This window comes from Triturus cristatus, chromosome 10 (assembly GCF_964204655.1).
Source record: "Triturus cristatus chromosome 10, aTriCri1.1, whole genome shotgun sequence".
NCBI classification, from domain to species: Eukaryota; Metazoa; Chordata; class Amphibia; order Caudata; family Salamandridae; genus Triturus; species Triturus cristatus.
The window spans coordinates 692,249,819-692,321,907 of NC_140593.1; the positions used below are offsets into that span (position 1 = coordinate 692,249,819).

The 72,089-nt window shown below is 42.6% G+C and overlaps 1 long non-coding RNA gene across 1 annotated transcript; it reads right to left on the reverse strand.

Moving 5' to 3' along the window:
- Positions 1–7,259: 7,259 nt before the first annotated feature.
- Positions 7,260–51,559, reverse strand: LOC146789909 (uncharacterized). The gene is made up of 3 exons (XR_014969875.1): positions 51,322–51,559; positions 24,276–24,363; positions 7,260–7,734 (listed from the first exon to the last, which is right to left on the reverse strand). It is a non-coding gene; the product is annotated as an uncharacterized LOC146789909 (long non-coding RNA).
- Between the last annotated feature and the right edge of the window lie 20,530 nt (positions 51,560–72,089).

Sequence of the window (72,089 nt, forward strand, 5' to 3'; positions counted from 1 at the left end):
TTTCTCTTCATGTCATCCTTTCCTGGGACTTTATCAAGGTTTCAGTGTATTTTATCTTGCTCAACAATTATTCAAATTATTGTTTCTCCATTTGGTTCCTATACCCTATAATCGAACTAAGCCTGCTGCTCAAAAAAGACTAGTATGAATCACAGACAATGGTTATCAGAGCTGATTCCAGGCTAAATTGAAAATACACCTCTCAGCAGAGGTGGCTCAATGCATGCTCTGGGAGGCTCCTGGAGGTCTTGCTTGTGGACAGAGAGCAGAGGACCATCTTAAGCAGGGTGAGTCAATCTAGGCAAATGTGTCTCTGTTCGCTTCCTGGGGAGTTGTAGTTGATCAAGAAGGGTGAGTCAGGCTGACTGCAGGAGGCAGTATGATGCAGCTTGGAGCTCCCTCTCCTATAGTGACTACAGAGGAGTGATCCTTGCGCATTCTTGAGGATGCTCGGAAAGCAAGAGTTGTAAGAGGAGGTAGTGGCATGACAAGGCACAAAAAATATTGCTTAAGGTCTTGGAACCTACTGGTCACTTCTGGAAAGTAAGGTGTTGAGGATGCAAGGAGACTAGGTTTTTTCTGGGAAACTCAGGGTAATTTCTGAGGAAGGAAAAAAAAGTCAAAAACACAATGAACATTCAAAATCCACTTTTAGAGTAACCCACTCCTTAAGGTCCTTTTTCAAAGTAAAGATGGCATCTAAGCTGGTAATGGAGAGTAAAGTGTCGGACTTAGGGGGAGACAGAGGAGTGGATTCCTCAAAGGGGGGAAGTAAATATAAGGCACTGAATGAATACAGGTCTGATTCTCTAGAGCTCATTACGTAACAGGTGCTGTTCCTACGGATTATTACTGTTAATAGGTTTGACCCGCTTTAGAGCTTGATGCCACAGATTACCAGAAAAGAAGTTGGTGATAATGAAAGGAACATGGTTACGGGTAAGGTCGGGGGCGTGGCTTGATGCCGATGTAGAAGGAAGGGGACCTTGGAGCTCCTCCTTGGCCTCCCTCCGTTCACACTGATCCTGATGCACTGGGGAGGCCCTTAACCGCCCATACTTCGTGGGACTGCTTGGTGCCCCGCTGGGAGTCCCCTTGATGCCATAGCGCGACGAGTGAAGATACGGCCGATTTCGCTGCCCGAGAACGGGGCCGGCCGTGGCAATCCAAGATGGCGGCCGTGACTTGTTCGTGACACCGCTGCGAGCTGTGAGGGCCTGTGGTGGCTGAGGCGAGTCTGCGGCGCAGCGGGGTCTGTTTTGTCTCCCCCCGCTGTCGTGGTGGTCGGTGGCGGCCCTGAAGTGGAGCCTGCATTGAGCGGAGCATCGCGACCTGAAGATGAGGCTACACGCTACTCCCAACATGGCGGCCCTGGACTGCAGAGGAGAGCTGTGTTGGCGAAGAGGGTAATGGAGGATGCCGAGTAGCGTCAATCTGGGGATGAGGATGTGGGGGCGTGGGGCTCCAATGCAGAAGCTCCAGGGGGCCCCACCTTGGCCGACATAATGCAAGCCATCACTGCGTTGCGGGAGGCCCTCGAAACTAAAATAGACACCATTGGGGTGGACCTTGCCCTACTCAAGGACGATCACAAAAAACTCAAGGAGAGAGTCAAGGCGACCGAGAAGACATTGAAGGAGGTGCCAGATAAAATGACCAGCCTACAGCACTCCTTGAGGCAGATGGAGGACAGGGTCCAAATTTTGGAACTGAGAGCGGGGGACAGCGAAGGGTGCTCTCGCAGAAATACCCTCCGCATATTGGGGGTTCCAGAACGTATGGAGGTGGACGATGCTGTCCGGTACTTAGAGGGCTGGCTCAGGTCAGAGGTTGCCCCGGAGGGACTGTCTCCATTCTTTGCCCTTGAGAGCCGGGAGCGGCCCCGAGGCCACTGGTGGCACGGCTTCTACATTATCGTGACAGGGACCATCTTCTCCAACAAGCCCGGGAGAAGCAGCACCTGCAAATTGAAAACTCCAGGGTGATGCTCTTTCCAGATTATACTAGGGAAGTTCAAAGGCAGCGCGCCTCCTTCGTAGCTCTCAAGCGGAAGCTGCGTCAACTACATATTCCGTATGTCATGCTCATCCTGGAACGCATGCGGGTGGTGGACAGAGCCGGCACGCTTTTTTTTACCACTCCGCAGGCTGCATGGCAGTGGCTAGAGACATGACAGCCAAGATCGAGGAGGTGCTCGGCAGCGAGCAATACGGAGAGACGGTCCCCTGGAGCTGCGAGCCCAGTGAGGGCCCTCACGTTGCCGGAGAGTCACCTTGAGAGGGACAGAGCAGTACAGGCGGTGGCGGCGATCAGCCAGAGTGGAACTAGCCCGACTTCTGTTTCTCCTGCCCAAGTGTTGCGGGGTCCTGGGTCTTCTTTAGCTGGCAGCACGAATGGCGACTCTTAGACTGAGCTTCCGGAGGTTACTCCGCAGATGGTGGACCTGTTTGGCTGAGCTAGACATTGGTGGAGTGGTGAGATACACTCACAGTGTAGCTCAAGACTGATTTCTGAAGGGTTTTTTCCTAGCGGGGTGCGGAGTGATGGGGTCACTTGCTCACCATAGATGGGGGCCCACATGCAGATGCTATTGTTCATAATGGCGATGAGCAGGGGGTGGTTGGGGGGGCTTTGGGTTCCATAGGGTCGGCGCACGTCTCACTACCCTTGTTTGAGCGAGGTTGCTGTTTTCTTTATCAGTTTGGATGGGGGCTATTTCAAGGGTACCTATCCTGGGGAGTGGGAGTTGGGGGAGTTGGGGTACGGGGGGAGGGAGTGGGTGGGACCAAGCATGCCGAGCGGGGAGAGGAGGTGAACAGTATTTGCCTGACCACACCATGGGTACCACCGTAGGCATTAAGTGCCTGTCAAGGAACATTAGGGGGATTCACACTATCACTCGTCGTCACAAGATCCATGCTTACCTTAGGCGAAGAGGGGTTCAGATAGCACTATTACAGGAAACGCACTTAAATAAGCAGGAGGGTCTGGCCTTACAGCGAAGATGGCGAGGGCAGGTGTACTGTACTACATATTCGGCCTTTGCACGGGGCGCATTAGTCTGGATTAGGGCAGGGGTGCCGTTCCAGTGTACGGGACAGGTGATTGACCCCGACGGTAGATATGTTGTAGTGACGGGGCGCTTGGATGGGAGGAACATCGTCTTGGGCAGTATATATGCTCCTAATATGGATTGGGATTCCTTTTTTGCACATCTTTCAGGGACATTGGCACCCTTATTGACTGGCTCAGTGCTTTTGGGGGGTGACTTCTCCTCCCTACATTACCTGCATGTTTGTTTGGACTCGATCCTCAGTTCCCCGGACGTTCATGAGGGGATGGTGCACAGTGAATACTTGGCCAGGACATCGTCTGATCATAACCCTTTGCTGGCAATACTGCACTGGGTGCGGGACCGCCCTGCCATCCCCACTTGGCGACTTAGGCCTGATACATTGGAGGATCCGGTGTTCCATGCTACTATTGGGTCTGTCATTGAAGAATACTTTAGGGTTAACGCCAATACGGCGTCTTCTCTGATGGTTAAATGGGATGCCTTTAAGTCAGTAGTTAGAGGGCGATGCCTGAGTGAGGTGGTGGGAGTGCGCAAAGTGTTGCTTCAAGATGTCCTTGAGGCAGAGCAGAAGGTGCGCGACTCAGAAGTAGCGTCCAGAGCGCCCGGATCACCAGAAGGGGCTACATGAATCTCGGGAGGAACAGGCGGTCCAGCTCCAGAGGCTGCGTTGCTTTGATTATAAAGCCTACACAGATAAGGTGCACGTGGAGCGCGATAAGGCTGGTGCAATCTTGGCCTGGCTGGCCCATCCGGCGCGTAGAGGCACGGTGATCTTGTAATTGAGAGGTCAGAACGATGAGGTGATTTATACTCAAAAGGGCATTAATGATAATTTCTTATGGTACTACACTGAGCTATATCGGAGCAAACTGGGTCCTGGGCTTCCAGGGTATGTAGAGTTTCTGTCAAGTGTGGGACTATGCCTGGGGATGCTGAAGTTCTTGGGTGGGACATTGAGGCGGGTGAGCTGCGCAGCGCCATAAAACATATGCCCAGAAAAAAAACGCAGGGTACGGATGGGCTTCCAGTGGAGTTTTACGTGGCCTACGCTGATCTACTGGTGCCCTGCTTGGTGGCCCTTTACAACAGAGAGAGGTGTGAAGGCGTCCTCCTTGCCACTATGCGAGAGGCTCTCATAGTTCCCCTCCTTAAGCCGGGTAAACCATCCTGGGATCGATCCTCGTATAGGCCCCTCACGATGCTTTATTTAGATTATAAAATCTTGAGCCGCATACTGGCCGGTTGTTTGCTCCTCCATATGACAACACTGGTCCATAAGGATCAAGCTGGGTTCATACCTTCCCACAACACCGCGATGAATATCCGCAGGCTCATGCATATTTTGGAGTCCGGCACCTATGATAAGGAAGAGGCCTGTATTTTTGCAGTCTATATTGAAAAGGCCTTTGATAGCCTGGAGTGGCCCTACCTTTTTTATGTTTTGCGGGAATTTGGCTTGGGCGAACAATTTGTACGGTGGACGGCGTTGTTGTATATCGCTTCTACTGCCAGGGCGAAGACAGGTGGGCTGGTGTCTGTGGCCTGCACGGTAGCTATGGGGACAAGACTAGGCTGCCCGTTGTCCCCTTTATTGTTTGCTCTGGCGATGGAGCCTTTGGCAGCGCAAGCCCGGACAGGCCAGTATTACTCTGGATTCTTGGTAGGGGGTCAAATGCAACATATAGCATTATATGCGCATGATCTTCTCATGTTTCTGCCGGATGCTGAGGGTGCTCTACGTGGAGCGAGGGGTTTGTTGGAGACCTTGGGGAGGGTGGCAGGTCTCAGGGTAAATTGGGATAAGTCGTGCTTATTTCCCGCTAGACCGGACAGGATAGTCCATCAGAGGGCAGAGGACGTCCCATGGGAATGTAGGTGTCTCCCATATTTGGGCACTAGGATCTACCATGCTCCGGTTGACCTGTTGGTGGGCAATCTGGGGCGAGCGGTGCGCAGGGTGAGGGCCTGTTTTGATTTTTTGGGGACTCTTCCGCTATCAGTTGCAGGTAGGGTTACCTTGGTTAAGATGGTCATACTACCCAGATATCTCTACTATTTTGGGACACTCCCCCTCTGGATCCCGGGTAAGTTCTTTGCCCAGCTTAGTACTTTGATCACAGGTTTTCTGTGGGGGACTGGGAGACGGAGAGTCACCCTGACTACTCTGCAGAGGCCCAGGGCAGAGAGAGGATTTGCGTTGCCGGACCTAGAGGCTTAGTATCATGCCGCACAGTTCCAATGGTTTACGAAATGGGTGGCGGGCCATATTAGAAGATCTGAGGATATGGGGGAGTCGAAGCCGAGCTGGCGCCACTTGTCCGGGGTACTGTTGCGAGTGCCGCTGCGGGATGTCTTGTTGCCGCCGGCCTTACGCGTGATGCGGCGCTGCTGGGCGCGTCTGGCTAGAAGAACACATGTTGAGATACCTTACGTGCCTGAGATCCCACTGAGAGTGTGCGAGGTGTTGCCTCACTGGGGTGATTGGAGCCAATTGTTGGCCTGGGGGGTGGCAGTAACCGCAGTGGGTGATCTATACGAAGATGGTAACCACCTCCCTATTAATGATCTCAGGGAACGGCATGACCTCCCAAGGGGGGACTTTCTCTTACATGCGGCCCTGCCGGCAGCTATTAGAAGGCTTTGGCGACAGGGTTTGGCGGAGCCTGCTACTTCACTTGCCTGTCAGTATATAGTGATGGTGGCGGGAACTTTCAAAGCGGTAACTTGCCTCTATAGGCGGATCACTAGGGATATGTGTCCCCCCTTGACGGCATTGAGGATCAAGTGGGAGGCGGATTTGGGAGAGCCCATTGCGGAAAATCCTGAGAGGCAATTGTTGAAAGAGCATGGAAAAGCTCTCGTAATGCATGCTTTCAGCTCATCCAATTCTATGTCCTACATAGGGCCTACCTTACGCCCCACAAGATTAGTGAATATTTTGAGGTGTCTGCTACTTGTCCTTGTTGCACTCAGGAAGGGGCGAGCTTTTTCCACATGTTTTGGGCGTGTCCACTGTTGGGAAACTGCTGGCGGGAGGTGATGACTGTTTTGACCAATGTGACGGAGAGGGAGGTGGCCATGATGCTTGTTGCACTGATTCCCACACACTTCCAAGACTAAGATTACCAGCAAGTTAATTGATATGGGGCTAGTCCTGGCCAAGAGGGAACTCACTTCTCACTGGAATGCGAGGCAACGTCCAGCTCTAGCGCGCTGGCATAGGGAGCTGCTGAAATGGGCAGAAAGTGAAGGGAATTATAGATTAGGTATGGCCCGTCGTAGCGGGAACAAAAAGTCGTTGGAAATGGCTCGGGCATGGGTGGCTCTTCTGGAATTGGCCAAACATCCGACTGGGGACGACGAAAGTGCACTTGATGAGGTGGAGGGAGTGGGGGCCTCCGGAGCGGTATCCCCTTCTGTGGGAACATAGGGCAAGCTGCAGCTGGCGGGAGCCTGGTGGGGGCTTCCCCCTGGTGTTTCTGATTTGATACAGGTTGGGGCCTGTGACGTAGGAGTTCAGATAGGTGGTACAGGGATTCTGATTACCACTATGACCATATTAGTGACCAGCGGCATGCTTGGATAGGTGATTGGGGTGGTGGAAATTATTGGGATGGTTAGGGAATAGGGGTGGGGGGTGGGGTTGGGGTGTTCTTTATATTGCAGCACAGTGCTGGCCTGGACCATGTGTGGAGAGGGATAGGCCCAGCACTTGGGCTCTACGTGGGAGAATGAAGGAGACTTAGTATTGCACCTTCGTGATATTTGGTAGAGCACTTTTGTGAACAGTCCCACCTGGGAGGTCGCTAGAGCTTTTATTGTGAAAGATTGTTCTACATCTTGACTTTTTTGTCACTTTATCATGGTGCCCACAGGGCTGTATATTTATTTGTTGGAAAACAATACAATTCTGTTGAAAAAAAATGGGTAAGTACAACATATTTAATATGTCACAGAATTTATCAACAGAAGATAAGGTAAGGTTTTGAGGTCTTAAAATCCAATTCAATGTAGATCCGGAGTACTTGTGTGAGTTTTGAGAAGAAATTGGATTTGTTAGCAGCCCACACTGAGGTCCTGGAAATAGCTGTTGAAAAGCTGAGTGCTACAGAAGATTCCAATGCAGTGGAAATTGTGCACCTAAGGCAAAGAAGCACAAAGTCCCTCGACAGAATGGAGAGGTTGGAGTACATGCCAAAAGGTATAACTTGAGCTTCTTAAATGTACCTGAGAAAGCAGAGGGCGCAGACCTTAAACTACTTGTATTAAACTAGGTGAAGAAGGTGGCCTTACCAGGTGCCTCCCAGATAGACCTGCTCCAGGAAATCCAGAGGGTGCATAGAGACACTTTCAGATTGGTATCTGGTCACAAGAAACCCAGGAAGATCCTAGTGAATTTCTTGATGCACATTGTGAAGGAGCAGATTTTAGGGCTGGACTTAAGCCAGGATCTCTTCAGGCTAATGGTGTCACCCTTCAGGCCCGCTCAGATATTTCTAGGGCCAACCGCTGATAGACAGTGGGAGATGGGGAAACGCATCAATGAGTGGAGAGACTTTGGAGTTACAGCCTAGATTAAATTTACTTTGCTGCTTAAAGTCATGTATGAAAATCAGATTCACAGCTTTAGGGAGCCTGAAGAAGTGGATCAATTCATCCTGCAAATCAAGAAGAAAAAACATAAGTGAGCATGGGTCTTGGAGATTTATGGAGACCATTTCTAAATAAAAAGCCTGGAAGGCTCAGTTCTCTATGCATGCTACCTCAAATACGACCAGAGAAAAACGTCATACAAGATGGAGGGGAGGGTTCCCTGTGGGGGTAAGCCCGGGGAGGGGAGCAAAAGAAAAACAAAGGAACAAATAGGTTGTCAATAAATAAAAACACAACACTGGAGGCATTAAGGAGATTCTGTTGGGGGGGGAGTTAGGGATTAGGTTTGGGTGTCTTAGATGAGTAGATTGTATAGGATGGTGGTCAACCACTGTCATTCTTAACTTGCAATGTAAATGGTGTGAAGATGAAAAGAAAGCAAGTCTTATTGACTCAGTATTGAAGGGATCAGAAGATGAAGATAATGATAATTCAGGAATCCCATCTTTAAATATCCTACTATTTGACCCTTTTTGACATAGGAAGGTGGCTGGACCAAGTTATGTGCATTGTGCAAATGAGGTGCATGAGGGGAGTGGCACTACTAGTCAGGACAAACTCTGGAGTGGAAGTCTTGGCATGAAGGGTAGAAGTAGGTGGACGAGGACAATAGTGAAGTGAAGAGTAGGGTCCAAAGACATGCTCTATGTGTTGATTTCTCACCTAAATATCAACATTCCTGGTCCTTTGAGGGAGTTCCTTTCTAACCTTCCTGACTTTAAAGAGACAGTTATAAGTAGGTTGAGATTTCAACATTGCTTTTGATAATACCTTAGATAGATCTACAAAATATAACCATGTGCATCTACCTAATCCCTTTCATACCTATCCTTCTTGAGAGAAGAGCATGGGCTTATTGACATTTGGAGGTTCACGCTGGGAAGGGGAGAGTATATACCTATCACTGTAAAAAAACATGGTCTATTTTCATGTATTGATTAATTTCTAATGGATAAGAAAGAGGATCAAAATGTGACACGTGTATAGTGCCTCCATATTAAGCTTAGGCAGTGAACACCGCTCTGCCAGGGGAGTTTTCCACAGTCCACGTTACGCTGAGCTCACAGAGATTTTTTCCTCACTCACGCTCATCAACGTCAACTTGGCAAGTGAGGAAAATCCACTCCCCGGTGTGATTTCTCTTCATGGGTTTTCAGATTTCTCAATGCAAGTGGCCGCGTATTCTTACAACCACTCGCGTTGGGAAACTATCTGTTCACGTTGGGAAAGCTGCTGCTCGTGTAGAAAATCTAGTCAAGCGGCGGAAAGGAAGCAGCGCCCACTTGCTTGTGCATGGTGCCCTTTGCTATAATTTCACAGCACAGATAAAAACCTGGCGCTGAAAATTACAGGAAAAAGGCTTTTTTCTAACTCACTCTGCCACTTGCGGAGCTCTGCGTAGCGCAGAGGAGTTTGTTTTTCACTCTATGGAGTTCTGCGCCCAGGGTTACTCCATATTCACATATCTGATCGTGCTTCAGTTGTCTTTGGAGATGGATATTGACTAAAGTGGGAAGCTGCGATAGACCCTCATTAGGAGAATACTACTCGAAGAGGGGGCTGTTTTAGGACTGAGGAATAGTACCACTACTTTTTTTTACTTCAATCAGGGTTCAGAAGAATTACATATAATCTTGGATGCCTTCAAAACCATCCTCAGAGGGAAAGTGGCAAATCTGGCATCTTATCTCAATGAAAAGAGGAGGGAGGAACTCCATAAAATGGAAAAGGATATTATGGATATCCAACATGAATTAGCCAGTGTAAATTTAGATGAATCTGCAAGGGTGATGTGCTCACGAGATTTCCAGGATTCTCAAAACAAGCTAAAAGGACATCTAGAAACCATGATGGGAAATAAGTGGGAAGCTAGTAAGCTGTCCCATTATGCATATGGGGAGAAGTGTGAACAGATGTTTGCTTGAAAGCTAGGGCAGATTGAAATAAGAACCATATAAAGAAGATCAAAGATAGCAGAATGTTGGCACCATTGAACTCCAATCAGAGAATGGGGAAAGCCCTTTTTTATTTTTTACAGTAAACTTTACAGAGAGCACAGCAAGCCAAATTTTCCATAGCAGAGGGCATGGCTCGAGCTGAAAAGGCTACCAAAGCTGACTCAAGAACAACAAGAGAAATTGGGAAAAAAATTAGTGAATCTAAGCTATATCACACATAAAAAAAGATAAGAGGGGGGAAACTCCTGGCACAATGGCATCCCGACAGAGGTGTATGTGTAGTTAGCTGAATATTTGGTTTTGGTGTTGAAGATACTATTCAACAGGCTATTAGAGGTATATCCAGAGATGCCGGTCTCTCAGCAGGAGGCAGTTATTTAATTGACCTTGAAACCAGATAAGTCTCCTTGCAGGTGTGTCTCCCTGCAGGTGTGAATCCTACCATCCAATTTCACTGCTAAACTGAGGCTACAAGATATTCACTGCAATTTTAGCAAAGAGGTTAGCTCAGAATATAAAAACAATCATTCTCCATGACCAGAAAGGTTTTATTCATTGCAGGAACCTATACAAACTGAAACTCTCTTTAGTAGGCTCTATTGACTTAGCCTCTACTTATTTTGTCGCCATAGCATTTGTGCTAATAGATGCAGCTAAGGCATTTCATCAGGTTAACTGGGCATATTTGAGATAAGTATTAACCCAATTGGGGCTAGGATAAACTTCCTGCAATATGATCCAGCTAATCTATGGTACACAAGCAGCTAGGAAACTGCTAAATGGCATGGTAACAGATCAAGTTGTTATTTGGAGGGGTACTTACAAAGCTGTACACTCTCCCCTTCCTTTTAACCTATATATTGAGCCTTTCACCCAGAGTAAAAGGTTAAACGAAGGTATAGTTCCTTTCATTATAAAGGTTTTGAGAAAACGTTGAGACTTTACACAGACAAGCTAGTCAATTCAATTCAATTCCACTTTATTCGGTTACTTATTTTAGATAACCATAAAAGCACATAAAACTTTCTGCATGATTAACCCGTTAACCGTGGCGGAAAACCCGCTACGGTGCGGGTGTTTCCGTGCGTGGGTGAGGCCGCGTCAGCCAACAGACGTGCGCAGCACTACAGAGGTAGTGCTCGCGACGGCCGTTGGCCAATGCACGCAGCGAAAGGGTTAATATTGCATAAACAAAAAGGATTAGAGTGCAATCGTAACATAATTACAAAAAGAGATATGACCGAGCACATATTCATACTATTAATGAAATCACATCATTCTAGATTTTCTACATTTAAATAAAAAAAATTAAAAAGCAATCACAGAAGCGTTGACACATTCTTTTTCTAAAAATTGTAGGGCCTGGAGTGCTGGGTGACATTGTCTCAAGCCAAATTACCTTAATACTGGAATGATCCACCTCCTTCTCGGGGCAGAGTAAAATTTACAAAAAAATAATACATGCAGGGTCAACTGTCCAGATACGTCGTCACACGGACATGTGCTTAACACTCTCGTCCAGTTGTTTAATTCGGGGAAACTTATAGATCTATGTAAAATACCCAATCTAAAACGCATTAACAAAAATCTATCATAGTCGCCTGTAATCATCCTTATATATATGGCTGTATTGTTAAAGTCGTCAAGGTGAGATGATGGGTTTGAATCGTTGTTTTTGTCTATTCGGTTGTAGTTCTAGTTTCACCCAATAAATGCAGGCAACTATCTTTAAGATCTTTCCTGGGTACGTTACACATGGTATTGGGGTCATTGTAATATTCTTGATGGCCTAGGTTAGATCAATGCTTAGCCCCATCTAGCCCTAGGCTATCATTCAATATATTGCGATTGTCAGAGGTCCAGATCCTGTGCCTCAACAGGACTGGCTGGATTTTTATCGTGTCCTCTAAATATGGCATGCCCAGTTCTGTGTTGCATATATAAGTAGAGGTGCTGTCTGGAACTGCCAACAGTAACCTAAAAAACATGTTTTCGGCAGTCTGTAGGGAGTTCACGTTGGCATAACCCCAAATACCCGCACCATAGGAGGCAATTGCTACATATTTTGCGTTATATATATGGAGCAATTCAACCGGAGGCTGTCTACCCAATTTTCTGCTAAAATTTGATAAGGCAGTTAATGCGTTGATAAACAACAACCTCCTGGCCTTGACTGCCTGAGTCCAGGTCCCTGTACGATTGAATAAAATCCCTAGATAAGAAAAAGTTTTTGTACATGCAATCCGGTTCGCATCAATAAAAAAAGCTCTAGTCTTATTACAGCCTGCCTCACAGTTCATTACAAACGTCTTAGAAGAATTAATGGTAAGACACAAATTAGACATAAAATTAGGAAAACTGGTGACTACCCTTTGAAGTCCCAGCAGCGTGCGGGCCATAAGAACTGCATCATTCACGTACAGAAGGGTGGAAATAGGACGTTTACCTACTAATGGTAGGTCCTTGCATTCTTGGACCAATGTGTTCCCTAAATTATTTGTGTACAATATAAAAAGAAAAGGTGCAAGGACACAGCCTTGTGTCACTCCCCCCCAACCCCATAACGGACCCTCGCCTTTGCCCCTGAATAGAGCTGCCTCAGGAAGGAAATTAATAAAACATCCACCCCCATCCCCTCTAAAATCTTCCACAGCTTATCATGGATAACGCAATCGAACGCCGCCGTTAAATCAACAAATGCCAGGAATAACCTTCCCCTTTTTGCATTAGTATAGTACTAGCAAGATAGTTAGATAAAGGCCCTGTTCTACTATGCCCAGATCCTTACGAAAGCTATAATGTAAATTGCTTATGATCGACTGATCCTTCGCCTGATCCAGCAGTCTATTTATCAAAACTCGTCTATTTAACAAAACTCGCCCTATGACTTTAACTATGTAATCCAGCAGCCAAATTGGCCTAGAACATGCTGGATTTTCCCTGTCCCCTTTTGTAAAAATGGGAACCAGTATTGATTCGAACCAAGTTGGTAAGAATCCGCTCGAACTGCATGCATTAATTATTTGTGTTAAAAGTGGGCCCCATAGTGCCACATTAGATTTAAAAAGGTCCACGGGGATACCATCTGGCCCTGGAGCCTTACCACCCATACTTGTGATTATGGCCAAACTAACCTCGCTGAGGTCAAAATGTAAATATTTTTGTAGATTTATTAACATTTGATCAGCCTCATTGACTATGAGCGGATCTCCTTGGGCCTCGGGCAGTGGTTTATTATACAACATTGAATAGTGGTCAAACCACTCTGCCACGCTAATAGCAATATCTATTGTTGCCTTATCTCTATGAACCAGAAAGGGCGCATTAACTGCCTTCCAAAAGGCAGAAGAGTCTCTGATTACAGAGGCTTCTTGTAAGGCACACCAAGCTTCTTCTTTTAAAGTGGTTCTCCTTTATTTTAATGGCTGCTTGTACTCCTTTCTTGCCTCTCTAATATCGTCCTGATTTGTCACTGCCTTATGTAAGGTATGTTTAAGGTTAGAATAGGCCTTCGTACATTTGGAATCACACCACCCTTGTTTTTGGGTGGCTTTTTTATTAGTTTTCACGAAAAGTGCTTTCCTGATGTAATCAGATATAACGGAGAAACGTTCAATAATATCCTTATGCGGGGTCATTTCGTCCAAGCAGGATAAAAAAATATTACAGTTTGACATGACATTTCTCGTGAACTCATCAATGTTCAATTTATCCCAGCGAAGCACGTACCCATTTTGCCTAGACAGAGTGATGTTGCCAACAGAGTGGGTAGAGTTGTCTCTTGTAATCACTTCATGATTATGCACCAAAACACCCACACTTAAAGGAAAATGATCACTGAAGGAGATCTCGTGGGTGAAAAAATCCTTAACCCGTGAAGAATGTCTACTCGAAGTAAATATAAAATCTATAGTAGAAAATGTACCACGGCCATTAAAAGTAGTGCAACAGGAAACCGACGAGGGAGCATAAATTGTTAGCAAAACCTAAATCAGAGAGAAACATAATATCGTTTAAAAGATCGCCATGCATTGTATGTGGAAAGTGAGGAATACTAGTATCTTTATCATATGAAATAGCACAGACCCCTTTTTCCGCATGTGGACATAAAGCAGAATTAAAATACCCCCCAAATAATAAGTAAATCTTTGGTTATGGAGGCCCGCAAATTCTGTAAATAACAGCTTATAGACCTCAATATCCCCTCCATCGACTCATGTGGAACGTTATTATAGAGGTTTACTAAAACCACACAAAACGATTTATCAACATGAAGGCTAATAATTTGATAGTACCGATCAGCAGCATCTAGTACCATTTTCCCAGTGTTCAAGAAGTTTGAAATATATGTACAAAGGCCCCCCTTTGCTCTTCCTAGGGACAATGTGACAGCTGGTGTGTGAAAGATTTTATAGCCATTAATGTAAATGGGGTCCTCCACCTAGGTTTCCTGATGACTGACTATATCAAATTTCCTCACAAACTCAGTCCATTCCTGATTGGTCACCTTGGTTTTTAGACCACCTACATTCCAAAACATAAACTGACACTTATCTTTCCTCTTGTTTCCCTCATTTACCTCCATCTTTTCACCATTATTAGATGCAATGAGATCAGATTGTGAGGTGGATGATGGTGTAGGGGCAATAAGAATGTTAGGACATGTAGCGTTAACTTTATCTACATTTAGTTCCATAAAGTCAACATGTTGGGTCGGGGATAATGTGGGGGCGATTTGTGTATTAAGACATATGGGGTTATTATTAACTACTTTAGTCGCTTCTAACGTGGAATAACGATCCTGAGCCCCAAGAGTCTTAGTTGTTGATATTTCTGGGGAAAATGGGTCACTACTTAAAATACATTTTTCTGTTTCACTAGGCTGAGTTTCCAGGCGTCCATCAAATAAGGAAATCCATGGCCTAGAGCTAAACTCAGTCGAGCTAGTATCTGCTGAACATAGTGTGCCAACTTCTTCAGGGTTAGGCAGTATGTCAAAACGGTTATAGGTTGGGACACTGAACCAGGGGCTACAAATCACTGCTTGGGGATCCTTGCTTATATTAGTGTTATTATTGGGGGTAGGTTGATCATTGATCACAAATATACTAAAGGAGCTAAATTAATACTTTGCACTGAGTAAGTGTGATTTCCAGCCCTACTCAAAATCATATGTACGAATTGCGGGGTTTTAAAAGTTAAAACCACACAATCTAAGAACAAGTTCTTACTCCCTCTCCCTATCCAATTCACTCTTCTAGCCATTTTGAACTCTGCGAAATGCCTCTCGGTTAGGCCCATCGTGGCATCCAACCAAAATAGGGACTTGTTTCTTAAAATAGCCCAAGACTCAACCACCCCACAGCGTAATCTTGAAACATTTACTAGTACAACCGTATATGTAGTTACGGCTGGAGGTAAATCCAAATATGTTGTTGAAGGTTCTAACTCATGGTTACTTGGGGGTCTGGATATATTAATACTGTTAGCACCTGAAGTATGCATAGACCCGGCCGGGACTAGAGAAATTGCCGGATAACGAGTCGCTGGCTTAGTAGTAAGGGTTTGTCGATCTTTAAACCCCCATCGATTTCACTTGATTGACAGGAGAGGAGTTTGTAGTTTGAATGTTTAGCTGCGTACTGCCATCTAAATGGTCCGGACCACTGGTATGGTTATTAACCGATTCTGACATGTTTGGCTGGCATTTATCCAAGCATTTGGATATCGTCTCTTCCGTTTACTCCTAATCTGCTAGTTAGGTAGGCCTGGGCGGTAAATTTTGTTCCGCTCCCGGAATTTGCGAAATTTGGGTAATTTCGCGTTCCGCGGAGAACGCGAAATTGCCCAAAAATCTGCTTTCTGCAACTTCGCAACATTTTTTGCTTGTTCGCGTTCTCAAAATGCGTGTTCGTGAGATATTTCTCCCTGAGCACGCACACAGCGATTGTGAACAGGATAAAAGCATCGCGAAGAAGCAACTCCGCGTGTTCGCGGAATTTCTGCGTGTTCGCGGAGATTTTTTACCGTTTCGCGTAGATTTGCGTAACGCGATTACACAAATTCCGCCCACCCCTATAGTTAGGCCATTTAAAGTTTCTCTAAGACAGGTATCCAGTTCATCCATTTTAGTTTTTACGCGAATTAGAGCTGGATATAGATTTTTCCTGTTTCCTAACTTGTGTGTTGACAAGGACTTATTCTTGAGGGGGATCACCCTAGCCTTTAACACAGGTACCCCTACAATACTAGGGGGGGTATCGGGATTTCTTGAGCGATTAGTATGTGGTTGAGTGTCACATTCCTGGTCGCATACTGAAATATGGTCCGATATGTGCAAAATACAACCGTTTGAACTTATCACGCTCCTAGGTGCCTCTGTAAGCAGGGCAGGTGTCCCTTGTTTGGCCTCATCTGATGGGGAACCCCCTCCCAAACATGTTTTTTCTGGGTTCTGGGTTTCTGGCTTCCACTGATATCATTTGCTGTTCGATAGCACCCATAGCTTCCGTTAAATAGTTTAATAAAATCAAACGGAGGCCCTCCCCCTTTTTGTTCTGGGCACTGGGTGATTTTCTCTTGCCCATTTTGTCACAATTTATACTCAAACAGCCAAAACTAATATACCCCTTGGATACTTTGTCTAAAATTCTGGATCCTTAACAATACTTAGCAAAGCAGCAAAAATTCTTATAGGTCATAATGTTCTTTAAAATAGTTGACAAAGATTTAAAGTCATTAACATGGTTCTTTCACTCATATGGCACAGAACATAACACTGGATCACAATACCTCCTGGAGAAAGTCAAAGAGCCGTGGCCCAGCCCAGCCTCTTCCGGTCTATGATGGGGTAAGATGGGCCCGTCTTGGCCTGGTCTTGGCCCGGCCAAGCCTGGGCACACCTCCGCGCACGTCCAGTGCTGCAGGACATGCTTTGTGAATAAATAGCCCACTTCCCGGGGCCGAGGCTAAAATGCGAGAGTGCTAGTCCGGGCTCAGGGTCCGATAAAAACAGGCTGTGGCTTCACGGTGCAGAGCGGTCTCCCGCACTGCGCGCACTGCTCTGTGATAAAATAGCCCACCTCCAGGGGCCGAGGCTAAAGTGCGAGAGTGCAAGTCCGGGCTCAGGGTCCGATAAAATCAGGCTGTGGCTTCACGTTGCAGAGCGGTCTCCCGCGCTGCGGGACCTGCTCTGTGATTAAATAAGCTAGTCATTACACCACTAATTTAAAACAATCTTTGGGTATTTTGAGCTAGAAATAAAAAACTTTTAGTCAATTTTTACCAAGTCAACTCAGACAAGATGGAATCCTGAAATTGCACCTGAAAAGGGGATGGAGAGAAAGATGTCATTAGGTATCTTTGAATATCGGTGGTCAAGGATTTGAGGAAAGTAACAGAAATAAATCTAGGCAAGGCAGTGAAAGGAATTCAGCTAGCAAGTGGAAGAATTTCTTGCTGATGATATGTGGCCAGGTTAATATGGTCAAGATAATGATACTACCAAAGTTGATATTCCTATTTCGCCATTCCCATCTTTTGATAAAAAGAATATCAAGACAATTCAGGATTAAATAAGTAGTTTTATTTTGGTGTCTAGGGGGTAAGCGTATCCTGGTAAAAACTGAGGAGGAAACTAATTAAGGGGTGACTTGGCCTACCGGATAGACAATTTTATTACTGGACTTTCCAACTGAAGAATGGTAGAGGGCTAATCGGGGCAGTAGGCCCCTGTGGGACTGGTGGAATATGTTTGACAAAGAACATCTCAGAGTTTGGATTTATGTATAAATTTGGAGCGCCAACATTTTTAAAAAAAAGTGAAGGTGAAGGTTTTACAGACTGCCACATGGTTGTGGTTTGAAGTTACAAATATTCTTGGCATCCCTTATCTTAGCGCATTAGATCTCACTCAGAATTTCCCTCGGACCCCAGAGTTTTTTAATGTTGGACTATGTTATTGAAATATGAAAGAATGGATGGCAAAATGAGGGGGACTTGTGGCATGAAGGTAAACCACTCTCATGGGAACAATAATCAGAGTGGACAGGGGGCTCAGTTACAGTCTTTAAGTACCTACAAATAACATTCTGGTTAAATACTCAAGAGGCTCCCAAGTTTTGAGTATGTAAGATGTAATTTAACTTCCAAGATACTTTACCGAGAAAAAGGAGAGTTTCAACCTGGTACTGGTATTTAGTCTCTGCTGCTGACAAGTAAGCTCAAGTCCCCTTATTCAACCTGGGCAAGAGACATGCTGGACGTGGAGATATGGGAGCTGTGGTAAGTATCATTAACATTACTATATAGCACAGTGAAATCAGCTGCACTTAGGAGAAATATTTCTTTTACCATCCACAGGTACTACTGAACCTCCATCAGAATGGCCAAGGTGGCTTGGAATGAGGTGTGCATCTGTAAGAAGTGTGGACAGAAAGAAGCAGAAGATATACACATGTTCCTAGAAAGTCTGGCTTTGGGCCCTTTCTGGCAAGGTGTGGATAAGGTTCTGGCATCTGTTGTTATTACTAACACTGAGGTAAGCTCAAGTTTGGTGTTTGTTTGGCATCAGCAAGATAGCTAGCTAGATGGGAGCTGCAGCAAGTTGTTTTTTCTGATCGTTTTGCTAGCAAGGAAGGAGATCTGCAGAAGGTGGTTACCAGGGTACTCCCTGATAATGACAGACTGGGTAAGAGCTGTAAAGCATTTTTATGTTATAGAGATACCAGAGCGAGTTGGGGGCTCTGACAGACTGTGGGCCCTGCTAGAGACTCATCTTTTTACACAAATAATCAACACTATGGCCCTATGATTTCAGTTGATCCCACCCTCAGGAATGGTTGATGTGAAACCGTAACATCCAAGGAGATACCACAGTAAGAAACAGAGCTCCTGCGCACAAAAGTGGGATGCTTTTTGACCTCTAACTGTTGGTTACACTTGTGTGGAGTGATATGAGAACAAAGAAAATGTAATAAAAAAAACTCATTTGTGTCCCTTTGTTGTATCAGTCCCTCATTCAATTAAATCTTTTTATACAATGTCTACCCGGAGATGCATTTTATTTTAGGGATATTTATTTTTAAGCACACCGGGGAGTGATCTGAAATATGTATTTGCTTGTGACTAATTTTAAATACCTCCCCTAAATCCCTGGTCTCAACTAAGAAATAATTAACTTGTGAGTAATGTCTGTATTTGTTACTATAAAACGTGGATTCTAATTTGGAACCAGCCTTTACTCCCCATACAATACACACAGTCCCAAGTCTCTCGTTAGGAACCTGAGATATTTATATGTCTTGACGGGATTAACATTTGCCCTTAGTGAAGTCCTATCCATTTCGCTATCTAGAACGGCACTGAAATCTTCTCCTATTATGACTGGGGAAGCATATTCAATTAGGGTGGAGCTTAATCTTCTTGAATCATCTGACTCATTTACATGTTATGATGTATCTTTATTTAAGCAATCACCCACCTTCTCACATGTTTCATGTTTCTGTGCCTCTATATTTTCCTTTTCTCTTATTGTTATCACAACTCCCTTACTGCAACATAGAATGTATGTGCTTACAATCTGTTGAATCTACTTATAACTCCCAAACAATTTAGAACATTAGCATTTAAGGAAATGAGTCAGTGCAGAATCATTATTTATGCCTTACTTTCTGATAAGTATTTCATTACCATTCTTATTTTTCTTTTTTAGCCAAATTTCATTCAAAGTCATAACCTTAAGTTCTGTGATGTCCTTAACAATTTTATTAACCCTACTGCCCTTAGTGTCTATCCCAAAGTTGTTTAATTTTTCAAGATCGTACCCTGTAATACTACCATCCCAACTCCATTCTGTGTCAACGGGGGACTCTTTTATCTTTTTTCCCCTCCACCTGCTTTCATCCATTGCCCTTACCTACAACAAATACTCTTGGAAACCCTCCCGTGGCTTTCTGTAGGCATGATCTTCTGCTTCTTCAAGCTCTCAGAAGAGACGTAGGGGACTCGACTCCATACATATTTCATTTTATGTCTTTCTCTCAATCTTTATCAATTTCAACTTTATGTATTTAATTAATTCATCCTTATCTTCAGATTCACTCAAATTATACATTTTGTTTTCCTATAGTATTCTGAGCATTGCCGTGAATTTGAATTGATCTCTGTAGCATTGTTTTTAGAGCTCTTCCAGGTGCTTCCTAGGCTTTCATTGCCTGTCATGTGTGGATCTTGAGATATCAAACCTAATACCTAACTCTATATCAATGCCAGGGAATCACCCCGAAAGGATAGATGATCGTCAAGCAGCCGGACCTCTAGCTCAGTTGCATGAGCATTGTTTCAAATAGTAGGCAGTCCTTTTCTAAATTGTCTGAATATTCATATATCTAATTGAATGTTTCATACAGAAAATTAATTCTTGCTCCTGATGAAAGGCGACAGGACCTCAGAGCAGGGCAAGTCAGGGGCTGACACATGTCGACTTACTGACTACTAAGGATGTCATTGTAACTGAGTTATAGAAGCAAAATCTGGATCCCTGTGTGGTGGGCTTGTACCTTGCCGTATCTTTATTGAATCTGCACTGTAAGATACTCCTTGAGGCTGAGGCCAACAGGTTATTGCTAATTCAACTGCACATGGAACATTTGGGTAAGAGTGGGTTTGTTCCTGGCAGAAGCCCAGACCCTAATATGTGACAGATGTTTCATGTTATTTGCAGTGTTTTGAGTGGGTGAAGTTAAGCAGTCTCAGCCTGCACTAATATGGAGAAAGCTTTCACCTCTTTAGATTGGGATTGCTTGTGATATGTTCTTCCAAATATCGGTTTTGGGGAAGGATCATTTGGTGGATTCAACTCCTGTATGCATCACCCATAGTTTGGATTAGGATGGGAAGAATGATGTTGGATGCATGTAAAATAGAATGGCATCAGTGTATAATGAAATGGCATGAGGATATACATTTACTCGGACTCCCAGTGAGCTACAACCTCATCTCAATTTACAAGGAAGGGATGCAACTGCAAATGCAACAAGCATTGGCATAGCCAATAGGTCTCGCTTTTGGGACATTATAAGTGTTTTGCCATGCAACAGTTGATGTTGCACCAAGGATATTGTGTTGCAGAATTAAATACTTATAAGGTCCCAAAGGCGAGACCTATTGGCTATGCCAATGCTTGTTTATACTGAACTTGCACTATGTTGTATCTGGGGTTGGGATAGATACTTGCATACTGCTAACTTATTATAGAATGGAGAAGTTAGCTAAAAGAGAAAACTGAGACACACATTTATGAGAAGTGGAGGGCCTCAGTTCCCCCTTATAATGAGTGGCAGCCTTGTGATCTGTTTCTGCATGAGGACAGCCCGAGGATGAAATATTTTCCAAGTAAGCTTTTTGAGTCGCATCCATCCAAGACGGCATGAATTAATATTGTTAAAAGTAATGTTAATGTACAACACACTGACCCCCAAAACAGGCAAGTGCATGTAAGCCCAAGTTATCTCTGTGGCTTTGGTGTTTGCTACAGCAAACACGGCTCGGTCACTGTGGACACGACAGCCTCCCTCATACAACTGCATAAGGGGAAGAACTTAACTGTGGAGTGTGGGTGGATTTCAATAGGGAGACTCCTCACACTAGGGTGCAACGCTAGTTACAAAAGAAAAGTATGCTTGTGTGTTAGTGTCCTGAAAGGTGAGTTTGTGAGATAAATGAAGGCAAGGAAATAAAAAGAAGCTAAGACGAATAACTAGTTTGCAGGGACACATCAGGTGGAGAAGGGGGTAATCTGATGGGCATAAGACAGTTGAAAGGAGCGCCAGTGAGCACGGTGCCTGTGTGTCAGTCAAACTAAGTAGCAGGTTGTTCAGAAGTAAGATTTCGAGGAACTTGAGCCAGCTCGCCACGCTTTAGTAAAACTGCAAGTCTTGGAGTGATAAACCGCAGAGCATGGACTATGCTGCTTTGGAGAGAAGAGAGGCAGAGGCTCACAGAGCTGAGCACACACCGGTTCTGGTGGCTTAGGAGAATAATGCCTCCTCTGTGGTGGTCTGTGTTCAGCATCATGGCCACAGGTTCACAGACTGCTGGGGCTAATCAGCCTGTCAGCCTTCTGAGGTCGATAAAATGAGTACTGTTGAATCAATTAACAACACCCATCTGTTATTCAGCGCAAAAATGCCCTCCTGGATGAGTGTGGCTTCACAAGTGATGTTGGAAAACGGGATGCGAGCCAGGTGAGGAGCAACATAGGGTAGTGCAAGTATTGAAGGTTATGGGATGTCAGGAAAAGGGTTTGGAAAGCACTGATGTTTACACTTGAGCAGGGTAGATGTTTTACAAGGTATTTACGTAGGTTCATGTGGGTTCTGTAGAACAGATCGCTTCATGTGGCTGCTCCTCGGTCAAGGGTATTATATATGTTATCTAATGTCTGCACATGTGAGGAGGGAGAATGCATTGGTTCACTGGAGTGCATACATGGCCTATTTTAAATTGATTATTAAGGGACGAATTAGCATTAGGCAGGATTTAAGAGATCGATTAGCAGCATTTGAATTTTCAATAAATGTGTACAGATCCCAGGGTGTGCCATTCTTTCACTCCAGTAGTGTCACCTTGTTAGAAGTGGGGTCTAACACACCTCAAGACTAGTAGAGCCAGGAACCAATACATGGAACTGTCACAAACAATGCTTCCTCTTCCAGCTGCCCTCCGCTGTCAGCCACAGAAGGAATCCTTGCACCCACATCGCACGCAGGTGTGAAGTTATCACTTTCCTACCTCTGTAACCTTGACGACCTAGAATTATTCCTCATCTACCTCGAAGTATGGGATGCTTTAAAGAGCATTGGCATAGCCAATAGGTCTCGCCTTTGGGACCTTATAAGTGCATAAATAAATACTTATAAGGTCCCAAAAGCGAAACCTATTGGCTATGCCAAGCGGCCCTGCGGCCGCGAAAGTGAAAGTGATCGTGATCGCGATCACGCTCAAACATCAAAGCGCTAAAGTGAAAGTAATCACGGTAAAGTGCGGCGCGCGCCCGCGCACATGCACTGTAGCTCTAGGCTGGTCTGGTAGCACTTTTTGGAGCCCTCTCAATAAGTCTCGCCAGACCAGCGCATGCGCTGGGTCAGGCGAGACCTAAAAAGGAACGGGGACAGAGCACAACCATGTCCTGCCCCTCTCTGAACATGACAAGCATGATTTTCCACAGTTTCTGGGGGAACTAGATTGGTTTGGAAACCTATAGTGAATCCAAGTAAACATGACTAAGTCTTTCTAAAACTTTCTGAAAGGAGTTAGAATGTGCAAGGACCCATAAAATCTAGTGCAGAGACACTTGGAATGGATGATAGTGGCAGCCAGATCGTGGATTCCATTCTTGTGCAAACTACCGCTTTTGGTGTGGGCTAGAGTGGCCTTGCCTAAAATGGTATTATTGCCCAGTTTGTTCTATTTGTTTGTGAACTAGGGATCATAGTTGTGGGCCCTTATCCCCAAAACTGATGACAAACCATTATAGATGGTAAACCTCACCAGTATGTTTTATCACAAATGAATGCCTTTCAATGTTATATAGATATTGGTTATATAATTAAAGTCCAACAAAGGATTTGTAAAATGTCCTGAATGATAATGCATACATCAGCAGCCCCAAGACAGGTGAAGGAAGTTGGCTGCTGAATGGGTTATAGGGTAGTCTTTCTTGTTGTTGCAACCTAAGGGGGTGAAAGAGTTGGTCTATTTGATCTTGGCCACACAATATCACCTGCTACTTGTAATGTATACTTGCGAATTGCTTCCAATAGAGCGTAGTATCGGTCATAGAGCATAGTGTTGTTATTGTCAATCAAAGGAGTTGACCAGTCGCAGCATTCATTCCTAAGTAAGCGATTAAGAACTATGTTTTAGAAGCATTGTCAGGAAAGGCTTAGGGTCTGCCTAAGAATCATAGCTGGCATTAACTCCTGGACATGTCAAATGTAATGGAGTCACCAAAAAAACCATTCTGGTGCTGCCCAGGGTAGCGCAGTTGTTAATGGTAACTGTTACATTCACTGGTTGAACTCCCACTCGGACAGAATGAGTTACTGGTTTACATGTAGTCTCTCGGAATTTAGCTGGTTGAATGATTGGCCGTGTTTCTTTGGGTATGACTCAGAAATCCTCCATCCACAGAATGTGTCTAGGCTTATACCTTAAAAATTCTTCCTTTAAGGGTCAATTTTCTTGCCTTAGCGACTGAACTTCTTCCTGAATACTAGCCAAAGCACATGCCATGTCTTCCATGTCTGGGGACTCTTCAGATAGGGCCTGCCAGATCATGAGCTTCAATTTGGTATGAGGACTATATATCACTCAGTTGGAATTTGTTTAATGGCTTAGCTTTATGTCACTGTAGCCACTTACTTGGATATAAGGACTTCCGCAGGGGTGGTGATTGCCGTCCCACTCTTCTCTTGGACCACTCTAGTAATTGGCCATCAAGGATTGACAGATGTACTAGAAGGGGAAGGGTTGGTATAGAAAGAGAAATAACAAAGTACTTGTGGTTGGGGCTTATTTCTTCTTACCTTCTTCAGGTGTACTGATGTGACTTCCTTCAGAGTGCTCATACTTCTTTCTGGAGGGGTGTGACTGCAGGATTTCACATGTTCTAATCTACACAGAAAATGTAATTTAAATCAATATTACCTGTGGCTCTTAATTCACACCCATATGCTTATATCATCTTTTTCTACAATTAGTCATCAAAGTTACAAACCATGTCCATTTGAAAATGGGATCTTCTGATTACTCTCTGAGAAGGTATTATAATTGTCTTAACAATGTTTCTTTACTTTAGACAGAATGCACTCCTTGATAAGAATTCTCAGAAATTCTTGGAATGGGATGTGCGAATTTGCTATAGGTTTGAGGTTGCCTTCAATTCCACGTTTCAGGGTTTATTGTGATGAAAGCAGATATTTGAAAACGAATATTTGCAGAGGGTTGGGTGTAGAATTTTCAGTGCAACTCTGTTTGCCACATTTATTAAGTTTCCAATGCGCTTGTGTTAGTGTGCTAGCCTTATTCTTTATTATTTTCCTTGGCAAGGTGATGCGTTGCCAGCACTTGTGCTGTTCTTACTGTTCTTTTTTTCATTTTTTCATTTTCTGACCCAGATGCTGAAGTTATCTGGGTTCAAAGTCAAAAAAACAAACCCCTTGGAGAACTGATCAAATCAACCCTCAAATATTCACATACACTCTTAAACAATAGCAAAATCATCCAACCAATCTCAGAGGTGCAAAATAAATGAGCTTAATAATCAAATCAAAAAATGTATTTCAATATAAAATTTATTAAAATGGTATATATGCACAAGCAATTGGTCATAATAACATGAAATCCAGTATTTTATAGCAAAATTACATGCATCAACATTTCATTATATTGCAAACAACAATCATGAGTAAAAACTGGGTAAAAAACAGCTAAAAAACACACAGCAGCGAGTGAGAAAAACAGCAGGAAAAAATAATTTCCAATCAAGAAAACATCACAGTAATCAGACACAGGATAAATCAGTAAGTAAAAATGCACACTATCGGATCAGAACATGTTTTAGAAAAATTTGATAGCCATACAGTGTTGCACTTGTCGCTCATCTGTAATGAGATCAAACAATCAAAGCATCGACGCGTTTCGGTGGGTCCGAGGATTTTTATGACCCCCACCTTCTTCAGGAAAGAAAAAATATCTTCCACGCTCGTATTAAAATTGTTTCTAAATCTCCAGATGTGGACACTGCCCTGATCAGAAACAGTTCCCAACAAATTTTGTCGCGTTCCCCTGCGGACACAACTTGGTCCGGACAAGAAACCGTAGCACTTTTGATTTCAAGTCAGCAGGTCACTTATTGGTAGGTGACTCTGATATCGACCCAAGATATACCAAAAAGAATGTGAACATCCCAATTTCATAGAGAGTTTCAGGCTGGTAACCCTATTTGGGTTTTATCAGCAGGAGGGAATGCTTATTCTCACTCCACTCACTTCCTTCAAATACAGGCATATATGTCCGGCCAGTATATCAGATCCTACAGTGGGGTTCCAACACGGGGTAGTCTGCCTCCGTACGCGTTATCTGGGTTCAGCCTCCCCTCGAAGAGGGAATAAAACCCATCAAACTTAGTGATGAAGTCAGCAAGTCAATTCTTACTGTTTGTTTTGTCTATCTTCTTCAAGGGCCAGGTGAGGAGAATGAGGACACACACCTGAAATATGCCAAGGATGAAACCAATCAAGGCCTTCTGGATCAGGGCATGGTATTTATATCATGTGCCAAACCAAGTTGACAAGGGTCACATGTTTCTACTGAAATCTCACTTGTTAACAAATATCAAGTCTTTTTAATATTTTAGAAGTGTTAATGACCGAAACCCAGTCAGCTGCACTTGACCCTCTTAGCTGGCCTTTATAAACCCAAGCAATTTTGGGGGGAGGTGATGGACTCTAAGAGGACTGGGAAGGGTTGGGCAAAACACTGAGGGCCTCATTTACAATGTTTTGGAGTAGGGCAGTGCCACAAGCCTTCTTGCCGTGCTGCCCTGCTGGAGCAGGGTTTTCTGTTGAAAATTTATCGAGTTTTAAGCTCCAGTTTTGTTTATATGTTATGATTAAAATTACTAATTTGAGATCGTTAATTAATAGTTTGTTTTGTTGAATGTCCAGATTAATCAACACTACTAATGAGAGAAAACTACACGTGGGAATGCGTATATGTTGCTTAATAATATGCGCAATTTAATTAAATGAGTATTGCAAAAGCATTATTTGTTTCGAGTTTGTGCTTTAAAAATAACGTGTGCTAATGCTTTATTGCGTTGCAGAAGGCTAGATAATTGCATACACATAAGGGTATTAGGGGGAATTAACACTGTTTAATCATTATGATGTAGTAACGTTGCTTTGTGTTTCTTTTAATTAAGATGGTCCGTTTTGGCCTAAAACAAGATGGCTGCCATTTACAGATTGCGCTCGAGTGATTGAATTTTGACGAGAGGCCTTGCTGAACATGGTCGAAAGTCACCTGACCACAGCTTCTGCCTGAGTAGAAAGTTTCCGTGAGGACAGTAGCTCTGGGAATGATTCCAATTGTCCTTGGAGAAGGATAAAGCCACAATGAACAATGGTCAGTTAGCGGTGGCTCTGCTAAGATACCAAGGAAGAGCATTCACGAAAGTAACATTTCCAAACTCGAGTTTCCTTCTTCCGTATTTTTATTTTTGTGATTTTTCCTGAGCGGAGGTTTTCTAAATGTAACCAAGAGACATCCTTTCCTGCTCGCTCTGCTTAGCGGCTCAACGGATATTCAAAGTTTGTTTGTAACTTTTATTTTGTCATTTCCCTTATAAATATGTTAGACTAGAGAGGGTCCGTGTTCATTGCGCTCATTACATTCATCGTGTTCCTTGCGTTTTGGACTTCTTCCTGAACTTATGCTGAGGACGGCAGCCCGAGAGACTTTACCGAGAGACCTGTCCTGACCCATTTAGCTAGAATAGGTAACTATGAGAATAATGATTTTGCTATTGATTGACTTTCATTTTGAACTAATTTAGATAAATAAGCATTTGTTTGAATTCCAGTGTCGGGTGGTTATTTCTTTGTCATTTATTGAGTTTCCAAATGTATTTCCTATGTTTAAAATCATGACTCAGGACAATGTCTTTAAGGTCGCATTGACCTCATTGTAGATGCAGATTGGTTTTCTCTCCTATATTCAGTGTGGATAGAGTAATAGTGTGAATTTTAGTGTGATGGGCCCTAGCGTATGATGTGTGTATGTGTGTGTGACTGTAGATTCACTCTGTCCGTGGAAGTAGGGAGAATTTATATGCGCCGATCTGCAGCAGTTTCCTGGTAGCAGTATGATGGTTTTAGATTATTGTCTTGATCTGATAGATTGCTTGTACATAGGCTTTTGATTTATTGATTTATTGATTGATGTTGGTATATGTACTAATACTATATGTTGAGGTCGTCGTATTGAGTTCTATGTAGTGTGTACGGCTTCTGGAACTTGGGAGCTGGTGACGGTTCCGTAGTAGGGCAGAGGGAAGTGAGTGCTGCTCTCGGGGAAAAACGGGATTGTTGGCCCTGTACGTATGCGGGGAAAAACGTGTGACAATTGAAGTTGCGCGTCACATTGTCTGGGTTCGGAATCAGTGACATCGTCGTGTGTTACTATTAGGGACATATTTTCAGTATAAGAGGAGTGCGTATGGTAGCGAAGGTTATCTGTGAAACTCTGGTCTTAAGTCCCAGGGATCCGTAAGGTTCGCCGTTAAAGCTTATCACGGGAGGAGTAATAGGTATTCTCTGAGCTTGTCTGGAGGACTGGGCAGAGGTAAGCGCTGCTTGGTTAATGTGTGTTATAATTCTGTAGCGGGAAAGGCTGTTCGCTGTTCTCGGGAAAGGCAGGATTCTGTGTGCATGTGCTACATTTTCTGGTGTGAAAGTGCGTGAATGTATGAGCATTTAGTTGCTTGTGAGACTTTTAGGAGCAGTCCTAGAGGAAACAGTTAATGAATGCATGTTAGAAGGGCAGAGTAGAGGGATGTGCTACTGTGTCAACGAAAGTAATTATTCCGTGGTAGAGCAGAGGTAAGCGCTGTTCTAGAGAGAAGCGGGATACTTGTGAGAAAGACTTTTCTTTACTATTCAGTGGTTAGCGAAGCCGACAAAGGAGATGTTTATATGTTGTAACTAATAGATTTTGTAGAATCTGAAACGAAGTCTACTGAGAAGGCTTTGTAAAGGAGGGGTAGACGAGTGACAGGAGACAGAGCAGAAGCGTCTGCAGCGACTGCTGACGTCATTCGGACCGTGCTGCGATTGGGCAGTGGATCAGAACAGTGCTCGCGCTAGGATTGGTGCGTTGGTGTGAGCCGCGCAGGGATTGGAAGGAGTACAGGGTGACGTAGACGCTCCAGGATTGTTGCGTTGGTGTGAGTCGCGCTTTTATTGGACAAAAGGATCGCACAGTTGCGGAAGGGACTATAGAATATTGGTAAACGTTAAAATGTATTACCAACCGGAGGAAAAGAAGAAAAAATCCTTGTTCGGTAAAATAAAAAGGTGGTTCGACAAGGATAAAAACATAATAACTAGAGAAGGTGAATTGCTACCTCCAACAAGAACTCCTGCATCCTTCATGGTTGCGAAATATGGGTATCATACCTCTATATGGTTAGATAACTGGGCTAGGTATACTAAAGACGATGGTGTCTTAGCGTTCCCCGAACATGGTTCATTTAATCTGGCCGTGTTGAGAAATTTACGGGAAAAAATGATGTGTCTAGAGCCTAGACCAAGGCCGACACAGTTCGAGGCGTTGGTGGAATGGGAAGATGAGGTGCATGAGCGAGAAAAGCAGAGGAGTGGAGGCAACTATAGATACATTTTTGGGAGGAAATATGATCGTGAGACTCATCATGATCGAATGAGGAGATGGCGAGATGCTAGTATGTCAGAGGGATTATATCCTATGAGAACTGTTGAAGAAGCGGAAGGGAGGAAAGGTGCAGAAAAGGTGTCTGATGCAGAGGTGAGAAGGTATGGAGCTAATGATTATGAGGATGAGGTCTTGGATGATATGATTTACAAGAGACCACCTCCATATAGACCAGAACCAGAAGAGAGCACGCCAGTTGCTACTCCAATAAGAGATACTTTACGAATTGTTAAAACTGAGGCTGTGACACCTGATCTGAAAAGTGGTAGCTCTTTCACGGAAAGGGAGAGAGAGAGAGAGCGAGAGAGAGAGAATCGAGTCAGTGACGAGAAAACAAGAGAATTAGCCAGAACCACATCTGAGCTGACTGAGAAAATCCGAGAGTTGACGAAAAATCTTGAAGCAGTTACGGTACCTGTAACGATTGGTCCGGTTGTGCCTATTTTTGATAAACAAAGAATGGGTGAAAATGGTTTGACAGTTCCCTATGTTGGAAATGGTTCGGTTGGTACTTGTACTTTGGAGGAATCAAGAATGAGGACGGGAGAAAATAATTTGAGACAGTCGAGACATGACACATGTAGTGGAGGATTAGATGTGCAGCCTAATTCAGGATTGAATACTGGTTGTTTGGGAGGAACGATTTTGGAACTACAGAGGATGACCGAACAAGTCGGTGTAGTGAAAAAGTCTACTGAAATAACAGCTGAAGATTTGAATGATTGGTTGAAGGTTCTTCAAAAGAAGGATAAAGATTCACAGGCAATTGATGTAGCCAGGTTGCGCATAGAATTGGAGGAGCTTATTGCAGGGACAATTCCTACAGATATACCAAAAAACCATCATGATGGAGAGTTGTTATTTATGTGTAAAAGTATCACCTGGAGGGCTAAAAGTACACATGACAGGTTAAAAGCAATAGCGAGTGAACAAGGAGTTGACATGGATAAGGTGAAAGCTTTGCAGAAGCCTTACAGGGTGGATTTCTCTGACAAGGATATTGAAAATCTAAATGGTGCTGGTAGAACAGGACAGATTAAGGAAATGATTGCCTTATTGCGAAAATGGGGTGATGTGGAAAAATGGAAGGATAGATGGTACAAGAAAAGGGAAGATTCAGTGGACAGAACTTACTCAGCTTTTCCCATGAGAGAAAAAGAGAAAACAGTGGATGCTTATCCTATGAGAGAGATTCCTGGAGGAGGATACGTACATGTCCCATGGACTAGACAGGATATTTTGTCATTTACGAATGACTTCCCTCGACTGAGAGAAAAGCCCGTCGAGTGGTATAGGCAGGTAGATAGGTTTGTGAAATTGTCAAAAGTGCTGTGGATTGACCTGAATAGTCTGTTTGATATAATAGTTCCAGCAGACTTGTGGGCAGAGTGTAAAATAGTTGTAGATTGGCCTGCTAAAGAGTATCCAAGAGATCCGAAAACAGGAGCACCAGATCCAGAGGTAATGAAGAAATATGATCAGGTAATTGTGTTCCTGAAAAATAAAGTACCCCCCAAAGAGACAGACTGGGTTAAGATAGATCGAACACATCAAGAAGCAAAAGAATCAGTTCATGCTTTTTACGAAAGGCTGATACTGGCTTTTAAACAGTTCAGTGGAGATGAACATCTGGGTGATAAGGATTTGAGTCATTTTGTATACAGGTTTGTATATGGCCTGAGACCTGAAATCAGTGAAAGAATACGTGAGCATACAGTTGACTGGCAGAGTAAAAAGATTGATGAAATCTTGAGACATGCAAAGTACTTCAGTGATGAGATTGAGGCAAAACAGAGAAAGCTGAAAGAGAAAGCAATGTGGGCACAGGTGAAAGTTGCTGAGAGACAAGAAGCACAGTTGATGGAACAGGCAAATAATCCAGGAATTAGACCCAGATATGCGGGAAAAGGAAAGGGGAATTTAGAGGAGGCCAAGAAAAAGTTCCCTTGTCACAACTGTGGACAATTGGGGCATTGGAGATCCAAGTGTACCAATCCACCATTAGTGAGTAATGAAAATAAACCCTTAAATCAACAGGTGCAGAACGAGGGGTGTAATCAACAGCAGCAACAGCAGAAGGTTGTCAGACAGCAGAGTCAAGAGCCAAAACCGCCCTTGCCGAAGAATAGAGGGTCCCAAAAGTATAACCAGGACTCAGGATTCTACAATGATGAGCAGGTAAACAAACCGAGACGTTCTAACCTGGTACAGCAGTACTGGTTAAAGAATGAGGGGAGTGAGTCTGAAGGGGACTATTGACGGTGCCGAAGAGAGGAGGAAGAGTGCATACTTGGTGCAACTCTAGAAATAGACCAGGCAGGACCATTTGTAGATGGGAAAATAAATGGGGAGAGTGTTACTTTTTTAGTAGACACGGGAGCAACGAGATCAACTGTCAGGTCAGCAGATATTAGAAATCTTCCTCTCTCGGACGAAGCAATCCAAGTGGTTGGTGTAGCCAATACACAGATTAAGACTCGTCTTACTGAACCAGTAAGGTTAAGAATAGGGAAATTTTCAGACATGCACAGATTTGTAGTCTGTGACACCAGTCCAGTGAACTTGTTAGGTAGGGACTTATTGTGCAAGATGAACTGTACAATTTTTTGTACTCCGGATGGAATAGCTTTTGAGACACCAGATGAGGATGTTTTGTACCGGATGACTCTAGATAATAGAGAGAGTGAGATTGTTGGTACATATGCTGTGTTTAATCCAGATGATTTGCCTCAGGAGTTGAGACACACAGTGAAAACAGCAGTTTGGGATTTTACTGGAGAAGATGTGGGATTGATGAATAATGTAGATCCAGTGAAGATTTCAGTGAAAGAGGGGATTGTTTATCCTAATATTCCTCAGTACAGATTGACACCAGAAATAATTGAGGGAATAACTCCTATAATTGACAAGATGATTCAACAGGGTGTTTTGAGAGAGTTACTGAGTAGCCCGTGTAATTCACCGATAATGGGGCTAAAGAAACCTAATGGAAAGTTCAGGATTGTACAAGATTTGAGAAAAGTTAACAAAATTGTGGTGGCATGTTGTCCCATTGTGCCAAATCCTTCAGTGATTTTGTATCATATTCCTCATGATGCTGAGTGGTACACGGTAATTGATTTGTGTCATGCTTTCTTTTCAATTCCATTGCATCATGACAGGCAGCTGATTTTTGCATTCCGGTTTGGCCAGCGTATTTTAGCATGGTGACGTATCCCACAGGGGTATACAGAGAGTCCTTCGATATTCAATCAGTTGTTGAAAAAGTCATTGGAGAGTTTGATCATGCCTGAAAGCTCAGTACTAGTACAGTATATCGATGACTTACTTGTGGCATCAAAGACACGTGAAGCTTGTGAAGTAGATACCATAGCTTTACTGAATCATCTGGCAGATGGAGGGTTAAAGGTATCTCCAGCCAAATTGCAGTTTTGCAAAAAAGAGGTGCATTATCTTGGACACAATATTGAAAGGGGTCTGAGAAATGTGACTGATGACAGGATCAAAATTATCAGAGGAATGAGAGCCCCGATGACCCAGAGAGAAGTGAGGATGTTTCTGGGGATGGTGGGTTATTGTCGTCAGTGGATAAGTCATTTCTCCCTGATAGCAAAGCCATTGATTAAGTTGACCAAAAGTGAGGTGAGAGACCCATTGGAATTGGATGGAGAACAAATGGCAGCATTTGAAGAGTTAAAGAGCAGAATGTGTGAAGCCCCTGCTTTGGGAATGCCAGACTATGAGAAAGAGTTTGAGTTGTACTGCAGTGAGAGAAATGGATGTGCACTTTCAGTGTTAATTCAGAAACATGGACAACTGAGAAGGCCGATTGCGTATTTCTCATCGACACTTGACCACGTAGCTGTGGGTTTGCCAGGTTGCCTGAAAGCAGTAGCTGCTACATGCAGAAGCTTGGAACAGAGTGAGGGTATAATAATGGGATATCCTGTACGGGTATTCGTACCTCATGATGTGGCAATTCTTTTGACAAGAAGCAGGACTCAATACATGTCACATAGTCGATTGACTAAATATGAGAAAATAATTCTGGGAGCATCAAATGTGACTCTTGAAAGATGTGTGAATGTGAATCCAGCAACGTTGTTACCAGATGCTGACAATGTGAATGTTGGAGATGATGTTGATCATGATTGTTTGGATGTGCTTGACTACTGCACGAAACCAAGACCAGACATAAGAGATTTGCCATTGCCAGAGAGTGATCATGTGCTGTTTGTGGATGGATCATGTCTAAGAACTGATGATGGTGTGCTGAGTGCAGCATATGCGGTGTGCAAGGTTTCAGAAGTTATGGAAGCTTCGCCTTGGAAAGGAGTGAGATCTGCTCAAGTGGCTGAATTGGTGGCATTGACAAAAGCTTGTAAGATTGGGAAGAATCCGAGAGTGACTGTGATGACTGATAGTCAGTACGGATTTGGAGTCGTTCATGATTTCGGCCAGCTTTGGCTACAAAGAGGTTTCTTGATGTCGAGTGGGACTCCAATAAAGAATGCTGAAGTGATTGGAAAGTTGCTTGAGGCGATACAGCTGACTAAAGAGCTAGCAGTTGTGAAGTGTGGTGCTCATGGACAAGGAGATGATTTTGTTACTCTTGGTAATCGTTTTGCCAATGACATAGCACAGTATTGTGCAAAGAACAATCATTCGATTAATAGGGCACGAGAAAGGGAAATGTCTTTTTGTTCTGTGATGTTTACTAATGTCCTAGAAACGTGGGATGAAGTGAAACAGTTGCAGGATGAGGCAGGATATGAGGAAATGAGAGATTGGATTAAGGCAGGTTGTGCCCCAAGAGAAACAGATCATGTTTGGATCTATAGAGATGGTAGACCAGTTATGGCCAACTCGATGCTGTCGACAATGGCAAGAATGTATCATGGCCAGGGACATCTGGGAAGGGATGCAATGATTAGGTCTTTTAAACAAACCTGGTACAATGCAAAGTTCAGGTTGATTGCAGAGAGCATCTGTCAAAGATGTTTGATTTGTCAGCAGTTCAATACTGGGAAAAAGACAGTGGTGAGCCTAGGAACAATAGGCAGAGAAGGAGGTCCTTTTACCAGAATGCAAATAGATTTCATTGAAATGCCCCAAGTGAATAAATTGAGGTATGTTCTAGTGGTAGTCTGTTTGTTCTCAAGATGGGTGGAGGCCTATCCGACTAGGAGGAATGATGGAATAACAGTTGCAAAGTTACTGTTGAGAGAATTGATTCCTAGGTACGGGTTCCCAGTGACAATTGAGTCTGATAGAGGTGGACACTTCTATAATGAGCTTATGGGTTTAATCTGTGAAGCATTGAGCATACAGCAGAAGCTACATTGTGCATACAGACCAGAGGCTTCTGGAGTCGTTGAACAGATGAATGGCACAATTAAAAACCGAATTGGTAAAATGTGTTTAGCCACTGGAATGAAATGGCCTGATGTCTTGCCTCTAGTGCTGATGACTATTAGGTCTACTCCAGATAGAACCACAGGTTTGAGTCCGCACGAAATCTTAATGGGACGTGCGATGAGACATGCATTTGTGCCTGTCAACACGTTGATGACAATAACTGATGACATGATTTTGGATTACTGTAAAGGCCTGGCTGACGCAGTTCATTCTGTGTTTCACCAGGTTGGAGAAGACGCTACCACACTTGAGAAGAAGCAAGCCCATGATCTGAGTCCAGGGGACTGGGTGAGGATTAAGGTGCACAGAAGAAGAAATTGCTTGGTTCCAAGGTGGGGAAGGCCAAGACAAGTCATTCTGACTACGACAACTGCAGTAAAGTGTGCTGGTGTGAAAAACTGGGTGCATGCGAGTCATACTCTGAGAGTTCCAAATCCAAAGGATGGGACTGGTAAGGAGTATTTTGAAGAGTCAGATTCCAGTGATGATGCAGAAACTGAACCAGTGAGAAGGGGAAAAAATCCCGAAAGGGGTGAAGGAGAAAAAGAGTTGAGTGATTCTTTTCCCTTTCCAAGAGAGGTTTCAAGAGAAACATTGAGAGTCTCGGAGGAGAGATCGGATTCTGTAAGAGTGCCTGAAGTTCCAACAAGTAGTAGAAGAGAAAAGAGCAATTCCACAGAAACTACACCTGAATCAGATGAGGAGGTTGAAAATCCACTTGAGATTACACCTGAAGAAGCAGGGTCAGAAGAAAGAGAGGGACAGATTGCGGTAGACCCCCGAGGAGGTGTAGGGAACATTCCTGATGAGCTAGGTGAAGGGACAAGTAGACAGCAAGAAGATTGCGTGTCGGGGACCCGAGGAGGGACAGAGTTAGGGAAGTCTCAATTGGTGGTGGAAAAGACTGTGGAGCAAAAGAAAATTGTTGAAGAACAAGAGGCAAATGAGACAGAATCAGATGAGAGTGAGAATGAGAAATCAGAGGGTCGAGTTCTGAGAAAGAGAACTTGGATCGGAGAAAGAAATAATAGAGAAGTGAGACCAAAAAGGGTTGTAAGAGGAGATCTTTGGCTCAACAGGATAAAGAGGCTAAGGTACAGACTGACACGAGCAAATTCATCGAAAGCTGAACAGGTGAACGAGGTGTCGAGTCAGAATCAAGCAAAGGTGAAAAACAAAGGGTTACAAAAGAACCAGAGGAGATCAAGAGAATCAGAAAACCTAACCAGAAGTATAGGTCACCGGAATGGACGTACGTGGCACTGTCTGAAGGTGAAGAGGCAGAGGGTCAAGGAAATCCAGAGGGGACCGTACGAGAAGTGGTTGAAGAGAAAACTGTTGGAATCCTGAAAGTTATCCTGACTGACATTGGAGAAGAGTCGGATGCACAGGATGTTGTTGAAGATTTGATACAATTTGATGTTGCTGAAGAAGAAGTGAAAAGTGATGAAAATCCAAACTGAGTGAACTGAAGGAGTCACTTGGAGAAGAGTGAAAAGAGAAAATCTGAATTAACTGTGTGAAATAATCTAGAGTTCTAAAACTCAGTAGTGGAGTAGAAGAGGCTAAGTCAAAAGACACTGCCAAAGTAGTAAAATGGCTAACACAGAGAATAATCAAAGTAGATGTGCCTTCTTGAAAAGATGGTGTAGAATGTGCTGCTGCTGTACTGGATTATTAATGCTATTATGGGGTGTACTAGCTTTATTAGTTACCTTTAGAGTTACAATAGATACCTTTGGAATACATACTGAGAATGTGACCAATGTAGAGAAGAGTTCACAAAAAGTAGTTCCAACTAGAATTAGTAACATTTACGTACATAAAGATAGGTCAATTAATGATTTTTCTAGCAATGTTTTTTCAAAGTTGTTATACGAATACGTAAAGACAATGGAAGTTAGGGATTGCTACGTATGTATGCAATTACCTGCATCCGTTTCAGAGGGTGTTACTTATCACCATTTACCAGCTACGTATGGAATTTCATGTAGTGTGCTAAGTAGTGTTTTTTATTTGTTAGGGAAAATAGATTATGAGTTGTCTAACAAAGATAACATTTTTGGGCAATTGCCTATGAACAAAAGGCTGAATCCAGCTAAAGAAGCTAACATTTTTGGTGAGATTTTTATTGAGAAAGAAGAAATAACATTAGATTACATTTTTAGAAACAATTTAACTTGCAGTCTGAAAGAAGAGGAGAAGGCTTTCCTAGACATGGTAGAGGAAAGGAGAGTGGGCATGCATGAGAAGGCAGGGAAATATAAAGTGAGTGAGACAATTTGGGATATTGAGATGGGAAAGGAATTGAGGAATGGGGCCAGTCCAACTTTGGCTTTAGATGCACCACAGAAGGGTAAACTATGCATTACCAGAAAGAGATCCCAATATGATACATATTTTGTTGGGACTAGTGAGTGTCATGATACATACTTCATTGCAACAGGATGGGGTTTTAAAGGTGGTGAAAATCAAGTTTTCCCAGGAGTGTATTATGTTTGTGGGAACAAGGCTTATTACAAGTTGCCTGACCATTGGTATGGCACGTGTTATGTGGGCCTGGTCTTTCCAAAGATTTTCCATATAGATATGATAGAGGATGTAGAACACATTAATTTACTAACACGTTTTAAGAGAAAAACTTGGTCAGAAATTGTGGGTGATATTTTTGGAGCTTTAATTCCAGCAGTGGGAATTGCTTTAAATGCATATGGGATTCGGAAACTGTCTATTTAGCAAAACAAGACTATCCTGAACAAGTCAGATAGACAGGAACCTAACTGGGAAAAACAGAAGGTGTAGGAAACAATTTGATCCTTACAGACACCTTTATCTGAAAGGGAAGTGTTATCTCTTTCTATAGTCCCCTCACTCACCAGGGTTTCCCCACGGTGACATGCTTCATCATAGGGGTCCTCCCAGTCCTCTACGGACTGAGGCGTGCTGCGACTTGCGGTGTTACGTAGGAGCACTGAAAATTTAGTGGACTATGTGTGGTGCGAGTGAAGTAGTGGTGGAGTGGGAAAATTAAAATAATCAGCTAGTGGGCTACGAAATAAACTTTATTGGTGCTCTAAGCTGAAAAAATTAAAAACGGGGTAATATGCCACAATAGTAAGGCATGCGTTTTAAAATATATACATACGTAATGCAGTATGCGGTCCTGAGGTTTGGCTTTCATTAGGTGTCAGAAGCATGTGGGGTTCCACGTACAAATGTACGAGATCCCCGCATCCCCTCCAGTGACCATGAGGCACAGTGCTGCTTTTTATTAAATCAGTATACCAACGTGCATTACGTATGTATATATTTTAAAACGCATGCCTTACTATTGTGGCATCACACTTATTTCACCCTATTAAGGTCGACTAGGAGTGGTAAGTTTCTTGACACTGGGCTGGTCCCAGTGTAGTCCTGACGAAGAGCTGGGGAGCTCGAAACTAGTTGACTTCTTAATATGCTAGGCACACCTTCTCATTATAGTTAGGGTCCCTTGTCATATTACCCCGTTTTTAATTTTTTCAGCTTAGAGCACCAATAAAGTTTATTTCGTAGCCCACTAGCTGATTATTTTAATTTTCCCACTCCACCACTACTTCACTCGCACCACACATAGTCCACTAAATTTTCAGTGCTCCTACATAACACCGCAAGTCGCAGCACGCCTCAGTCCGTAGAGGACTGGGAGGACCCCTATGATGAAGCATGTCACCGTGGGGAAACCCTGGTGAGTGAGGGGACTATAGAAAGAGATAACACTTCCCTTTCAGATAAAGGTGTCTGTAAGGATCAAATTGTTTCCTACACCTTCTGTTTTTCCCAGTTAGGTTCCTGTCTATCTGACTTGTTCAGGATAGTCTTGTTTTGCTAAATGTAATTGTGGAGGATGAACCTAACTTTTACCTCTACTTCCCCTTATTTCTGAACTGATTCGGAAACTGTCAACAGTGGTGGATCGCTTATCGACAAGTACCGCTGGAGGGTTTCTTTTGGTAAATACGGAGTTGATTGCCGTACGTGCCATGTCTATGCAAAATCGACTTGCCCTTGATATTCTATTAGCCAAGGAGGGTGTAGTCTGCGGAATGCTGAAAGTTCTACATTGTTGCACTTACATTCCTGACGAAAGCAAAGATCTAAAGGTCTATATCAAAAATATTACTGATTTGCATGAAGAATTAGTACCACTGGAAGCTGAAAGTATCTGGACTAAAATAGCTAATAAGATAGTTGCTGTTAAGAGTTTTATTGCTAAGATAGGTAGTACCATTATTGGCAAAATATTATTTCCATTGACATGTGTAATTGTTGCTTTATTGATTCTAAGATTGGGATGTTTGTGTTGTAAAAACAGGGGAGGGAAAAAGAGAATAATTAGAAATGCTGAAAAGAAACATAAAAGGTCAAGGAGAGACCCACAAGAAATAGAATTAGAAGAATTGAGGGAGAGTGTGTATTTGGAGTCGAAGAGGGATGATGTGAGAGAGTCTGGTGTTTAATGTTCATAAAAGACATTTTCAATTTCTCCTAAAAATTGGGACTAAATTTTTTTTTTTGGGTTGGTTTTTGTGGTGATAAGATATCACCAAAGGGGGGATTGCTGGAGCAGGGTTTTCTGTTGAAAATTTATCGAGTTTTAAGCTCCAGTTTTGTTTATATGTTATGATTAAAATTACTAATTTGAGATTGTTAATTAATAGTTTGTTTTGTTGAATGTCCAGATTAATCAACACTACTAATGAGAGAAAACTACACGTGGGAATGCATATATGTTGCTTAATAATATGCGCAATTTAATTAAATGAGTATTGCAAAAGCATTATTTGTTTCGAGTTTGTGCTTTAAAAATAACGTGTGCTAATGCTTTATTGCGTTGCAGAACGCTAGATAATTGCACACACATAAGGGTATTAGGGGGAATTAACACTGTTTAATCATTATGATGTAGTAACGTTGCTTTGTGTTTCTTTTAATTAAGATGGTCCGTTTTGGCCTTAAACAAGAATACAGCCTGCGCTCGAGTGATTGAATTTTGACGAGAGGCCTTGCTGAACATGGTCAAAAGTCACCTGACCACAGCTTCTGCCTGAGTAGAAAGCTTCCGTGAGGACAGTAGCTCTGGGAATGATTCCAATTGTCCTTGGAGAAGGATAAAGCCACAATGAACAATGGTCAGTTAGCCGTGGCTCTGCTAAGATACCAAGGAAGAGCATTCACGAAATTAACATTTGCAAACTCGAGTTTCCTTCTTCCGTATTTTTATTTTTGTGATTTTTCCTGAGCGGAGGTTTTCTAAATGTAACCAAGAGACATCCTTTCCTGCTCGCTCTGCTTAGCGGCTCAACGGATATTCAAAGTTTGTTTGTAACTTTTATTTTGTCATTTCCCTTATAAATATGTTAGACTAGAGAGGGTCCGTGTTCATTGCGCTCATTACATTCATCGCGTTCCTTGCGTTTTGGACTTCTTCCTGAACTTATGCTGAGGACGGCAGCCCGAGAGACTTTGCCGAGAGACCTGTCCTGACCCATTTAGCTAGAATAGGTAACTATGAGAATAATGATTTTGCTATTGATTGACTTTCATTTTGAACTAATTTAGATAAATAAGCATTTGTTTGAATTCCAGTGTCGGGTGGTTATTTCTTTGTCATTTATTGAGTTTCCAAATGTATTTCCTATGTTTAAAATCATGACTCAGGACAATGTCTTTAAGGTCGCATTGACCTCATTGTAGATGCAGATTGGTTTTCTCTCCTATATTCAGTGTGGATAGAGTAATAGTGTGAATTTTAGTGTGATGGGCCCTAGCGTATGATGTGTGTATGTGTGTGTGACTGTAGATTCACTCTGTCCGTGGAAGTAGGGAGAATTTATATGCGCCGATCTGCAGCAATTTTGGGGGGAGGTGATGGACTCTAAGGGGACTGGGAAGGGTTGGGAAAAACACTGAGGGCCTCATTTACAATGTTTTGGAGTAGGGCAGTGCCACAAGCCTTCTTGCCGTGCTGCCCCACATCAAAAGAAAAGGGCAGGAATGTGTTGTATCTGTGAGATATGGTGCATTTCTGTACTCTTCCCCAGCGCTGGTGCACAATTGTATGCAATGTGCCAATGTGGGAATGATTGGGGCTTATTTAAAAGCCCCTGTGAGCCACCAGAATATCACTTTTATTGACGGTAGGGTGGCGCACAGTGTAGTGTCATATTTACAAGGCCACTTAAAGCCACCTGAGTGACTTTCATGGCCTTGATATAGTGTGATGCAATGCAGCGCAGCTTGCTGTGTTGCCTCACACTGCTATGGGGATGCATGCCATGGGCATTACAGTGGATGTTCCCATGTAACACCCATGGCATTTGACAAATTTTCAGATTTACAACATTCTGGGAAGGCATCAATAGCTTACGCCTCCCCACGGGAGACATAATGAAGAGAAATAACTTTATTGCTCCTTTTTCTTTCCTCTTTCTATGCGTGCTGCTTTCAGCATCACACTTAGAAGAGGGGAAGCACCTCCATTGATTGTTTTTGTTGTACAAACACAATCATTCCTACAACACAGAGGGTGCCTTCTGAGGCATGACAGTCAATTGTGTGCCAGCCCTGGGGAAGAGGGCAGAAATGTGCAGTATCTCATAGATACAGCACATTCCTGCCCTTTTCTGTTGACATAGGGCAGCACAGCAAGAAGGGATGCGGCACTGCCCTATGCCAAAAGTTTGCAAATGAGGCCCACTGTAGTGCAAAGTGCACGTGCTGCAAGATTGTTCTCCTGCATCCTTTGCAGTATAAAACTTTCTTGAAATTGATAAAGACCAAGTTGAAAAAAACATCCAAAAAGGTTGATGGACAGGCTCTAGAACTTGATGATTAAGGGTAGAAGTCCTAAACTGTTGGTTCCATAGGACCTATGCTAGGCTTCATGAGGCCCAGTTCTGCACATATAAGAGGAGAACAATGGGGTCAGGTAGTCAGATATCCTAAGGAGAACTGCTGCTTGGCACATCACCAGCAATACCAGATGACGAAGAAGTGTCCATTAGCGGACTAGATAAATGAATGAATTAATAAAAATTATTAGCAACAATGTACACCAATAAGGCAGCTTGGTGTCAAAACAACACAGGAAATACAGGATAATAAATCATTTAACAAAACAGGTGAGTATTCAGAGCTTTGCTAAAAGAGGTATCGCACATGATGACCTTGATCTCTTTAGAAGATCGTTCCAAGGCAGTAGACCAAGCAAGAGAGAGACCCTTCCGCTGCTCTGGCTTTCCTGGCTGGAGGTGCGATAAAAAATAAACAGTGGGTGGAAGTGAAGAGCCCTGGATGGCATACAAGAGGAATGCACGTGAAGATTTCTCAATGCCATTGAAAAACGTGATGCATGAGACATAAAGCCTTATAGACACCCATTTGGAAGCTGTGCTAGGGAAATATGGGTCTGCAAGAAAATCCACATCTCCTTAAATCACAGGCCAATGGGACAGCAAACTTTCCAACCGGCTACAGCAGCATCGGACCAGAAAGTTCAATCAATCAATCAATAAATCACTGCATTTGTAAAGCGCGCTACATACCCGAGAGGGTCTCAAGGCGCTGGGGAGGGGGGGTGCTACTGGTCGAAGAGCCAGGTCTTGAGGAGTCTTCTGAAGGCCAGCAGGTCCTGGGTCTGTCGTAGGATGGTGGGGAGAGTGTTCCAGGTCTTGGCGGTGAGGTAGGAGAAGGATCTGCCGCTGGCGGTGGTTTTTCGGATGCGAGGGACTGTGGCGAGGGCGAGGTTGGCTGAGCGGAGGCTTCAGGTGGGGGTGTGGAAGCTGAGTCAGTTGTTGAGGTAGGTGGGTCCGGTGTTGTGCAGTGCTTTGTGTGCGAGGATCAGGAGCTTGAAGGTGATCCTTTTGTGGACGGGGAGCCAGTGCAGGCCTCTCAGGTGGAGTGTGATGTGGCTGCGGCAGGGGACGTCGAGGATGAGTCGGGCCGAGGCGTTCTGAATGCGTTGGAGTCGTCTCAGGAGCTTGTTGTAGTTCCTGAGTAGAGGGCGTTCCCGTAGTCGAGTCTGTTGGTGATGAGGGCCTGGGTAACGGTTTTTCTCGTGTCGAGGGGGATCCATTTGAAGATCCTGCGGAGCATACGGAGGGTGTTGAAGCAGGACGCGGAGACGGCATTGACTTGCCTGGTCATGGAGAGAGTGGAGTCGAGGATGACCCCCAGGTTGCGTGCGTGGTCCGTGAGTTCCGGGGATGTGCCTAGTGACGTGGGCCACCAAGAGTCGTCCCAGGCTGATGGGGTGGGTCCGAGAATTCAAGATAAAGAATGTTGCAATAATCCGCTATGAAAGATATATATGCTAATGAAACCTAAACATGATACTTTGAAGACAAGAAGGAAGTTGTGCGTCTTCCAATTTTATGGCAAGACAGGAGGCTAGAATTATGCATAAATCTTTTATTACTTTCTTCTGAGATGCAACAACAACTCTAAAGCTTCCCAGAAAGGAACTTAAAACATCACAATCAAAAAGAATGTTCATTCCCTATAAAGAGTCTGCATCCTCCTTTTTCTTCCTCTTTTGTTGCTGCTTCTGGGCAAGATAAGTATTACTTGATGTTCATTTGAAGAATGTATTTATTTGACTGAGAATGTATTTTTTGAATGAGAATGTTTGCATTACCCAATTTTCGGGTAAGGATGTATGTTAGAGAGTATGTACTATTTATTTAGAAATGTATTTTGAAAAATTATAAATTTTAAAGATGTCGAATATTTAAGAATTTGTTTTGTAAGTTTAAGGTGTTTATTTAAAAGTAATTGATTTATTAAAAGAAAGAAATGGGTTTTAGGTGGCCAAAATGATAGGGAGTAAAAGGACTTACTGATTATTTTTTTTAATCCGAGTGCGATGCGCTCGCGAGCGTGCAGAGAGTCAGTTTAATGAAATGGAGGTGGGTGCAGAGCGTGCACTCTTTTAGACTATCAACATTGTTATGTTTCGTTTTTACTTTGTTTCAATGAGGAATTAGAAGTAGGGTTAGCTTTTAGGCTGTTTCCTCAGTCATTAGGTCAGACAGCTTGCTAGGCAACTGTGAATCCACCAGAAGATCGTTACTGGTCAAATTGCGATTGTAACGCTTTGAGAAGGACTAAATGTGGAAATTGAGCTAAAAAAAGTGAAAGGAAAGGTTTTTAGGAAAGGAGAATTTCTAATTAGTATTATTTGGAAAAGGAAAAGGTTATTTTAAGAGGGTGAATAAGAGGATTTTGTGTTTATTTGAGGAGAAAAGCAATATTTAGAGGTGGTTTGCAATTATAAAAAATAAAGATGGTGAATGAGGAGAACAGTAAATTGGCAGGGGATGAAAGGAATGAGAGTTTAAGGAAAATGGTGAGTGATGAGGTAAAGACAGTGGTTCAGGAGGCATTTAAACAATGTTTAGGGAAAAGAGGTAGGAAAGAGATGGATGAAGAAGAATTGTATTCAGTTTCAGAGGATGAGAAAAAAATAAGGATCCAAGAGAAAAATGTTTTCAAAAGAGGAAGCACTTGGAAAGAAAATGAGGCCCAAGCACCTCACAGAGTTCAGGTGTCCGAAGCGGCACAAGGAAAGGTCAGCGAAACGCTGAAATTGAGGAGAATGAGGATGAGTTTAATTCTCATGGAGGAAGATCAAGTATAAATATGGAAAAATATATACTTGATTTAGAATACAAGGATGAATATGAAAATGAGGAAAGTGTTATAAGCATAGCGATAGGACAATTGGAAGATAAGTCTATCAAAGACCCGTTTGGGGAAAATTTATTTAACTCTAAAGAGATTAGACATCCAAGGGGAAAGGATTGGTGGCTTCTGGAAGATGTGTCGCAATATATTAAGATCAGATTGCGTCAACCTCTGGAGAGAGAGGAACGTAATTTGATGAGGGCTGAATGCTCAAGGCCTGTGATTGATGACAAAGTGACCATTACTCAAAATTTGGACCTGGAATTAATAACATACATGTTTAAAATGGGTAAGGACCAGAGAAAGGGTTTGGAGAGGTCACTGAAGAACTGTCAGGATAAGCTGTTAGATGTTTTAGGACCTCTAGATAGAATATTTGATACTGTAGAAGTGTCTTTACTGAAAGGAAGTGATGTGGATCTGACATTGTTGAGAGGATGGTGTCAAAGAGCCATTTGTTTTTTGGGAACCCCAAAATCCGGGACTTCTTACTGAAAGACGGAGAACACTTTTAATGCATATTAACCCAAAATGAAGTGAGTTTGCTAGGAAGGAGTCAACTGATGAGGCAAAAGGTTTGCTCTTTGGAGGGGGTCTGGTTAGATCCATGACTAAATATGTACAGATATTTACTAGTCTGGATAAAGCTCAACCTAATGTGAGAAGAGTATTTCAAAGAAATAGTTTTTATGGAAGGGCAGGTAGGAGAGGGCAAACTACTGGCCGGGCAGGATTTGGTGCCCAATATCAAAGTTCATTGTATCAAGGAAATGGTGGATACAGAGGACAGACTACAACTTGTCAGTTCTATCCACAGAGAGGGAGATCACAAGGAAGAAGAGGATCCCGAACAAGGGGACAATCCTTTGGTAGAGGACAGGGACAAACACAAGGTGAGTTTTGGTTCTATCCCGTTAAAGATAGGAGGAAGGTTAAGATTTTTCGTAGGTTCTGCAGATGGTATCTGGTTTTGTAATAGAATTTTATGCAGATCCTGTTCAGATAAAAGAACCAAAAGAGTTGATTTTTCAAGAAGATGTAGTAAAGATAATTCAGGAAGAAGTAGATCAGATGTTAGAAAAGGGTGCAAATATTCAGGTAGAGGAGGATGTCAGAGGATACATGAGTACATTGTTTGTTGTAGAGAAGAAGGAGAAAGGTTGGAGACCTGTGATAAATCCAAGGAGTCTCAATCAGTATGTGACTTATCATCATTTCAAAATGAAGGGAATCCATTTGCTAAGAGACTTGTTACATGATCAGGATTGGTTGGTGAAGATAGACTTGAAGGATGCTTATTTCACAATTCCCATGGCAAAAGAGAGTTGACGTTATTTACAATTCAGATGGAGAAATCAGTTATATCAATTTCAATGCCTTCCTTTTGGGTTGTCAGCGGCACCCTGGTGGTTCACAAAGGTGATGCGTCCAGTAATTGGCTTTATGAGGGAGGGAGGTATGAGACTGATAATGTATTTGGACGATATTTTAGTGATGAATCAGGATGCAGATTTACTTCTGGAGGAGTTGGAAGTGTTGATGGAGTTGTTGAGGAATTTGGGTTTTGTGATAAACATGGAGAAGTCAGTGGTGTGTCCATCCCAGTTTTTGTAGTTTCTAGGTTTTGTGGTGGACACAAAGTAATGTTGTTTGCGTTTGCAAGAGAAAAAGGTAAAAAAGATAAGGCAGGAAGTGGTTTGCATGGCAAGGAAGGAGAAAGTGAAGTTGCGGGAGTTAGCTCGAGTGATTGATCGCTTATCTTCTTCAATTCAGGCTGTATTTCCAGGTCCACTGCATTACATATCTCTTCAGCGTCTAAGTTGCAAAGACTGGCAGAAGGTTTTTGGTACCGAGATGAAATCTATTTGAATAAAGAAGTGAAAGAGGAATTATGGTGGTGGAAGGAAAATTTGGAAGCGTGGAACGGAAGGCGATTTTTGGTTCACAGCCAGATTTTGTGATAGAGAGCAACGCAAGCAATCAAGGTTGGGGTGCATCTTTTTTGACAAAGCAGACAGGAGGTGTTTGGTCTTTGGAGGAGAAGAAAGAGCATAGAAATTGTTTGGAAATGCAGGCTGGTTTGATGGCTTTACAAAGTTTTCAGAAAGATCTATTGGGGAGTTCAGTTCTTTTACGAATGGACAATGTTACAGCAGTTACATATATGAAGAAATTGGAAGGAAGCAGATCAAAGAGATTGACAGAGTTAGCAAAGGAAATTTGGTATTTTTGTTTGGAGCACAAGATAGATTTGAGAGTGGAGTATCTTCCAGGGAGGATGAATGTGGATGCTGATTGCTACTCAAGGAATGTAATAGATTTCAGTGTTTGGATGTTGAACAAGGTTGTTTTCAGGAAGATAGTAGAGGTTTTTGGACCTTTGGAGGTGGATTGGTTTGCATCCCGCCTGACGTTTCAGTTGCAGAATTATGTGAGTTGGAGGCCAGACCCAGGTGCTATGGCGGTAGATTCTTTCCATCATAATTGGAAAGGGATAAAAGGCTATGCATTTCCTCCCTTTTCAATGATTCAGAGGGTTTTGGTTCCGGTGAGGAGGCGGAAATGTCGCTTGGTACTGGTGACTCCTTTCTGGAAGTGTCAGCCGTGGTTCCCGTTGGTAATGGAGTTGGCTGTGGAAGAACCTTTTCTGATTGTAGCAAAGAAGGGACTTTTAAAGGGTGTATATGGGATGGAACATCCTTCGGTGACCTCCGGTTTACTCAACCTTCTAGTTTGGATGATATCAGGCATTCAAGAGGAGTGTCAAGACCTTCGGAATCAGCTTCAGAGCTTCTCAATCAGTCTTGGGCACCTGGGACAAAGAAGAGATACAGGAGTGCATGGAGAATTTGGAGTGGTTGGTGCATGGAGAGGGATTTGAATCCGTTGGAGGCGGATGATGTAGAGGTTGCAAATGTTTTAGCTGATTTATTTGAGAAGGATTGTCTTAAAGTACAATGAATTGTTATAGATTGGCTGTGGAAGCTGGGCATTCTTTAGTTCAAGGTATTTCTGTTGGAAAGAGTCCTTTAGTTTGTAGAGTGATAAAAGGAATTTGTTTGAGGAGACCCCCTTGGCAAAGTATAAGTCTTTGTGGGATGTGGATTTGGTATTAAAGTTGTTTCTGAATTGGCCACCAAATATGTATCTGGAGACTAGAGTGTTGTCTTGGAAACTAGTGACTCTTCTCTGTTTGATATCTTTTAGGAGGGTTTCAGATGTTAATGCGCTTGAGTGGACTAGACGTTTACATCAACCAGATGGTGTGCTTTTTAAAATTTGCAGAAGAACAAAGACTGTCTGATTCCATTTTTTATCCAAGATTCAATGATTCACCTAATCTTTGTGTGGTGCATTGTTTGAAAGAGTATGAGGCACGTATGTTGGAAAAAGAGGTGATGGAGTGGATCAGCTCCTGATTTCGTATGTGAAGCCTTTTAGGCCAGTGAGTAATGCCTCTATTGCCAGATGGGTTAAATCCATAATGAAAGAGGCTGGTATTGATTTGACAAAATGTACTGCTTATAGCGCAAGAGGTGCAATGGCTAGTAAGGTTTGCATGATGGGCGGAAGGATTTTAAAGGCAGCAGATTGGTCTTCTGCAGAGACTTTTAGGAGGATTTATCTCAGGAAGGTTGATCATGTGTCAAAGTGTGTGTTGAAAAGCTTTGAACATGCATAATGCTAGTCTCCTGTCTTGCCATAAAATGACGATTCTTATAGGTTTTCTGAATAAAGACTCGAGATGTTATTAAACACAAGGAGGCTAGCATTATCCATCCCATCCTTCCCTTGGGAGGTGAGGGAGTTTTTTATTTTGTAAGAGAAAAGAATAAAAACTATGGTAAAGTTGTGTTAACATAATTTATGTGATTTTGAGGTTTTGTTAAGGTTTAATTTTTTTGCTAAGGGTATATTTTCTTTATCCTGTGTTGTTTTTTTCTTTTTGCAGATTAAATGGTTTAATCTTGAGAAGAAGTTTGTTTATTCTATGTTTTTGAGGAAGCCGAACAAAAGAGGAAGAAAATGGAGGACACAGACTCTTGAGGATGAACATTATTTTTGATTGCAATGTTTTAAGTTCCTTTCTGGGAAGGTTTAGAGTTGTTGTTGCTGCTCAGAAGAAAGTAATAAAAGATTTATGCATAATGCTAGCCTCCTTGTCTTTAATAACATCTCAAATCTTTATTCAGTAAAACCTATAAGAATCGTCATTCTTGACAGCAGTAAGACAGCTCTTCATATTATCAGCAATATTAAGCACTAATCGGTCAAGCCTGGCAATAGAGTTGTGTCATCAGTTTAGGAGAGGACAAAACAGCAAAATTATCTAACAAGCTGTATCAGAGGTTGAATATAAGTGTTAACATTGGTAATAAGGAGGAACCCTTACCACAAAACCAATGCATAGCTCCTCTGCATACAGGAATTTAAAGAGCAAATCTATTCGAAAACATAGCCTTTGCAAGAAAACAATGATTTCATAACCAGCAGATGGGTGGTAGATCCAGTAGGCATTCTGCAAACTGGCAATTAGCTTCCTTGGTCTAGTACCATGTCTTCTGTTGAATTATCCAAAACATGCTCTTCATGGTCCTAAGACGACCAGATAGAGAAACTTGTGCGTGTTATGTTGTTCTTGTGTCCTTCGTTAAGTTTTCAAGATATACGCAGGATTTTAAACCCAAGACAATCAGTATATAAATAAATAACAATATATAAAATATTATTGCAATTGCCTTAACCCATGCCACATCTCCTTCCTCGTGCACTGCCAAAGGACCTAGCTTTAGATATTCTTAGAGGGCGTTGTTCTGGGTCAGACCTGGTAAACAGCATCTCTCCGCATGCGTACTGGATTGAAGCAGTGTGAGGTCATCTTGAGAGCCCAGATGCTTCGACTCTCTTCCATGGCATACATTCAAACGAGATCCTAAATAGAAACACCTTTGCTAACGTGCATAGGGAAAGCAGTATTTGTGCTGAGAATGATCCTCATCAATGAGCTATATGACAGTGACGGCAATGGCCTTATCACGATTTCTCAGAGGACATGTTCCTCCCAAACCACTCAATTAAATATTCTCTTACTATAGGTCAGTTGTCTATCATTCCTAAACGCACTACTATAGCAGAGACTTAGGCGTTTTACTGCTTGTGCCTTTTTAATCCGGCTCTTGTGAAAATATAAATGTTTTAAACACATTTTAGAGGGCGAATGCGTGCACTAAATTATTATTATGCTAATCGAACATAAAGGCCCAGATCGCAAAACATTTTTGACTGGCACTAGTTTCTCCAAACATCTCTTGCCACGGTAGCATGACAACAGAAAGTTTTTGTGGTGCTTTGTTTTGTGCTGCGTTATAGCTCTTTGGTTGTATTGTGTTGGACGGTGGTTGGATCCTGTTTTTACTTTTATTTTGTGTTATGCGATGTTATGTGTTAAATTGTCATTATGGTGCTTTGTATATGGCATTGTGTTATATTCGGTGTTTTTTTTTTAGATATGACAATAATGCTGCTATATTACCAGAGAATAAAACCGCAAGGTCCTGTAACAAGCAACCATTTGCCACTGCCTGGGGGTGTAAAAGGGCACTGCTCAGGTCTTCAATTACTTAAGACACCCACCAGCCCCAAACTGTGGACCTTAACCTGTGTTCACTCTGTTTGATACACCCCAATCTCTCATGGCCTAGAGGGTAACATTTCTAATGTGCCCGGCTTCACAAAGGAATTATATGTTTATGTTTATTTTTAACTTTAATAACAACCTCTCGATGTTCTCTTTGAGGTGATTGAAATTTGAAACAGTTTTCTTTTAGCCTCACTATATATAACACAGGGTCTCTTCAAAGTTCCATCCAGTACCAATCAATTGGGTGATATAACAACCTGAAGTGTAGAAAACATTGGGCGGCCTTATGAGTCCCCGTGATTTAAGCGTGGGCTACAGCAATGCTGAACGTGTGACGGTTGTCAGATATATTTATATGAGAATTCTCCATTGAGTTATATTTTCATGGAAAGCATAGTCATAAATAGCAATTTTCCCGCACCACTAGGGAAGGACAAACCGCTGAAACTAAGCATTTGAAGATTCAAAGGAATATATAGAGGCTTATACAATTACTCTGATCTTAGAGATAATGTGAATGCACATGCAGTTGTGCATATGCGGAGGACTAGCATTGCCCATCCACAGTTTGCATATGTGAATCATGGATCAGCATAGTAAATTAAAGCATAGGGTCAGAACCTTACAAATGAAATGTTAAGGTTGCCATTCTCAAATGTCTGCAAATGCCATACTGTAAATGGAAATATAGGTATAAGGTTATTTTATATACTTACATTATGTAGAAGAATTACATAAGTGTGCATAACATTACAAACGATGGAATTGAGATAACCGATTTGAAGTATAAATTCCTACCCTATCAACTCATAGCTGCAGATTAGTAGCCCCTCTCTCTCTCTGCTGCGCCACTATGTCCATTATATGTAAAACAGTTAAGACATCAACACTGAAGATGAAGATACATTTCGCTGCTGAGCACAGCAGGCAGATATTGCCGTACACAGTGTTGTGTCTGTGCTTGCTAAAGTACACTTTTCAGTGTGGCTCTACACAACCTTAGAGTTGTGTAATGTGAATAAAGAAGTCGACAGGAGAGCGCGGGTTAGGTTATTGACAGCAAGCCTTCAAAGTGCGTCATTTTACCAAGGGAGTCTCTTCCACGACTGATTCAGCTGTCACAGGGGCAGGCGCTCATGGTGCCGACGTTCTAACGGCTGAGACCAAGGACGTAAGGCAGCGGGGAGGAAAACGAGACGACGGACAAGGGAACAACCCTCGAGGAAAACACCCCACTGATTTAATGCCTGGGGATGGAGAAATTTACCATGTGCCACGCAGCCACGTAAAGCATAACTAGTAGGATGACAAAGGCATCTGAAGAAGAATTTTACCAGGATACTGTCACGATAGCTCGTTTTGGTCGTGGATCACGTCAGCCAATTACTTCCGAAAGCCAGATTGCATCAGCGCGGTAATGCTCTCTCCGCCATGCTCCCTCCATTTCTGATTGAGTTCACCTGGGGCCAGTGACATCGGTTCACGAGAAAACCCCCAGGTGCCTGTGAATAATCAGCATTCGCCTCTTTTCATCAACCTACTGATTCAGGACAGCATCCTGACGCGTGTCCTCATTCCATTTATTAATGGGGAACCTTTTCTCTAAAGTTACATTATTACGTGTAAGGAAGCCCAACAGGCCTTTTTTAGGTCTCGCCTGACCCAGCGCATGCGCTGGTCTGGCGAGACTTATTGAGAGGGCTCCAAAAAGTGCTACAAGGCCAGCCTAGAGCTACAGTGCATGTGCGCGGGCGCGCGCGCCGCGCTTTACCGCCATTACTTTCGGTTTCGCGGCCGCACGGCCGCTTTGATGTTTGATCGTGATCCCGATCGCGATCACTTACACTTTCGCGGCCGCATGGCCGCTTTGCATAGCCAATAGGTCTCGCTTTTGGGACCTTATAAGTATTTAGTTATGCAACTGTTGCATGGCTAAACACTTATAAGGTCCCAAAGGCGAGACCTATTGGCTATGCCAATGCTTGTTTGTATTACAGTCAATTACTTCAATACAGGAGTCGGGTGAAGACTGACAGGGACACCTTGAGTTTGTCCTCTTATTTAACACAATATCTGCCCCCTCGTACTTTGATGGGGGGGAGTGGTATGCCTATGTTATACTCCAACATTTGTTTAGATTTAAAAGTGAACATTCCTGCTTTGAATAGTTTCTGGTTTTTACCATTGAGAGCAGAGAGAATGGATTAGAAATGGAATGTAAATATATTTGGAAAGTATTGATTAATGCGAGGTTTAATCAGCTCATCAATACATACATATTTAATTATGTGTATTTGGATCTTCAATGAGAATGCTGGTATGGCTATATCTGTACTAGTAGAATGGGAAGCCTTTAAGGCAGGGGTCCTTGGGCACAGCAGATTCGACAAGGGTGGGGTTCGTGCACACCGTAATGCAGATGAACAAAAGCTGGGAAAAACCTGATTGCTGGGGAGAGGGAGGTCTCCTTGAGGCCCTAGGAAAGGGACCGATTGCGTGTATAAAGAGATAAGCTCCTGGCAGTGGTGGAAATCTTACAGGACTATGATTTTAAAGCTTATCTAGCACAGGCTCGTGATGAGTGAGTCAATAAAGGAAGGTTACTTGTCTGGTTGATTGTTTAAGAAAATAGGCACATCCCAATCTGTAGAATCCGAAGAGATGACGGTAGTTTAGTGTTGTCCCAAATGGAAATTAACTGGTCCTTTAAAGAGTAGTATAAAAAGCTTCATGCAGCACAGAAAGATATTTATGAGAGTAGACTACTAACATATGTTGTTTCTGCCCAACCCCCACGGCTTGCCTCAGAAGACACGAACTCCATGGGTTTCAAAATACATTACAAGAGGTATGTGCAGCTTTAAAGAGCATGGATTGGGAGGAGACTACCTGGGTCTGCTGGCCTTCCTGTTGAATTCTAGGCATTGCACGTGGATGTAATTGCATACAAACTCAATGCAATTTGTAATAGGTGCAAGCATCAGGTTGTTTTTTCCCCCACGTTAAGCGAGGAGTTCATAGTCCCCCTCCCAAAAAACACAGGGATGTAAATCGGGTGTGGGTGTCTTCTTACAGGCCCCTGTCCATGCTTAACATGGATTACAAAATATTAAAATAGATCTTTCCGACTAATTTGTTTCCTTGGATTGGTAAACTTGTCTACCTGGATCACATTGGATTTATTCCCAAGACGTAGTACAATGCCAAATATCAGGCGGCTTAAAAAAGTAGTTGATGAACCCTACCCCCAAGATTTACCAAAGGCCTCGGTTCTCTCCATTGACATTGAAAAATACTTTGATTACCTTTGGTGGGACTTTTTATATGCTAAAATGAAGGCTATAGGTTTGGGTGGTGGATTTGTGAATTGGACCCGTTTGTTATATACAGAGCCCATTGACCAATGAGGACAGGCCCTCTCATCTCCGATCCAAGTGCTATTGGTAGGGGAACTAGGCAGGATTGTTCTTAGTACTCTTGACCATTGCTGTTGAACCGCTTGCTCTGATGATCTTCAAGGGTTTTTTTTTTTCAATGCCTCTACATATCCGGCAAGCCGTTGGCTTTATCCTTAAATGCACAAGACATGCTGCTGTACCTTTGAGGAGCTAAGATGGATGATTTAGAATCTGTTCATGCTCTAGATGCTTTTAACTGATTTTCAAGCTTGCGAGTCGACTGTGGGAATTGTGTGGATATGAACTGCACAGCCCTGGGGGCAACAGAGATGATGTAGGACTGGGAATCAGTCTCAGATGGGAACTGACCACTCTGCGTTACTAGGAGTCTTTATTAATCAATTAGAGTGCCATTTGCTCAAGAAGAATGTATTAGCTGCTTTAACCTGGTTGAGGTACACAATCTGATTCTCGAATACATTTCCCATTGCGGCCATGGGAAAGTAGGACTGTCAAAAATGGTGGTGCTTAACTTTTTTTCATCGCTGCCCAAACAAATTCCCCAAGAGATTTTTAACAGAATAGACAACAAGTTAGTGACTCTGATCTGGGACAGTCGGCACCATAGGCTGACTCTGACCAAGCTGCTGCCAATAGACGAGGGTGCATTAGCTGCACCCTATTTTGAGCAATGTACAGTCAGGTGGAGAGCAGGATGCTGGGGGAAGTGCATGAGGTGGGTCAGGATGCGACTCTGAAGAAACACTTGACTTATCTACTGTTTAACCCCTTCCAAATTACTTTCTTTCAATATAATTGCATAGCGCTGCAGATCCTTCTTTATGTTTGGGCCAGAGATCTCCAAAGAATTCACATAAGAGTACCCTATGCCAGGGATATCCCCCGACTTCATTGGCACTCCGGCCACACAGTGGCAAGTGGGCCACACTGGGAGGCTGGACTGTGGCTAGGCTCATGAAAGTAGATAGTCTGTGTGGGACAGGCACACCCAAGATGTTATACGACCTACAATTATATATGGTCTGCCACCAAAGCATTTTCTGTTACACTGTGTCTTATTGGCAACGGTGCATCAACAATGGTGTTGTGGCCTTGCAGAACCACCAGGACATAACTCCTTTTGATACATATAAACACTCGAACAGCCAGAAAATTTGTGGCTGTTGTTCATAACAATTGGTCTTACAACTAATATTTTAGCACGAAATGCATCCTTGAGCACAAATTGATGTGAGGACTCATTTTGTGCTAACATTTAGCACTGAATGACATATTTGTATTTCTTGTAATTACCTGAAACCTCTCTCTTTTGAATTTTGGTTGATTGTTGTCTGCTCGTAACCCATGACGTTTGATACTATGCTGTGTGGGTATTTATAAAACCCAATGGTTGTTCGCTATTTGTTACTGCCTCATGTTCCTTCTGTTGGGGCGCATTCATACTATTGTGCGGGCTGCACTCTGCTTTATAGGTCTAGAGGCTAATTTGGTTTTATGTTTGTTACAGCGCCTTGTGATCCCTTTTGGGTGTGAACAAGATTGTTACTATACTTTTCCCTGTGTTAACCCCCAGTCATGGGTAAGGAGAAAGCCACTGATGTTGTCCCCTCTGCTAATGACCCCAACAAGTGTGCTAGGAAGGTGTAAGATTCCAGTACCCTTAATCAAATTAATGACCTGATTGAGGATACTACTGAACCCTCCAGCATCCACTTTGTCTCGGGGATCAAGGGCGAGTGTCAAAGCTACCCTATCTAATATTTTTGGGAAGAAGCCCTATAGAGTACAGACGGGCAGGAGCAAATTCCCTGCAAACCTAGTTGCTGCAGTCAACACTACTATGGATGACATGTCTCCCCCGGTGTCTCATCCTTCCCCACTTAAACTAGTAGTGGTCTGTTCCAACAGGTTCACTGCTAGATGAAAAGTGCTATTGGAGGGTTAACAGCAGTTTTTTTGTGGGGGGGGGGTAGGGGAGGCTAGCATTACCACCTGATCTCATGATGCAACAACCAATTTGCATAAAATTGTACTAGGGCTGCACAATGAAGTTGCTGGCTTAAAAGAGGTGATCAAATCCCTGAAATACAAAGTCTGTACTACTACCCAAATGTTAACCCACGTCCCAACATTGCAGGGAAATGTAGCTTGTTCAACCACTCCCTTTCCCTTGTCCATCCTGCTTCTGAAGCTATTTAGGAGCATAGAGCTGGGGATCCTTGATTATTGGAAGGATAGCATCAGCCTGCCCAGGCTATTTACTCCAAACCATCATGCCTTAGGGAAGTCAACCTGAACTGGCAACTGAGCAGGCTTGCAGACATATCCATAGCCCTCCTGACTATTTTATATCAGTAGGCCCTAGCAGAACTATTACCCCTAGACGTCCAGTTATGGCATATAGAGGTGGAATACAGACTGGGTTATTGGTTAGGGACACCAATGGGTACTACTTGCAGCAAGAGACAAATGCAGACTAGACACATCATGGGTCCTTATAAATTTAAGCTAATCAATGTGCCAAGACTGGGGAGAGACCGCTTTGAGCTCAGGGAGTCTCTACATAACAAAGGTCTACACTGACTAAAGGGCAATTTCCAGTGCCAGTCACTTATCACTCAAGATATCTTGCATGTCTGTAGATATTCTCCAGAGCTCGAGCCATGAGATTCCATTGAAGTGGCAGTGACCCCTAGGGATATCCTGGATGTCTTGCTGGCAATTAAAGCTCATGATGTCTGTACCACAGACACGGTGATCCAGCTTGCTTTTTGCAGCACGAGAGGTAGAGATGGCCAATTCAGATTGAGGGAAAGTGTTTTAGGGAGAAAGTGACAGTTGAGTGGAGTGGATTGACTGCATTCTATAGTTGCCCTTAGCACCCCCACACAGATGTCCACTCTAGCCGCTCCTGATGATTTGTCACCTCCGGTGGCAGCAATAGCAGATGCTGTTCTAGGGGATAGGGAGGGTCCCGTGGGCACCATACCAGAGCAACTGAAACCTATAGGACAACAGCTGATTCTCTCCTGGAATGTGGCTGGTTACATAGCAAGCTGGTTGTCCAACTATGGGGGCTGACGTTATCGACTCCTTCCATCTCTGCCTCTTCCAGGTGACCTGGGCCTTAGAGCCATTACACAGGACTGCACTGACTAAACTATCCATGGAGGGACAGTACTGATTTAAACACTGTACCTTTACATTATGTATGGAATTAGATTTAATTAAAAAATAAAGGATATCTGACAGGCTAAGATGCTACTCGTTTGTGGTTTCAATTTTCCAAGTTTAGACTGTGTTCTTTCTGATTTCTTTTCACTTATGATTGATCAATTCTTTCAAGCACTTGTATTTCACACAATGGAGCAACCTCTTTATATTAATAATAATGTATGTATCTGTATTTAATTTCAATAGAATTTCGAATTAAACTCAATTGAATGTTTGCGTTTGTGTGTTGTAATTGTGGTATACTCTTCCCTTTATTTAGACATGCTACGTACTCTCTCCTCTGGATTGGGGTTGTATGACTACTGGTACAGACTCTGGTTTTCTAAAGGCTATAGACAGGCCAAAACAGGTTTGTTAACTGCCATTAAAGCTTTATTTCCTGTGCAGATTCATGAGGCAAGGAGTTTGTACAAAAAGGTCTTAAAGGCAAGGAAAAAGACTTGGGCTGAGTAAAACTAGCTGGACTTGCTGGAAACTTCCAAAAGGAAGGATACTTCCTCCTTTTTGCATATAAGTGCCCATTGTGGTTTGGAAGCCCAAACCCATCAGTTCATTGCATTCAACCAAAGATGTGGGTCCAACTATATAGCAATCTCTATTCTACATCTTTCTTGGCTCAGCTGCCTGCCAGCACTGCTTTACATTCACAGGATAATGTAGGCTCTGTGGAGGTTGGTCCTATCATCTTGTCTTTAGATGACACCAAGCAACCGATACTGACTTTGATACCTGGAAAAGCACCTGGATTACATCTCATACCTGGTGACTTGTACCACTCCGAGATCAAGATCTGGGCCCAGTATAATAACATCCTGTCTAATTACATCATGTGAGGTATTCTCCTCCATCCGCGGCCTGTGCAGGTAAGAGCCCGGCGACCCGGCCCCACTGCCCCAACGCTCTCACCTGCATGGACCATGGCTGCTTCCCTCCCGGATTCATGGAGAGGGGCAGTAATTTTTCTAATTTTCAAAAAGGGCAACAGATCCAATCCAAGTAATTATAGGCCTATTAGCCTTATTGACATCTTAAAGAAGGTGTTTTAGCACCAGATTTTGGCTAAACTCCAGAAGTGGGCCACCGACTTTTATGCCCTTTCCCTGTTCCAGGCCGGGTTCTGATCTAAGGTGGGTACAGTGTACCAAATATTCAATATTTTGTTGATACTCTGGAAGAACAGCAGGATTCTGAAGGACCATCTTTATGTGGCCTTCATTGACCTGACAGCTGCCTTTGATCTTGTCTCCAGAGCTTGCCTCTGGGACTCTCTCAGGTTGATGGGGGTCCCACCCTCCTTTGCAGAGATCTTGTGGCTACACAAGAAGAACTGTGCCCAACCAGAGGATTAATTTTAAACAAGGGTGTGACAAGGTTGTGTCCTTGCTCCACCTTTGTTCTCCCTTTATATTAATGATGAGTTCAACTACCTCCATGATAGCAATATTGACGTTCCCAAACTTGGTGGCGTTTTCATCGCCTGCTTGCTATTCATTGAATAAATGCTTCTTATTACAAGAAATCCTGTTAGGATCCAAAATCATCTAAGCAAATTTCAAGATTCCTGCAATCAAAGGGGGCTTGAGAATAATGTTAAGAAAAACAAATTCCTGAACCTATGGCTGCACAGAGGATTCTGCAGAAATTTGACACTGGGGACTGCAGTACTTGTGGAAGTCAAGTACTTTAATTACCTTGATATTAGATTATTGATGCAGAAGCTAAGGTTTTTGCTTCACTATTATTAATTGATCTGGAATACTGGGCAGCATTGCAGGAAATAATCCCAATGAACCAAACATGATTTCATAAGGTCCAATCTACAATTACTAGTTTGCCGACCATTACTTTACTAGCTGAGCAGGCTGTTTAAAAATAAAAAATCTATGCATTTGTTTTATAGATTTAATATCTGCTTTTGATTCAGTGCCACGAATATTATTATCGCAAACACTTGCAGGATGGGGTGATCCCCAGTAGTTTCTGGATGCTATAATACTTTTGTATACAAATAGTTGGGTTCAGGTTAAGTTAGGTGATGGTTTTACTTTGTCTCAAAAATTTTAAACTTGTAATGGCCTTAAACAAGGCTATGTACATGCCTCTTGCCTTCTTAATCATTTTATGACAGACCTGCAACAGCACCTTGAGTCTGTCAATGCCTACCCTCCAAAACTTGCTGATGTGCATGATAGTTTTCTACAATATGCTGACGATACAATGTTGTTGAGTCAAAATCCAATAGGTTTACAAAGATAAATTACTGTATTTGATGATTATGTTTTAGCTAACGGTCTGAAGTTGAATGTTAAAAAAACTAATATCATGGAAATTGGCCCAGTGAAGTTTAAGACTAGATCATGGAGAGCTAGAGGTGGTCAAATTGAAGTGGTGAAGACATAAAAATACCTGGGCATTCTATTTGATAAAGTCTCGTTTAAAAGCCATTTTAATGATCTAAGGGCAAAAACATCATTAATTTTAGCTTTTAAATCTCTACGTAAATCATTGAGATTTCAATCATATAAACATCTTAAAGTTTTGGGAGCCAAGTTACAACCAACAATTTCATGTGGCTCGCCTATCACCAGGGGACAAGATGGTAAACTATTAGATCTACGAGTAATTAAGGCTTGTAAATCAGTTTTTAAAATCCCCAAGCCGAAACTTGTTTGGAGTTTGGTCTCCAAAGACAGTCCATAATGGTGTAAGGGTCATTTTTTAAATGTATGTATTCCTTTTTTTATCTGATCCTGACTCTTTAGCAAATAATTGCTGGTCTGAAATTATTTGTTCTGTTTACACAGACTCTTGAAGATCCCATATTTCACAATCTTTCCAGAGTTTTGATCTGCAGTGTGGATTTCCAGAAATGACAAAGCTCAGTTTTGAACAGTTTTTAAATAAAAAGATTAACATTAATTCAATCATTGTGGATAAAGAGGCTTTAGTGGCAAAAACACATGCTTGGTCAGGGATTAATTCTCATCAGAATTTGTGAATTCAGCCCTGTTTGACTGCCTATTTTTGGCCCATATGAGGGATACATTTTTAAAATTAGGGCTTAGCAGATATCCCACTAAGGAGGGCATGCCGATCTGGATCCAACAGTGGGCAACCAGTGAATGCAGATTGTGTGAGTGGTCGCATGAAACTTTACTACACATTGTGTGTGCATGTCAAAAATTGCTTAAAAAACATCCTGCATTACTTAAACCTTTATTTCTTAAAGCCGGGATAGGATCTGCTCACTAGGCCCTTATTTTATATTTATCGGGTGTGCCAATTCCATTGATTTACCTAATTATAAAGTTTTTAAACTGCTGGCCTCTGTAGTTTAAATTTGATTGTTTATGCCTTTTCTAAAGGGAAATTTTATAGAACTGGATAATGGAAGGTTATGGTTTTTAGTGTCCTGGCCCTTGGAATTTGTATGCAGTTTAACTCAATAATTCTGTTTTTGGCATATTTTGGGACTAGGCTCTAAAGATTATGTGAAAGCACAGAGGCACATTATTGTTTATTTGCACAATGGTATATCATGTTTACAGCTCTATTGAATTATTTTATGGCCTTTTATATTATGGCTCTATGATGGTCAGTTTTTTAGCTTCTTGTGTGATTATACTCTACAGATCATGTGTAAGCACCTAGGCACTTTATTGTCCAATTTCACAATAGTACATAATGTTTACAGCTGTTACTGTATTGTTTAGGGAACTACTTGATTATTATATGTTATTTTTACTAATACCAATGAATGACTGTTATAAAAATGTGCATATGTGGTATCAATGTCCCAGTACAGTATGTAACCATTTAAGCATTGTTTGTGCACAGTTGTATAATAATTAGCTAATTAGGGAAATGCAAATGGGCCTACTTAATTAACATATATATATATTTTTAAATTATTGATTGGTTTTTTACATGAAACCTATGTTTTAATAGTAATTATATTTATTAATACAACAATTAAGAATTACTTACTGTTACCTTGATATTAGGTTTAGCAACTCCTGTCATGGTCCTCTCACATTGAAAAGTCCAGGGCTATCTTATTACACAGATCGTCTGCTATCGGAAGGATTCACAGGGATTCTACTCAGAGGGCAGTATCCTCAGCAGTGGAGGTGTACAAAGTTGCTGTCTGGTTGGCTACACATTACAGTGCTCTGATTTTGGGGATCTGTTGTTTGGATACCCTTACAATGAGAGAATTATTTTTTATAAGATCTCTACCATTTGTCCCCCAATCTACACCACTCCTCCCTTTGTACTTCAACTTAGCTTTAAAGCAGATGACTGACATGGATGTACTGAGACCTTTGGTATACTGTGTCAGGATATGGTCATACCCAGAGCTTGAATCTTATAGGCAAGGTCTTTGTGAACGTATCTTTCTGGATAGGGACAGGACTGTTTCTTGGCTATCCCACATTGAGAAATGGCTCTTTACCTTGATTCTGGAAGCCTTGTGAAAAAATCTCTCTGACATCAATTATTCAAAGAAGGTTTTTGTAAAGAAAGCATTATGATGGGTATATTAAAAGGGAATGTATGCAGAAGGCCGATAACAACAGCCTCACTGGAAGGTATTTGTCTATAAAACCCTAACCCCAGTTTGAACGCTATCTTGATGAGGTATCTCTGCAGTGGGCCAAAACCTTTTTATTAAATGTAGGGTTGGCTCCTTAGCAGTGAACACCTATACATATAGATTGAACAAGATGAGCCCCAAGAAAAGTGACAATCGTCTGTTCCCCATATGGTTCAATAGGGGTATGCACTTATTGCAGCAGCACTTTACTCATATTGTTTTAGCCTGTGATTCCAGAAAGTGTTTTTTACATTGTTTGCCTTCTAAATAATTGTGTATTCACTGTGGGGGTTTTCTGTGTCTTGGCTGCTATTGGGTGGGGGCTGGTTAATGCGGGCATTATGAGCTGCCTTTTTTGTATACCTGTTCAACACGTCTAGAGGCACCAATTTTAATTCTGGTTGTGCTCTAGTCATCTGGCAGGAGGTAACGCTCAGTAAACTGTCACCTGACTCAGTGGGTGAATTAAGTAACCCTGCAGCATGGACATTGGATGTGGGAAACAAATGTGGTTCTGATCTTTCTGAATTAATCTGTCACCTTTGACAGCATTCCACACTCTACCCTTTTCCACTGATTGTCTGCTTTAGGTGTGGGGGGTTCTGTGTGGGACTGATGTAAGTCTTTTTTAGTCTCCAGAGGCCAGTCTGTTTGGCTTTCTCCTTTTTCTTCTGAAAATAAGGCAGTCGAAGTAGGGGTGCCGCAGGGCCCTTTGCTTAGCCCAACCCTTTATATCTTTATGTCCCTCTGGCCTCTGTAGTGAAGTTATTTAGATGTCAAATCAGCTCAGATGCTGATGATAACCAGGAACTTTTTTTGTTTGATGGCTCCCATGTATCTATTGCACCCTACTTTATGGATTGCATGCACGCTGTCTTTGAGTGGATGTAGGGCAGCCAACTCAAATGCAACCAAGAGAAGACAGAAATCATCCCATTTGGATCTCATCTGTTTAATTGGTGGGATGATCTTTGGTCCCCCAAGCTGCTGGCCCTGCCCCCTCCTGCTGCTGTACAAAAAATATATGGGTGAAGTTTGACGCTACTATTTCTATGCAGCCACAGATCTCAGCAGTGGTGGGCCAATGCATTGCCATGCTCCGTAAAATGAAAACATTCCTTCCCCTCCTCCCTTTGGACGTCAGGAGAGTGGTGTTTCATGTGTTGATCACTTCACATCTTGACTATGGCAACACTCTCTATTTAGAAGCTGTGGAGGTGTTGGTCTGTCACCTATACGTGGTCCAAAATGCAGCAGCCATGCTTCTTCTATGTCTTCCTAGGCATTCGGCCACTGCATCGGTATTGAAGACTCTCTATTGGCTGCCCATCAGGAAACAGATATTATTCAAAGCCCTGGTTGGGGTGCCTAGGGCATTGTACTTAGCTGGTCTAGATTATCTGGCGAAGAGATTTGTACAGTATCGTCTTTCTAGAATGTTGTGTTCTTCCTCTGCCTCTCTTCTATTGATTGCTCACTTCAAATGGGTCCACAAGAGAGGAAAAACCTTCTCCTTCCTGGCAGCTAAATTCTGGAACAAATTCCCATGCGATTTACGTCTGATTGCCTTGAGACTGCATTCCATAGGAAACTAAAATCCTGGCTCTTCCCAGTGTGACTGTGAGGTGTGTGTTAGTTGTTGTGAACTGTAGGGTTTTTTGCCCTCTAGTGCCAGAACACTCCTTGGAGTAAGTGTGTGCATTATACATCTTATCATTCATTCATTCAAAGGGTGAAAACCATAGAACATATTTTCTTTTGCTGTCCATTGTATTCCTCAGTGCGAGTAAAATGGTTGAAACCCTATTGCCAGAGTCTGGGGCTCCAGCACTATTTGACATGCTCTACAAATCATGAGCATATTAAATGTCTTCAGTGTGAGCAGATTTTTATTGGCAGCGGGTGTGACTAGGAAGCAATTCGACTACCCGCTATAGCAATAGAGTCTTGCACCACAGAAAAATTGGTGGTGGGGATAACCAGTAAGAAATTTGAACCCCTTCAATACCACTAGAGCACTTGCATTTCATTTACACATGGTTGACCTGTGAGAATATGCAGGGTATGTAAGAGTACCTGAGTTGCAATACGTGAGTAATCTCTGTAACTTCTTGGCACAAGTGAAAACTATGCAGTTACATTTTAGATCTTATTTATGATTCATGAGTTTTATCTTGTGCGCTATTGAGTTCATTTCTGAATTTTGTTGACGTACTTCTCTCTTATTGTTTTGTTTTTCATTTGGTTTGTGATTGCATCCAAACACAATTATTACTATCCCGCCATATGCATCAATTGTACCTCTAGACATGGAGGACCACTCTAGGTATTTATCTATGGTCTGTGGTTCTGTATTATCACTATGCACTCGGCCAATCGGGGAGTACCCAATGAACATTTTTATGTAAAGATTGCTGTATTGTTTTTGCAAAGTAATGTATGTCGTTTTATTGTGTTACTGTAATGGCTTATGGCCAAAAAATAGTATTTCTACTACTACTACAACATGCTAGCCTAAAACGGTCCATTTCATGGTAGTGTATGATTTAAATATTTCAAGGGTGCTTTAGACTTTTTCTTTATGGCATTACATATAGAGATATCCTCTGCCCTATAATGAGTAGTCATTTTAAATAAGGGTAGCCTTCAGCCATTTTTACTGAACTATTTCAATCAGCATCCCCGCAAAAGCAGATATGTGTAAAATATTAGAAATGAAAATAAATGTCATCTCTTCAGTCTAGCAGAGTGATCATCCCTAAATCTCTGTAGTAGCTGCACCATCATTCAATTGTTTTATTAAGTTCCCTTTCATTTTGTACTTCTTGATCTAATTTGTATACAGACCACCTGTAAGATGAGATGGAGAATGGATTCTCCTTCACAATCAAACAAGAACAGAGTCAAGAAACCCTTCAAACACCTCAACTGAAACTATATAAAATTATAATGCAGTTCCCCAATATCATCTTACAAGTGAAGCTCATCCCACACTTGCTTATGTCATTTCCATGGAAACACACCATGCCGTTTTCACGACTCACTATCTTCCATCCAATAAGCATTGAGTTCACTCCCGTCATCATGCTAAGGGGCTCCGCTGTGGTGTGCAGAGTCATAGCACCCTGCTGTCTTGTTAGTTAAACAGATCAATAAATTGGAGAAGATCCTGAGTAGATCTCGTCTGCTGCTATGACTTTATACTTTGCCTCTAAGTTAAGCCTGACTGCTTTTGTGCCAAACTACCAGCTGGTTGAGCACAGGTTTAATTAGCAAATTTTATGGTTCACCCTGACAAGGATTGTAATTATTATTTGAAGTGGGTTCTGCACCACTATAACTAATACTCAAATTTCTTAAATTAATGTTCAACTGTGGGATGTAGTACTTTTTTGCAGTGACACTTAGTGATTTGTGTAAAACCAAATATCCTTTTTATAATCTGAAATCAAAATCGATATTTTTTTATTCTCTTCTTTTTATTGGTAAGTTTTTTTGATGTTTTCCTAAATTGAATTGTTTTCTCATATATTTGTACCTGTAATTTTTGCAAAGATGCAGATGGATTTCAAAAAGTGAGATCTTCAAAGTAGCAGAAATGAAGAAACTCAAGAAGGAGGATGGCTAACCTTGAAGAAGTGATCTACAATGGTGCACACAGCATATTAGGAGGTATGGGTATGCTGATGCAAGCTTCAACACAGAAGTGTGATAACCCAGAGGATGAGGAGGAAGAAGAAGAAAATGACTTGTATGCAGAACCAAACCCATAAAAGGAAGAAGAGATGCCCACAGGGATGAGGTCCCCTGCAATGTCTGTGGCTAGGAGCTATGTTTATCTACCAGCCCGACACAATCAGAGGTAGAGCACAGGCAGGTTGAGAGGAGCCTGAAACTGCAGCTAGCCAAGCTGAAACTGGCTGCGGAAGAGAATAAATCATCCACGGTAGAGAGGAAAGCAGCCATAGATGAAAGGCGGCTGGCCCTAGAGGAGAAGAAAATGTCACTGGTCAATCAGAGGAGCCTGGAAGATGAAAGCTAAGGGGACCACCGAGTCTAGTGAAGCTGGTGGCAGTGACAAAGAAGTGCCGGGAGGATGTAAAATGTTTCACATTCTGAAAAAAGATGGTGGGGGATGATAATGACAAGTGGTTTGAGGCCATGGAAGTGCACAGAGCCCCTAAGGAAGATTGGGGGATGAGTCTCTGAAAGCATATGCCCACTTCTGGGAGTGATACTCAATTGGCCCTAGCGAAGGGTAGCAAGGTAAATTATCCCCTTCATAAAGAAATAACTTGATGTCAAATATGGGTTGACCCCCACAAAGCAACTGCTTGAAGTTCAGGGACAGTCAGAGACTGTCTTACCAGTCTTGGGTTGATTTCATGGAATACTCTAGCAGGGCACTAGACGACTGGGTGAAGTCCATCAAAATTATTGACTATGATGGGCTACACAATCTATTTATAAAAGAGCCATGCTCAGTAAATTGCTTTATAGAGTTACGCCAATAACTTATTGACTCCAAGCTTACTGTACCCAGTGAGTTTGCGAAGGAGATTGACCTCTGTGTAAGTACCAGAATGCCAAAGACAGTAAGTGAGAGTGACCCCAGAAAGGTGGTTCAAGTCCCCACTAAGCAGAGTGATATTTTAGTGAATAAACAGAAATCCGATAATGACCTTCCAACCATCAGGTACATTATTAGGACCTACAATAAGGCCTCTCATGATGTTAGACAAGCTTTTTATATATGTAGGCATGTCCTCCATTCTTGCCAAATACTTGGACAACCATCCCAGAATAACTTCTAGAAAGAGCAAACCCTTAAAGGATGTACTGTGTCAGATCAAAGTAACAACTAAGGGGCCGATTACGGTATTGTTAGGAAACTGTCCAGAACGAATCGGTTCCGGACTCATTTCCTACCGAATCGTGTCCTGCTATTCCAGACGACTGATTACGATGCTTTCCAACATCGTTCGGTCGAACTCGCATTAACCTTAATGGGAGTCTGTTATGTTATGTTATGTTAATATAACTTGTTTTAAACTCACGAATACCCTGAGGTGTCTTGGTGCTAAACCTGACTAAGCCCTGGGGGAATGAGAGGGGGGAAAGAATGAATTTAAGAATAACCATGGGGCATATTATCAAGAACGGCGTTAAAATTGTCGGCGCTTTAGCGGCAGAAAACTTCCGCTAAAGCGGCAATAATGGGCTTGATAATATGCTGCAGAGAATTCCAATAGAAGCCCATGTTGACACCAGAACATGGGCTTCTATGGGAATTCTCAAGGGCATATTATCAAGCCCATTATCGCCTCTTTAGCGGCAGTTTTCTGCCGCTAAAGCGACGATAATTTTAACGCCGTTTCTTGATAATATGCCCCCAAGTTTTCAGGTCTTTTCAGAAAGAGGCAAGCGAGTTTGAATCCTTGGAACCATCATCATCCTGGCATTGGTGGACCTTAGCTGTCTGCCAGGGTGGTACCAGGAGAAGATACTTTTCAGAGATACCAGTCCTATTTTTTTCAAGGCTTTATAAGCTAGGCAAAGTGCCTTCAACTTGATGCGTTGTGCCACTGGAAGCCAGTGAAGTTTCTGAATATCTTTAGAAACTGATTAATACTTTGGTAGGTTCAATAAAAGCCTGGCAGCTGCATTTTGCACCATCTGAAGTCTTTTTAGATGTTGCTTCTGCATCTCAAGATAGAGGCCGTTACAGTAGTCTAATTTAGATATTACTAATGTAGTTACAACCGTCCTCCTGGAATCAAGGGGGATGTAGGGAATAACCTTTTTCAGTTGCCCAATCAGATAAAAGGTGGACAAAACCGTGGCATTTGTTTGCTGGAAGAAGGTGCGTTTATTATCAATCAGGACCCCGAGGTTCTTTGCCTTTTCTACAGGTTTTGTAACTCTCCGATCTCAACAGGCTACCAGAGTCCGTCCCATCTTGGTTACCGAAGATCACCACTTCGTTTTTTTTAAATTCAATTTGAGGCAATGCCTTCCCATCCAGCTGCTGATTTCCCTCATGGAGTTTTGAAACTGCAATGCAGGGGATGCTTGATTTTTATGAGCTGCAATCACAATTCTGGGTATCGTCGTCATATGATGTTAAGTTGAAACCGAAGTGTTGGATTACAGGAGCCAGTTCGTATACATAAATGTTAAATAGGGATGGGCTCAGCGACAAACCCTGAGGGACCCCACTCGGGAGCACATAAGAAGTAGATTGAAACTGGTCCAGGGTCCCAGTCTGTCTTCTGTTCTTCAAAAAAGACAATATTAGAGACAGAGCCTGAACCTTAACCCCTAATTTTTTCAGACGCAGTAGCAGTATGTCATGATGGATGATATCGAAGGCCGCTGACAGATCATGGAGGATCAATGCCGCAGCACCTGTTCTGATCGAGAACACAGGCTCCCATTGAAAATAGGGGTGGTTGGGGAAAACCTTGCACCCCGTGGCGGGCACCCCATGGTGCCTGCCACATTGTGCATGTTTGGTAAGAGGGGTCCCTTGGGCACACCCACGGTCCACATTCAGTCACCTCCGGGTAAAATGGGGCCCGCAATGGTCCCCCAAAGACTGATTCCAAAAGCAGTTTTGTCTCGGACAAACCGAGTTGAACGGTTGTCTGAATCAGTCATCGATATTGCTCATCCAGAAACCGTGCCCACAGAACTGAACAATTCGATTCCCAAAGACTCTGACTGACCTAATGCCTTTTGGAGCCGATTCGGACTGTCTGAATGGTTCCCGGACATTGTAATCAGTCAGTGAGAAAACTGACCGATTTGGTAGGAAACAATGGTTCCGAACCGGATTTGACAATACCATATCCCATCTGGAGCCCTTCCTAACGACATCGTTATCGGCCCCTAAATATGACACCAACCCGATCCAAGACTTCTTTAGATTCACTAAATGCAAGGCTTGCAAAAACAGTGAAAATAAAAATTCTATCAAATTCATCTCTGAATACAACGAATTTTAATTTTGTGAACATTTAACGTGTAATTTGGAATTCTGTGTGTACCGACTTAGCTGTCCATGTGATACATTTTATTTAGGCAACACCATCCACAAATCCAGAATAGGAGTACTAGAACATATGAGAGGGGAGAGGGAGAGGAGTTGGCCTAACAGCTAGGGTGGATGACCTCAACTCTGGGGAACCGGGTTCGAGTCTTGGCAATGATGTTGAACATCCTATGATTCTGGGCAAATCACTTAATCTTCCCATGCCTAACAAAAATTAATGTGTCCTCATGTAACGCAACTGGTGCTATGTAAAAGCGCTCTGATACCCAATAACTTCGGGTCAAGTTTGCGCTATATAAAACGCTGTAAAAAAATAAAATGAGGGCTGTTGCCAATGTGGACAAGAAATACCCGGTTGTTATTCACTTCAGCATCGAACACTCAAGCAATGCCTACTCACTAAAATGCTGTGTTCTTGACAGAATACTAGCTAATGTGAGAGGTGGCAATAGAACCCTGGTATTGTGGAGACTTGAGTCTAGGATCATTATCAATTTTCACACGTTACACCCATCAGGTCTCAACTCATCAGTGCATCTAGGCTAAACAGTCTGTTTTCTTATTTCTGATGATTCTCTGTGAGGATCATATCTTATTTCTTCATTATATGTCATGGTCATTATTTAGGTTTTCACATAACAAAGGAGGGGAAGCACAAGTTGCCTACTTTCATGGTCACAGTTTTCGGTAGTTTATCTTTTTATCCTACATTTTTGTTTGTTTTTACTATTAGGAGAGGTGACATCCACTTTTTGTTTTTAAAGTTTGCTTATTTGGTTGTTAGGTTGCTAGGCTTGGAGAGGACTTCTGTCACAAGGATGGAAAGCAAAGGAGCTAAGACATATCTCTTTAATTAATTAGGCCCACTTTGTATTATTACACTGGGAAAAGGTGATAAAAATGATGTGGAACTTTATGATATCAAACCCTATAGGTATCATTACCTGGTCATGAACAAAGTCGTCAGTATTTTCTGTATACACATGGACAAAATAACTCCAAGTCACCTTCTACATGTGGGCAGAGACAGTACTGTAGTGCATTAGGGGCCTGCACAGGTAGTGTTTTGCAATGAAGTGTCACTAATGTGTGCCTCATTCCTTTCTTTTGTGAAATTTTGTCCTTGAAGTTTTGTTTTATACTTAAATCCTTTGTTTGGCACAACACAACTCTTTAATGGCTTGCCCCCACAAAAAACTAAAAACATCTGCATCATTCTTCTAAGATAGTCTTTTGGGGCAGAATAAATAGCTTCTATGCATTCCCTGTAAAAACTTAAACTTTAGCTGCCTCATCTCATTCTCAAAGGCAACTCACTCCGCCTTTGTGCTTGCAAAGCAATCCAGCAATGTTGCCCTGACCACAGTGGAACTGAGGAATTGGCCCATTCCCATCAGCAGGAAGAAAGTGTTAAAGACCAACGGCAATGAAATATATTGATTAGCCCACTAGGGCTTTATGTTCTGTACCTCAAAAAAATGGCAGATATTCCCTGTTATATGCATCTTTTGATTCAAGCTGTCTTAAAAGCCCATGTCAGGCCTGATATCTATGATTACATTTGATTGCTGTTATGATGTCAAGATGTATCTGTTGGTACAACAAAAAACAGGTAGATGCTTGTGAAAGCTAGTTTGCACAAGGTTCTTCAAGTTGTCCTAGGAAGTCACTGACATGTTGCCCACTGGTGTTGCAGATCCCCCAGTTTCTCAAAAATGTTTGACAATTCTCTGTATGTTCTGTTTGTGTGGTTTACCATCCAACTAGGGCTTGATGTTTACATTTCTGTTCATAATTAGTGGCACAATAGATATGCCCACTTGGGCTTTATTTTTCAGCTCTAGGTGGTTATTATTTTGTATTCATGGGCTGTCCTGGCAATAAAGTCATAATATTGTATGATTTGTGATTAATTACTTTTCTGTACAGCACTGATATGCATTCTCTATCTTTTGTTGACAACACGCATGACTGCATGGTTGAGAAATTTAAATTACATATCAGTACCTCATCTTTTAGATGAGGTTATGCTTATAGCAAGTTGGCATATCAGTATGCGTCTCAAGGGAGAGAAGTAGGTTACTGTACCTGAGGCGGCTTTAAAAAAATTGTGACTACAAGCCCCTCTATCCCTGTCTTTGACCATGATGCAATCATATAGCATCTACTAGCATCTACAGAAACACAGATTAATCACTAGAACCGTATGTATACAGTGCGCATTAGGTGTGCATGGTTTGTGTCCTTATTACAGGATTCACTAGGAGTGTTTCACATGGGGCTGGACCCCGTGGAGTCCTGATGAAAAGCAATTGGGGTAACAGCTCGAAACATGTTGACAAAAACACATTATTGAGACAACCAGACTCATTAAGGTCAGGTTTCTTCTCAGTAAACGACCCCTGATTTTTAACCATACCAACTATGGGTGGAAATAAAAGAGTGGCTAACTAGTTAGGTATTTTTTGATTTTCTTTCCCTTTCCCTTTCCACTCCACTCTACATCACCACACTACACATAGTGAGTCGCAAGTCGTAGCATGCCTCAGTCCTTAGAGGATTGAGAGGAACCCCAATGATGAAGAATGCCACCTAGGAGCAACCCTGGTGAGTGAGGGGTCTCTAGAAAAAAAGTACTTTTTCTAGACAATGGATTACAACAAATTCTTGTTATATCCTATCTAATTACCGAAGGGCAGGTTTTCTTCGATATACTTGATTTTTGTCTCACTGCGTTAAGATGGCACACATTTCTGTTTGAAGATGCATTCAATACTTGTTTTTATTTCTCTTTCTAAGTCACTTTTAATTCACATTTAAATGAACTCAGAGTGTCAACCCCATGACCATTGACCAAGGAGACAATGGTGTCCGAAACGCGTTGGGAGTTGGCGTGCTACCACAATAAAGGAATGCTTGCAGAAACTTTGGAGAATTCTGATGCATTTTTGTTCAGAATTGCATGAACCTGGGATTTACAGCTCCTGCCAAGCAACAGCAAAAAGTAACTTTGCTCTCAGCGGGTAGACGCAGGAAAACTACGCCTGCTTGTTGGGAGCGGAATTTGCATCTATTTCGGGCAGGGATACAGATGAAAGAATTGCTCCCGCACACCAGGAGCTGTATATTTATCAGCTCCCCAATATGTGGGAACAATTCTGGCTCCCACTGGACGAGGTGACCTGGCTAGAGCCACGGGGAATTGGGGCTCCCCCCCGCAGCCTCTTTGTAGTCTCATGGTGTTCTCTAAAGGAGAATTCCTCTTATCACAGATTTCTGGAAGAAGATGCACAAGTAACAATCGCATTGCTGAAATGCACACAAGGTGGCTGGAGACATTTTGTTGTGGTCCATTATGCATCTGTAGTGCGAAATATGCACTGTACATTTACCAAACTAGATAGCAGTTACTATTTAACCAGTAGAAACTACTCCAATAGGGTAGACGTTTTGTGCAAAATTGTGGACTCTTGTTGGATAAACGGGCACGTGAGGTTCCGTTCTGGTCCTGATGCTCATTTCACAGAATTTAAACCTCAATGGGAAGCACTTGCAAATATGAATATAGCAGGTGCCCCAATTGAAACTTCATTTCTAAAAAGGACAAATGATCCTAATTTCTTGGGCTTGGCGAAGTAAGTGTGTGTTCGAGGCAATCACAAAGTGGAAAATGACCTTAAATCCTTGGTAAAGGTGAATGCATTGTTGATCTATTGGAGGCAATCTGTAGTGACTTTTACAAGTGGGCTATTTCTTGGCCTCTCCTGGTGCGAACAGAGTCCATGCTTCTCCCTTTGC